The following is a 70,645-nucleotide window of genomic DNA, read 5'->3' on the forward strand; positions in this document are numbered from 1 at the left end:
GCTATTTTTGAGTCATATTACAAAATTAATATTTTAATTAAATTAGCTAAAAATGTAGGCACGTATAACAATATTTTCACTGAGATCTCGTTTACAAGAATTCCAGTTATTTTTTCACTGGAAGCAATCTTCGCCGTAAAAGTACAGAAGAATCTCGGGTGATTTTATTAATGATGTTGTTAAGTGCCTCATTAGTTTAGCTAAATGTAATTAGGGTATTGATGTTGTTAATGCTGCTATTTTTATAGGTAATGTAATTATATATACTGTGGTTTGCTTATAATAGTGTTTAAAAGAGTTAATGGAAAGTGGTAGTTTAAAAGAGTTGTATATTCATCATTCCTAAGAGAAATTTGAAGGCAGTCAAAAGAATCACAAAAGGGAAAAAGAAAAGGGTATTACTTGGGTATTAGAGCACCCTTTATGGGTATGTGCCATGATAGAGTCCAATGCCCCCCTTTTTCTCATTACACAAACAGTCTTTATGGTGCCTTTGACCCTTACACTGGACATCCCCAACATCATCTTTTTTCCTTATCTTTCCCAAACAGAATCTCTCTCTCTCTCTCTCTCTCTCTCTCTCTCTCCTAACTTTTCTGTAGGGTTTCAATCACGAGACAACAGGGAGCCACCATGGTGTGGATGGGAAGAATATCACTAGGGATCTTGGTCACCTCTCCTGTTACACAAGCAACTTACAAAAGCCTTTGCTTTTCCTATTTTGAAAGGTTGAAATTAGGATATTACTTTCCTTTCTTTTCAGGTTGGGGAAATTAAGAAGAATCATGACATCTTGGGTTTTGTGATGTAGCTCGTCTTTTAGTTGTAAACACTATTCCGCCCGGATCAGGATTGGCTACAATCCCCTAACCCGATTCCAATGAGACTCACCTATCTGAGCAAATGTACATGCTTTCATAATTGCTTGTCTTATTACAATAGGAGATTTCGGTTCATTTTACCTTCCAAAAAATAAATTAAGGACACAATTCTACCCTATTAACCTGCTTTGGATTTTGTGAGGACTTTAAGAGGCCCACAAAAGTTGGAAAATTTGCAGGTGAAATTAGTAAAAGCCTAAAAGGGAATAATCCATGTAAGCCTTGCTCAGAAAATAGCATCATTTGCTTAGAAAAGCTTTGCCCTAACTTTGTTTGCCAAAGCACTGGACAAAATCATTATTGCTTGAAAGTCCTTTATCTCATAAACAAATTTCTCTAAACTGTATCAAGTCTTTTGAGGGCTCACCTGTGCTTGAGCAATTTTTTTAGCACAATGTATCAAAGGTTGGAAAGATAAATTCCATTAAAATTGCTCAAGCCTCATGGGGTTTAAGCCAAAGTAAAAGCACATCCGACTTCAAAAGGGTCCATGTTCTAAGAGGTTCCACAAAACCCCATACACAATAAGTTTCTTGACTTTCTACTCATATTACTGGTTAGGTATTCTTTAGGGAAAATGGTTCTATTGGTCCTTGTGATTTGTCTAAATTACAAATCATTGCATGTGGTATCAAAATTAATTCAGAAATCTATGTAGTTGACCTAATTTACAAATCACTCCCTAGAGTCAAATTCCGTTAAAAATTTTGACAGATTTCGTTAGGCGCCACACCAACGTCAATAAAATAGCGACACGTGTCAGTCTTAATAAAAAAAATATAAATATATAAACTTAAAATTACTTTGAAAAAATAAATTTGGGGTTGGCCAAGCCACCTCCAGCCGATGGAGGTGGCCCCCCAGAGGTGGCTGGGGTGGCGCTCAACCACTAGGGGTGAAAATATGGATGTGTTTATCGCTTTTAATATTTGCGTTCCCATTATATGATTACTATCTGCATCCGCGTGGTTATTATTCGCTATCTAAATATGAAGTAATGGACGTTTTGGATCACTATCTAAATCTATATGCAAGATTAATTAATGCAGTTATTACTATATGCAAGTTTAAATAAATTAATATTTAACTTGTTACATAATGCGCAATTATCAGTCATATAGTGTTATTGTCATATAGAGTAATTGGAATTTGGATTACCAAATAAAATAAAAGATAAGAAAAAATATAAATGTAATGAGGTATGACTTTGTAATGATAGTGAAAAAAAAACCTAACATAACCTAAAGGTCTTGAACTTACCAAATCCAAAACGATGTTTTTGTGAATTTAATCTTATATATATATAAAAGGAATGCAGATGTGATTATTAACAGCATCCGCATTTCTTAAAATTGTTATCCACATCCGCATATGCAGATATTGGTTTTGGCTAACCACATCTGCATGTATGGATAGCGGTTAGGTGCGGATGTGAGCGATTATTATCTGGCTGCATTTTCACCCTTAGTGGCCACCCCTTTGCTTTTTCAAAAAAAAAAAAAAACTAATTGTTTTGAAGTTTTATATTTTTAATATATTTATAGTTTTTTTATTAAGTCTGTCACGTGTCACTATCTTTTTTGGCGCTGACATGGCGCCTCACAAAATCTGTCAAAATTTTTAACGGAATTCAATTCCAATGAGGAATTTATAAATTAGGCCAAACACATGAATCTTTGAATTAATTTTGATATTACATGAAATGATTTGTAATTTAAGCCAACCATAAAGACGAATGATACAATTTTTTCTATTCTATAAATGTTAGTATGATCTCAATTGAACACCCATTTCTTCTCAAAGTGTTTCCCTTTATTTAAAGTACTTCAGCTTGAAAAATGTGAGCCGCCCCCCCCCCCCCCCCCCTTCTATTAATGTTAGTATGAACACAATTGAACACCCATTTTTTCTCAAAGTGTTTCCCTTTATTTAAAGTACTTCAGCTTGAAAAATGAGAGCCGCCCCGCCCCCCCCTTCTATAAATGTTAGTATGAATACAATTGAACACCCATTTTTTCTCAAAGTGTTTCCCTTTATTTAAAGTACTTCAGCTAGAAAAATGAGCCCCCCCGCCCCCCACGTACACACGCACACAAAAAAGGAGAGAGAGAATATACAAAAGGTGGAAAGACTAACACACTTGGTCAAAGAATCAGTGAAAGAAGTAGGGATTAATATCAACAGCTACCTAATATTAAATCGGAGTAATATCATTTAGTAGACTATTATACGATTATCATACAAATTGATGATGTGATAGTAAGAATAAGTTATTGGATCGGTAATTGTAAAAAAAAAATTCAAAGACAAGTTTTTATTGTCACATTACCCCAATAATTATGTAACTGTCTACTAAATAACATTAGTCATTAGATTTTGATAGAAAGAAAGAACATGTATAGGCATAGCAAATCTGTGAGAAACATTGATCCAGCCTCAAAGTCTTATCTTTTTCGGGTCCAACTTAGTTGGGTCCACATCCCCTTTACCCCATCCTCCTTCCTACCATCTCATGATTTCTATAGACAAATGAAAAATTATGAAGTGAAAATGTGTACATTGATTGACTGGACACCACCAGCCACAATCAGGCACCTGCCAAGCCTTCTTTCTTTTTCTCTTTTCCCTTTTTCAGTCCTTCAATTCAACCCTTGATGCAAGACCATGATCCAATGAAATCATTTAAATCAACAGCATCCCTGAATTCTATAATTGCCTCAAGGGGCATTGGACAAAAAAGCAGCCAGATTGGATGCCACTAAGAAGTTTTTTCTGAATATCACCAGCCACTTGAAAAATCACAAAAAATTGTGAAGGAGAGAAGGCCATCTGAGCACATTTATTATTTATAGAATGGTTTAGTTCACTCTGTTTACCATTGATGAGAACAAAAATGCCTTGCATATGGGCCTCAAAACTTGAATAAGTTAACCATTGAGATGCACTAGACTTACTAGGCTAGTTGAGCCACAGGGTCAGCAGGCACTATAAGTGCAGATACAAATTAACTTGCTGTCACATTCACTGATCAAGGTTCAAGTTTGAATCTCTTGAGCTTTTTTCCTTTTTCTAGACTACTATCAAGAGAGCAGAATTACCGAAATCCAGATGAACATGGAGTAATCGGAGAACGTGGTATTTAGACCAACTTCACCATTAACAAAGTGGCAAAGCCTCCACTTTGGTCTGTGATAGTGATCCATGTTACAGTAACAAGAAGAGTCTGTCCAATTCTATGTGCTCGATCAACATCCTAGTCTTCCTTAGTTGGCTTCCACCAAAGATCCAAAGGAATAACATGACATGCAGCAACCACGTTTAACCCAATGTTTCTGGTTTTTAATGACATCGAGCATAACGGTCACCTGCAACAAATAATAGTCATTCAGATACTGAAACTACAACCCAGATTAAGCAATAAGAAACAGAAGGGAAACAATCGTGCATTATATCATCAGTTTGTGTAAACAAAAGTACTGCCACAAAGCACATCTAGGAGGGTGGTCTTGTAATAATATCCTTATCTTTGAACAGCATTTTGTCAGCTAATACAACTATGACTTTCAGATACCTTTATTACTGATACCCACCTTGCCAAAAGAAAATAAAATATTAGAAGAAAAACAAACTAAAGGCATTCCAGGATTGTTTTCACAGTTCCACAAGGTAGGGCGTTGAAATCTCTAAGCCGTGTCCCTTGCACCCAGAGTCATTGTGCCATCAAGCCACCTGTATTTGTACAAGACTGGTTCAACGAAATCCCCACCAAGACCAACATGCTGATCCACGGGGAAAAATTAATTGCTTTTATTGGTCCTTCAGCTAGTAGCTTTGAACGAAATGCTGTGCGCTTTGTAGCATTAACACCTTAATGGCAATTCTATTTGTATGCCTTTTCAGAAGACAGAACATCAATTACATTTCATGGAACTATGCATATTATAATGTGCCACAGAATTTGAAGAACAGCTCTGATTTAAGATGAACTATACTCATTCTACAAAACTATTGAACTTGGGTTGCACCCCTTTGCGCTTTTTGAATATACTTTACTTATCAAAAAAAAAAAACTATTGAACTCAAGAGTGAACTGAAAACTCATAGGACTGCCATTAACATCATCAGAGAGACAACTGCTCAACAAGCTTTGGAAAAAGTGACCTTGGAACCAATTTGTTCTTTACATTCAGGTGCAAGGCATGTATTATGATCACCTTTCAAATATTTGGATACACATAGATAGCAGAAAACATGGGCACACATGGTAACAACAGGGTCATCAGGTGGATCCTGTACATGCATCAGATACTAGAAGAATTAGATTGGAAGGTCATGTGACAGCACATTCTTCTTATGTAGTTATCTATTGTTGATTTGCTAAGGGATAAGAGATGAGATGAACGACAACAATGGCCGAATACACAAGTAATCAATGAACAGCCTAACAGAGGAAACAATTGTTCAAATGTGAAATGATGAAGTAGATTGAGGATATTATACATACATTCATAAAGGCATATAAACATGTAAAGTAACATACAGACGTCTTCATCACACCTAAGGCCTCGTTTAATAACCCCCTTCCCCTCCCCTCTCCCAAAAAACATCAACTTCAAAACATTCTTAATTTTTTTTACTTTTTATATCACATCAACCATTTTTTATTATTGTTTAAATAAAAAAACCCACTACAATACAAAATTTTTTCACTTTTTTATATAAATTCTTTCTACTTTATATCATATCAATCACTTTTTACTTTCACTAAACAAAAAAAATTCCCCATAAGGAAAGGGGAGGGGAGGGGAAGGGGGTTATTAAACGGGGCCTAAGTCAAGTTCACTTAAAATATATGAGCAAGAGAGAAGAAGAAGAAGGCTCTAATCTACTAGGCTTTCCTTAGAAACCATAATCAAGAAAACAAGTGAGTTTCAACTCAAAAAAATTATATTTAGGAAACCACCATTAAAACCCTAACGCCTATTATAAACTATTTATAATTATCACCAATACTTGGTCACCAAGTTTTCTAGAACTCAGCCTATAAATAATACAAGCTCAAGCCCTATTGGAAAAATATAAAACCCATTTGTAATAAAATAAATCTGCTCGTTTCCAGATTTTATTAAGTTTCTAAAATGCCTTTACTAAAACTAGAAAATGAAAATTATAATCTTAGGATAATAGATAACTAATCAAGTTTCTTCATCCTCCTTGTCGCTCCCGCATCACACACATCTCTTGAAGTCCTTCCTGTGACAAAATGTGGCCAGAGTAAAACATTTCTCAGATGAGCTCTTATCAAACTTAGTTGATGAAAATACCGTGCCTTCAATTAAAAACTTAGAGCACCAACACATATCTAATTATTTATAGCCCTTGGAAATAGGCAACATAAATCTACAAATGCCTTGTACTATAGCAACAATGAGAACATTCAGACTCTGCTTTCCAGTAGATGCAAAGAGTTACACAAACAAGAATTTATAAGATGCATTCCAGAAATTTCAAAAGAGAAAAAAACCAAAGTGTCTTATTAAAAATTTTTTTAAAAAAAAAAAAAAAAAACTCACATCGCATACACGACAAATGGCAAACGTGGTTACCAAGCAATTCAATAGATTAATCTGCATATCCCTAGGTATTTTCTCTGCTATAGGGAATATTATCTTTGACAAGAATGGATGGTCACAAGCCTGACGGTGGGGCAAAAGCACCAAAAGAATATTTGTATGATTTTGATTCATTGTACTACCAGAGCAGCATATGCCCGCAACACGCAAACTCATAATTTCCAGTTGCATGAAAATTCAGCATAGAGCATCTTATAAACCAGAATTTGGATTTTGTGAAATCAGAAAAAGAAGAATCTCATAGGAAGTTGAAGGTACTTTATAGAATTGTATTGGTGTATATGTTGTCATAAAATCTTATTCTAACACCATTTAAAATTTCATTAGGACTTTGATCATTTGGAGACCATGATATGGATATATTATAAATCACTGTAAATCTCAATACAAAAATGTCCTTGTTCCTTTACTATGATCTTGCATGCTCTTTTAACAACTTCATAGTCTCTTCAATGGGCACCACTGCTTCAAATTTTCTTCTAGATATATTGATGATTTTACCACATATGCCACAACCAAAATACAAAGATTATAAATCAAGGGGCAAAATTAGCACATATAATTAATTAGTCCAATCCTTATTTCATCAGTAGTTCTTACATTAACCTTTTCAAGCATTATGAAAATCCAAAACTGTACCCACCCATACCCCTAAAACTTTATATTTTAAGACTATCAATATCAATTTGCTCATCATGCATCCAAACTTCAAGAATAAAGTACTACATTTTTTTCCTTTAGTTCAGGTGGGGGGGATTTACACCAAAAATTTTGTCAACTAACCCTTTACTTAAACCAATATCATCATAACATTTTATATGTCTTTTTCTATTACTTTCTTTCATGGAAATAATTTAGGGCAATCATATTCGTTTGCCTGAGAAGTCAGGGAAAACTGGAATCATCTTTTATTTGTATTTATTATACAACTCATTGTCACAAAATAATGGGGCTAATATGCCTTACATTCTTACAGAGTTCTCAAAAATTGAAGATGACACCAAAATTTATTCTTCTCTATTGTATGCTGTATATCTTCATATTAACTTTTCTAACACTCACCCAAGAAAAAAATTCTATAATATTTCAACCCTGGAAACCCATCCTTCTAATGAAGATATCCTCGCCAAAAAAGAACTAAAACATACTTATGGAGTGAATTAACACAAAGCAGTAAGTTTTGGGAGACATCTCTAGGTTACACAAGAAATAGGAAAACACAGACACAAAGGTAGGTCCAAAAAAGCAAGCAAAAAGAGATACTCAAATGGTCATGGATCATATTAAGGCATATCCACTACAGTGGATTTATACATTTCAGAAAAGAAATACTTGCCCCCCCAACAATCCCAGCCACCCAAAATGTAAGAGAAAGTATTCACCTTTCGAACGACGCAGCATTATAGCCCTCAAAAAACTGCTTGAAGCTTCTTGTACGGTTGTACCCAAGTAGTGAATCTCTGGATATTTGTACCTTTGTTGTGGGTATAATCATGTGTGCAGCATGGTGTAGACACGCACATCTTAAGTTGGAATCCCATATCAGTTCTTCCTGTTGGGTTCTTGTATTTTAAGTTTCTCCAGTAGCCTTTTTTTAAATAGAAGTAAAGTAAGTTTGTTTGAGAAAAAAAAAAATACCCAGCAAGATCAAGAACAAAAATAAATAAATAAATAGCACAAAAATATCCAATGAGTTTGATCTCAAATGGTACCCTTTTTCTTTTCTTTTCTTTTCTTTTTTGTAACATTCATGTTGGTTTGTGTAACTTACCTTAAAAAAAAATAAAGAACACAAGGTTGTAGATTTAAGCTCGTCTTTTCATAATCATCGAAATTTGTGTATATAACTTAACAATAGAAAAAATAATTTAAGAAAACAAAGCTGTAAATCTGAACTAATCATCTTATGATCATCAAAGTCATCAAAAAAAACTTCGAGTATTCCTTTTTCGCCGAACAGACTAGTACATTCCAAATAACTTTTAACACTAAAAAAACAGAAAAATCTGGTCTTTCTCTTTTCTCTCGTATTTCAAGTGGCTAGAGCATGCTGCAGTTTTCAAGCCAAAGAAGGGGGTGCTTGTTTGAAACACCGATTCAAAATGCAATTGATGACTTTGTACTTCCTTAAACATGTCTTCAGAGACCGAAAACACATACAGAAGTAAGAGGTTGATCCAAAACTAGCAAGCAAAAAGAGAATCAACTTTGTTTGTTAAATCTCCTTTTTTTTTTTTTTTTTTTCTTTATCTTATTTTCTTTTCAAAAGAAAAATATTAATAAGCAATCCAAAACATAAAATACTTACATTTATGTCACATCAAAACATTTTTTCAAACAAAAACTAAAAAACACCCTTCAAAAACCATTTTCCCTATAATAACATCCAAAATATAAAAGAAAGCAATCATCTTTGTTAAATCTCCCTCTTTTTTTAAAAAACAAAAATTTAACAAACAATCTAAAATACTGGCACTCACCTTTATGTCATATTAAAATATTTTTCAAACAAAACAAAAGAACACCCTTCAAAACCATTATCCCCGCGATAACACCCAAAATATAAAAGAAAGTAATCATCTTTGTTAAATCTCTCTTTTTTTTCAAAATAAAAATTTTAATAAACAATCTAAAATACCAAACACCGACCTTTATGTCATATTAAAATATTTTTTTAAACAAAAAACACCCTTCAAAACCATTATCCCGATGATAACACCCAAAATATAAGAGAAAGCATTCACCTTTGTTTGTTAAATCTTCTTTCTTCGGTTTTTTAAAAACGAAAACATTAACAAACAATTTCTAATATAAAACACTCACCTTTATCTCTCAGCAGAATACTTTTTCAAAAAAAATCCCCAAAGAACACCCTTCAAAAACCATTATTCCCTTGATAACACCCAAAATATAAGTCTATAAGACAAAGCATTAACCTTTTGTACAACGCAGCATTATAGCTCTCAAAACTGCTTGAAATTTCTGGATATTGATACTTTTATTGTGTTGTAAGACAAGCCATCAATTGCATTTTGAACGGGTGTTTCCGATAAACAAGCCTTCTTTTTGGCTCCAAGCGCCCACGCTCCAGCCGCTTGAGATGCAAGAGTGAGAGAAAATTGTGACAAATTTTTTCTTCAAATCGGGTTATTAATTTCTTAAAATAAAAATATAAAATCAGTCCTTATATTGTAAGGATAATTGCATCACAGGTCCCTGAAATTGACATAAATTATGAATCATTCCTTGTGGTACAAAAAGTTCAAGGAGGGTCCTTGTAATAAACTATAATTACAATAACTTCATAAACCCGTTTTTCGTCCACCAAGTTAACAAAATTCGTTAGTTTGCCACATCATATAAATAGTAAGACAACCTCTAAATATCATTTATATTGTAATCAACTAACAGACTTTGTTAACTTAGTGAACGAAAAAAGGTTCAAAGAGTGATTTGTAATTATAGTTTACCACAATGACCATTCATAAACTTTTTATACCACATGAAGTGATTTGTAATTTAGGCCAACTCTATGAATCAGTGATGCAATTATATCAGATCACACTTTTTAAAATGAGATCACATGATTCTTATATGTATTTTTAAGAGTAATGCTAAAAATCACACTTTTATTTCAAGCCAATGTGTTGGTGTTAATTAATGCTTGAATCAACAATGTTTAAAAAAGAAATAAAAAAAAAAAAACGGATTGAGTGTTACTGCCATATTAGCAAAGTGATATATTAGTGAAGAGAAATGTTATTTCTCTGACTCTTGTCCAACTCTAACAATTTTTTTTAAAATAAACTATTCGATACGTAGGAAAATAGATCATTTGATTGGTTTGAAAAAAAATTGAATGAGAGTTGGACATCAGTCGGAGAACTAACATGTGTCATTAGTGAAATATTATAACCTTGGCTTGTACAAAACGATTATTTATGTTTCTTTAATTAGAAAATAGTTTGTGTTTATTTACACTATTAATTAACGACATCGGGCGGTCGTTTTGTGTTTGGGATTTGGGAAAACAAAGAGAAAGAGATTCTACACGTGTAAGAAGAGTAGCGCTTGAAAAAAAGTCAAAAAGCAATATCCTTCACCTTTCCCTGCTGTTTCAAACTGTTGCTGTCACTGTGTTGCTCTTTTCATTTGTGCTGCTCTTCTTCAGACCAGATTATAGGATGGCAAGCCAACCCACAAAGGAGCCACAATCAATCTATGACTTCACTGTCAAGGTTGGTCTCTTGGTTCAACATGTTGGGCTTTGATGATAAGTTGACTTGTACAGATGTTGCTTTATCATTTTAGCTGGGGTTTCTGTAAAATATAAGTATATTTTTTACATGGGTATGCCTTTTCCAGTGTTGGGTTTCTTAGGGATCATAGAGTTTACAGTAGTTGATTAATCGAGTACAAAGTGCTGAACTAGTGTTGCATCTTTTAGACCAAATTGTAACATGGGTCCCTTTATCCTTTTAAAGATCGACTGGTCTCTGTCTCTCTGAGGTATTATAGAAGTGTTAAATATGCTCTTTTTTTTTTGTTAAAACTACCAACCCATATAAGAATTTTGGATGTTGAATGTTTTATTTATTTATCATGCTTATGAGAAGCTTCACATGGTTCGGTGCTTTGATTGGTTTCAAAGGAAAAGCATAATGAGCAAAGAATAAAGAGGATGGGAGTGGAGACTGTAGAAATTAATTTAAGGGGCACATATTTGACAGTCAGGACTGTATAAGAAAATCGATTGGGTTTTGAGGGTTGTATGATTTCTCAAAGGAAGCCTTGTGTTGCTGGGTTAAGCATTCTATAATGAGTCATTGAGACAATGAGGCAAATACTAAATAGTAAATTAGAAAGTGAGTGTGTCAGTGAATAACCATCTGGTTTCATCTAAAATTTAACAATAGTTGGCACTTGAGGTTCATTTACAGCGCCTAAATACCTTGAGTTGGAGCAATGTCTATGGGAAATTCTTTGAGAAGCTTTTTTATTTGATAATAAGTTTGTTGGAGCTAGTTATGTGCTTTGGATTGTATAGAATATGTTCAAGAGACAGATGCAACTGAGGGCTTGAAGATATGACTCTTAAGAAAACATGAGAGACAGAGAGAGGGCTAAAATAGTTACCTTTTGCTCAATTATTGGAACTTGAAGTTTATTTACAACGCTTAAATCCCTTGAGTTGGAGCAATGTCTATGGGAAATTCTTTGAGAAGCTTTTGTATTTAATAATAACTTCGTTACAGCTAGTTATGTGCTTTGGATTGCATGGAATATGTTCAAGAGACAGGCGCAACTGAGGCCTTGAAGATATGACTCTTTAAGAAAATAGGAGACAGAGAAAAGGCTAAAATAGTTACTTCTGCTCAATTATAGAGCATGGTAATCACATTATTTCCATTTTTGTGTCTTAGGAGAAAGCCTCTAACTGCCACTTTAGGGTAAATTATATACATAATATATGCACTTGGTGTAGGCCCAAGCTAAATGCCACACTCCTAAGATGGAATTTGCTTGCCCTCTCCTAATTGGTCAAAAAAGAAAAGTGTTGAGAAACGATTCCTTTTAGTTATTTCATGAGATTAATTATTTGTATGCTAATGCTTCCTTTAACTTGCAGGATGCTAAGGGAAATGATGTAGATCTTAGCACTTACAAGGGAAAGGTCCTACTGATTGTAAATGTTGCTTCCAAATGGTATTCTTCATCTGGTTTATTTTTCTTGTTCTTTTCTTCTTCCTTCTCCTTTTTTTTTTCCTTTCGAATTCTTATGAACCTAAGCCTAATATAACATAAATACAGTTAAATTTAGTAGATTTGTACTTCATCTTTTTCCTTCATATGCAAAGTTTCCTCGGCATCTCTTTCTTCATTGTCACTTGTTTGTTCTTGCAGCGGCATGACCAACTCAAATTACATGGAGTTGAATCAGCTATATGAAAAGTACAAAGATCAAGGTTTGCACTTTGAAACTTTGCATAATTGCATAGTGGTTTCGTGGTTGTCATTACAACAACCACTACATTTATAAAATAGTTGAAAAACAAAAAGAGACATTCTTGGGCTGAATTTCAAAAACGTTGTTTATTTTAAGTGTGGATCCAATTCCTTCCTTCTCTCTTCCTCATTTTTTATGAACAAATGCCCGTGCACATGCATATATGAAGCTTGTGTCTCTTCATTTTGTTTATTAATTGTATGATTTTGTAACTTAAGCCGATCTGCCGCATGTACCCTTGGAGTGTACAGCATTTATCTTTTCTTATCATTCAATCATTATGACTAGTTTGAGAGCTCATGTTGACATTTTACTATTTTCTTTATATTTTCTGTATAATGTCTTGGGGGCTTGATGCAGGCTTGGAGATACTGGCATTTCCATGCAATCAGTTTGGCGAGCAGGAACCGGGGAGTAATGATCAGATTACGGAGTATGTCTGCACTCGCTTCAAATCGGAATTTCCTATCTTTGACAAGGTAAATCTGAGAATAGTAGTATTATGTTGCTTTTACTCTCTCACAGCTGCCTCTGAATTACACTTCTTGGGACACTACGAGAAAAAAAAAAAAATCATTCTTCTTTTGCCACTGATGGTGAAGAAAAATAGACTGGTTTTGTCGTGCCTGAGGTTTGATGGTGAGTTCTTGGCATTTTATGATTATTGTCAAGGTTATTAATGTTTGCTCACTGGACAAAGTAGCCTAAAAGAGAGACATCTTAATTAAACAGCACCAAAAATTGATCTTGGGTCTCATAGTGCAAACTGCCCTGCTTCGCAAAAAGTTCTGACTGTGAATAGTAGTATATTTAAACTCTAACTGTAAAATTCAAAATTGGTGTGAACCATTCCTGTGGTTAACAGGACAGGTAGATAATACCTATTTACTTGTTGGTTCATCAATTTTACCGGTTCCTCACTCGTGAAAAAGAAATATATACATATTGGAGAGTGATGTCATTTAACATTCTTAAGCAACTATGAGGGCCAAACGACAATAACCAGTGGTGTCCACCTGCCCCCTATTCCAATCAAATGATGGTTGGCTACTATGTCTTCTGTATCCCAATGAAAGAGAAAATTTATTTGCATCCAAATGGGAAGTTTGTCAAAAATAAGTTCTCCTCTCTATTATAAAGTAAAACAAAACAAAACAGAAGGTATATGCACACACAGTGCATTTGTGCGTGCACGCACACATGTGCACACTTGTTTGAGCCCAAAGTTACATGAATTGCATATACCATAAGCTAAATCTAAATTGTACTTGTAGTATATCATTATGGTAAATGGCATCTTAATATTTTTAATGACTGTATAATTATTTGAACCGTAATACTTTTGAAACAATTTACATGATTTTCTGCTCTTTCCTTGCTATTCCTGTAAGGTTTGGAACCTTGTAGTAATTGTGACCTGTGTGAGATATGGTGCTCTGTTTCTTGTTTTAGATTGAAGTGAATGGTGAGAATGCTGCTCCAGTGTATAAGTTCTTGAAGTTAGGCAAATGGGGAATATTCGGGGATAATATCCAATGGAACTTTGCCAAGTTTCTGGTTGATAAGGATGGGCAAATTGTTGATCGTTATTATCCCACAACTTCTCCTCTTAGCCTTGAGGTGAAAGCCAGTTTTGCAGTTTTATGTTTGTTTGATTCTCTTAGGGTTTGTTTGTATTTGCTATTTCAAAACGTGCGATTTCAAAATAATCGATTTGAAAACGCGTTTCGTAAAATCTTGATTTAGACCTTTAAAATCGTTGTTTAACCTTTTAAAATCAATCATACGATTTTAGATCACAAATATTTTTAACATTTTCAATCTGCAATTTTTTTAAAAACGCACTCTCAAATGATACAGTTTTTGCAATTTTGTTTAAAATCGCACTTTGGCCTGCGAAAGTGTAAGGCCAAAAGGGCTCTCTTAGTTCAATTGGTTGTGCTCCCTAATAGTTGCTTTACGGCAAGAGATCATCTTTTCTTTTATCAAAGTGATTGATTCTTTCTGGCTTTGGCATTACTGCAGCGTGACATCAAGGAGCTGTTGGGAGTGAAGGAATGCTAAGGCCTTGGGCATTGGCATGGGGGCATGGGAAGGGACATCCTAAATTTGAAGCTTTTGATATGAGCCTGCCTTGTGTGTGTGTGCTGTACGGACTTGTAAAGTTTGTTGGGAAATATTATGTGTGAAAGTGATGCAGCTCTTCGGTGAAGGAATGCTAAGGCCTTGGGCATTGGCATGGGGGCATGGGAAGGGACATCCTAAATTTGAAGCTTTTGATATGAGCCTGCCTTTTGTGTGTGCGTGCTGTACTGACTTGTAAAGTTTGTTGGAGAATATTATATGTTAATACAGTTTGAGGTATGGCGTAAACACAGCATGTTCTTCAAGCTCCTCAAGATCTCTACAAAAATAACAAACACTAAGAGACCCTTTTCGGGTCTCGCTCTAATGCTTAAGTTAGCTTCTACTAGAGAAAGAGGTTGTTTCATTCTCCAAAATTCAGTCTGAGTTTATACCTAAGGTTGGGGCCTATCTATAAGCTGTGTAATGAGCACCCTTACTGCTAGGGTTTCATATTCTTTGGCTTGGGAGCGCTGTCTGAGGTTGACTCAGACTCGGGCTTCCTCCTCCTGTAATCTCGAGATTCCTCTCTTATTATCTTCCAAGCAAGATCTTTTCCTGAATATCCAAGATTGATCTTCAATTCCGGATTTTCAGGTATTAGGCACGATTTCGAGAGATCATAACCATAATGCCTATCTTCAGATCATGGTGATCTAATCCGAATTTCTTGGGATGCGGTCAATAGCTGAGTTCCTGAGGCAGGATTGTCTTGGGCCTTTGTTAGCTAAATTGAATCTCAGTCCCGAGAGGTCTACATTCCTGGGACCCAATCTGATTGTACCTCTTGTCTCGTATGCTCGAGAATAGCTGCCTGGTATTTATCTCTCAGGATTGGACTGCCCTGGGAGTCCTGCTATCTTGGTTGCTTAATATCCGCCTCTTGGGATGGAACTTTCTCGGGAGTTTTGTTGTCTCTCCTTGGGCCGACCTAAATGAAATTATTCCCAACAGTTACCCCAATTCCCTTTTCTGAAGCTCAAGTAATGGGAATTCTATGTCTCGGAAAATCCAAGCATTGGCTTCTTCAGAGAACCTGCTATCTTGCAAACCTAAGGGTTAAATCCGAACCCCCATTCTTCCTTGTTTTCTCTGGAGGGTTGTCTCCTTGGCTCCCGATGTAGGACTGACCGAGAGACTTGCCTTATGAATGCCTGCAAAATCTAAGTGTTGATCATACCCCCCATTCTTCCTTGTTTTCTCTGCAGGGTTTTCTCCCTGGCTCCCGATGTAGGACTAATCGAGAGATTTTCCTTGTTTTCTCTGCAGGGTTTTCTCCCTAGCTCCCGCTGTAGGACTAACCGAGAGATTTTCATTGTTTTCTCTGCAGGGTTTTCTCCCTGGCTCCTAGTGTAGGACTAACCGGGAGACTTTCCTTGTTTTCTCTACAAGGTTTTCTTCCTGGCTCCTGGTGTAGGACTAACCGAGAGACTTTCCTTGTTTTTTCTGCAGGATTTTCTCCTTGGCTCCTAGTGTAGGACTAACCGGGATACTCTTTCCTCTTGCTCCCGGTATAGGACTAATCAAGAGTTTTGCTTGCTACCTTTCTCCTTCCTGTAAAAGAAGTGACATCAACAAGTTCCCGGTCTCTAGATCGGGAATGCTCCGATGCTTAAGTCAGCACTATTCTTTTATTCTGAAAAATACTCATTCCAAAAAATCTGGGGAATTTTTTTTGTCTTTATTATAATTGAAAAAATTATCTTGTCTCTTGTTCTTTAAAACATAACTTAAAAGGAGAAAGTCTTGCCCGGGACTTGCGAAAGTCCTCTCTACCTGATCTCGGGCATAATCTCACGTTGCGTAGGTTCTCTACGCCGCGGGCTCCTACTTTTCTGGTCCTCCCTTCTTTCTTCATCCTCCTGGTGATCATTCTCCTGATCCCGCTCATTTGGATGAGGCCAATCTCGGGGCTGGTAGTCTCGGCAATTCTGAGGCCGGTTATTTTATGGTTGATTCATTTGCTCTCCCAAGAACTGGACTAGCTTGTCGTTCTTTATGAGCTCTTCAATTAACAGTCTTAGGGTTATGCACCCCTCGGTGTAATGGCCTCTTTGCCCATGAAAATCGCAATATTTGCCATCATTCTTTTATGGAGGGTTTCCTGGTATCTTCAGTGGCTTTCGAAACTCCGAATCTCTCTTGATTTCCTTGAGGACTTCTGATATCTCGGCATTCAGAGGCGTAAAGTTGCAATTTGTGAACTTTTTTACCCTCCCCTAATCTCTCCTTTCAGCCTTCCTGAATTCTCTTCTTTTTCTTTTCGGGGACCTATCCCGGGATGGCCTTAAATTGGCCATTGCCTTCAGCGTCTCTTCCTAATAGATGTATTCTTCTTCCTTATCCATCAGGCCTTGCATGGTGCTCGGTTGCTTCCGGGTCAACTTCCTCATCAAGGGCTCCTCGGGTGAGATGCCCTGATAGAGGGTGGCATAAACCATGTCTTCGATTGGATTCTCAATCGTTATCTTCTCCCGATAGAACCGGGTCACAAACTCCTTAAGAGTCTCATTGCTATGCTGGTTCAGTCTCAATAGATATCCGGACGGCCTCTTTCACGTCAAAAAAGCCAGGAATTCTATCAGGAATATCTTGCTTACCTTCTTAAATTGGTCCACATAATTGGGGGGCAGTCTCCTAAACAAGTCTCGGTCATTCCCTGATAGAGTCAAAAGGAAGGCCTAGCATGCTACTTCATCGGATGTCCCATGAAGGTTTAGGTGGGCTCGGAAGTTCTCCAAATGGTCAAAGAAGATCCCCGTCTTCAGTGTAACTCATGATCTGAGGGACCTTGACCTTCTCGGATAGTCGGTAGTTTGTTGCCCGGCTAGTGAAGGGCGAGTCAGTACTTGACAAGAGCCTATCCACCATTAGGGACTTGCTTTTGTCCTTCATTTCCATCTCCATATACGTGCATCTTCTATCCAACTCGGTCATTATTTTGTTCAAGTCTCCTTCGTCCTCCCGTTGGTCTCCGTAACGGTTGAGCCTTCTGTTTCTAAATTCTCGAGGATCAATTTTTCGAAAATTATCTTCTTGATGATCGTCTACCCAACGATCCTCCTCTCAGTCATCTTGGCCATTGACATGGCTGTTGCGCTCTTCTTCCTCACACTCATCCAGGTTCATCTTGGGATGGGGTTGTCCCATATTTCTGAGCAGCAATTCTCTATTTTGTTGCATCAGGGCTTCAATATGAGCTTCCAACGCTGCTATGTGATCTTGGTCTCCACCGCCCGGGGGAGGAAACGGTAGAGGCTATGGATTGTTCTGATTAACCGACTCCTGCTGAATTCTGTATTGTCGGTTGATCCAGCTGCTTAAACGTGTATTCATCACCATTGCAGATTTCTTTTTATGAGAAATTATCGTTCCCAACAGACGACGCCAAACTGTTAATATAGTTTTAGGTATGACGTGAACACAGCACGTTCTTCAAGCTCCTCAAGATCTCTACAAAATAACAAATACTAAGAGACCCTTTCAAGGGTCTCACTCCGATGCTTAAGTTAGTTTCTGTTAGGGAAAGAGTCTACTTCATTCTCCAAAATTTAGTCTGAGTTTATACCTGGGGTTGCGGACTATTTATAGACTGTGTAATGAACACCCTTACTGCTAGGGTTTCATATTCTTTGGCTTGGGAGCATCATCTGAGGCTGACTCAGACTTGGGCTCCCTCCTATAATCTCGAGATTCCTCCTTTATTATCCTCCAAGTGAGACATTTTCCTGAATATTCGGGATTGATCTTCAATCTCGAATTTTCAGGTGCTAGGCACAATTTTGAGAGATAATAACCATAACGTCTATCTTCAAATCGTGGGGATCTAATCCGGATTTCTTGGGATGCGATCAATAGTTGGGTTCCCGGGACAGGCTTGTCCCGGGCCTTTGCTAGCTAAATTGAATCTTGGTCTTGGGAGGTCTACATTCCTGAGAGCCAATCTGACTATACATCTTGTCTCGTATGCTCGAGAATAATTGTCTGGTGTTTATTTTTCGGGATTGGACTACCCCGAGAGTCCTGCTATCTTGGCTGCTTAATATCCACCTCTCGGGATGGAACTTTTTCGAGAGTTATGTTGTCTCTTCTTCTTAGGCCATCATGAATGGAATTATTCCATACATTATGTCTCAATGTGATGAAGCTCTTCCTCAATCTATGATAGTTTTTTTTTTTTTTTTTTTTTTTGGAAGTACTTCATCAAAAATTACAATAATGAAAAACATAGAGCTGGACAACCAAATAAAGAATCTTGAATTAACCACAACAGTGAAGGTAAGCAAAAAGGAATGCAACAAGTAAATGATGTGGCTCTATATATCTTTTGCACGAAGACCAAGAAAAAGATGTCTCCTCTTAACCCATATTTTAAAAAACCTTTTTTCAAATATCAGTTATCCCTATAGGTTTTAGATGTGGTTCTCGTCATTAACACTCTTCAAAACAAACTACAAAACTTTTTTAAATGAAGGTTGACGTGCTGGCGGCAGCCACGATTGTATAGACTAGCAATTTTATTTTACTTTTTTCTACTTGTATTTTTTGAAAACAAAACTTAGGTTTTTGTATTTCGAAACACTCTTGAAAACTTTACCTAATGAATTTTATCTTATCAACCATACATGTAACACATTTTTTTAAAATGTGGCTCTTACTAAATTAATTTTTATATTTTATATTTTTCAAAGTTCTTTTTCAAAACTCGAAATTCAAAGCACTTGTTAGAACTTTACCAAGCTCAAGCCCTATTGGAAAAATATAAAACCCTTTTGTAATAAAATAAATCTGCTCCTTCCCAGATTTTATTAAGTTTCTAAAATGCCTTTACTAAAACTAGAAAATGAAAATTATAAATCTTAGGATAATAGATAACTAATCAAGTTTCTTCATCCTCCTTGTGGCTCCTGCATCACACACATCTCTTGAAGTCCTTCCTGTGACAAAAAGTGGCCAGAGTAAAACATTTCTCAGATGAGCTCTTATCAAACTTAGTTGATGAAAATACCATGCCTTCAATTAAAAACTTAGAGCACCAACACATATCTAATTATTTATAGCCCTTGGAAATAGGCAACATAAATCTACAAAAGCCTTGTACTATAGCAACAATGAGAACATTCAGACTGTGCTTTCCAGTAGATGCAAAGAGTTACACAAACAAGAACTTATAAGATGCATTCCAGAAATTTCGAAAGAGATAAAAACCAAAGTGTCTTATTAAAAAAAAAAAAAAAACTCGCATCGCATACACGACATATGGGGAACGTGGCTACCCCCTAGGTATTTTCTCGGCTATAGGGAAACTTTTCCAACAAGATCGAAATTTATTATCTTTGACAAGAATGGACGGTTACAAGCCTAACAGAGGCGCAAAAGAATATTTGCATAATTTTGATTCATTGTACTATCAGAGCAGCATATGCCCGAAACGCGCAAACTCATAATTTCCAGTTGCATGAAAATTCAGCATTGAGCATCTTATAAATCGGAATTCGGATTTTGTGAAATCTTAAAAAGAAGAATCTCATATAAAGTTGAAGGTACTTTATAGAATTGTATTGGTGTATATGTTGTCATAAAAAGAACAAAAACATGCATATGGAGTGAATTAACACAAAGCAGCAAGTATTGGGAGACACCTCTAGGTTACACAACAAATAGGAAAACACAGAGACAGAGGTAGGTCCCAAAAAGCAAGCAAAAAGAGATACTCAAATGGTCAGGGATCATATTAAGGCATATCCACTACAGTGGATTTATACATTTCAGGAAAGAAATACTTGCCCCCCAACAATCCCAGCCCCCCAAAATATGAGAGAAAGCATTCACCTTTGAATGACGCAGCATTATAGCCCTCAAAAAACTGCTTCAAGCTTCTTGTACGGTTGTACCCAAGTGGTGAATCTGTGTGCAGCAAGGTGTAGACACTCACATCTTAAGTTGGAATCCCACTCACCTCAAATATCTGTATCAGTTCTTCCTGTTGGGTTCTTGTATTTTAAGTTTACCCAGTAGCCTTTTTTTTAAATAGAAGTATAGTAAGTTTGTTTGAGAAAAAGAAAAATACCCAGCAAGATCAAGAACAAAAATAAATAGCACTAATAAAATAGAAAAAATCTGTTCTTTCTCTTTTCTCTCGTATCTCAAGTGGCTAGAGCATGCTGCAACTTTCGAGCCAAAGAAGGTGGTGCTTGTTTGAAACACCGATTCAAAAAGCAATTGATGACTTGTTCTTCCTTAAACATGTCTTTAGAGACCGAAAACACAGAGAGAGAGAGAGAGAGAGAGAGAGAGAGGTAAGAGGTTGATCCAAAACTAGCAAGTAAAAAGAGAATCAACTTTGTTTGTTAAATCTCCTTTTTTCTTTTTTTTCTTTTTCTTTTTTTCTTTTCAAAACAAAAATATTAATAAGCAATCCAAAACATAAAATACTTACATTTATGTCATATCAAAACATTTTTTTCAAACAAAAACTAAAAAACACCCTCGAAAAACCATTTTCCCTATAATAACATCCAAAATATAAAAGAAAGCATTCAGCTTTGTTAAATCTCCCTCTTTTTTTCAAAGCAAAAACATTAACAAACAATCTAAAATACCGACACTCGCATTTATGTAATATTAAAATATTTATTCAAACAAAACAAAAGAACACCCTTCAAAACCATTATTCCCGCGATAACACCCAAAAAATAAGAGAAAGCATTCACCTTTGTTTGTTAAATCTTCTTTCTTCATTCTTTTCAAAACAAAAACATTAACAAACAATTTATAGCATAAAACACTCACTTTTATCTCTCTGCAAAATTCTTCTTCAAAAAAAAACCCCAAAGAACACCCTTCAAAAACCATTATTCCCCTTGATAACACCCAAAATATATGACAAAGCATTAACCTTTTATAGCTCTCAAAACTGCTTGAAATTTCTGGATATTGATACTTTTATTGGCTCCAAGCGCTCACGCTCTGGCCGCTAATTGAGATGCAAGAGTAAGAGAAAATTGTGACAAATTTTTTTTTCAAATCGGGTTATTCATTTATTAAAATAAAAATATAAAATCAGTCCTTTTAATGTAGGGATAATTACATAACTGGTCTTTAGGGTTGGCCTAAATTACGAATCATTTCTTGTGGTACAAAAAGTCCATAGAGGGTCATTATGATAAACTATAATTACAAATTACTCCCTAAACGAGAGACGGTACCAATTTTTAGAGTCTGGGGGGTCAAAACTAAAAAAAAAAAAAAAAAAAAAAAAAAGACTCCTTTTTTTTTTTGCCGGGCGGGGGGGAAAGCTTGGGGCTTGGGAGGGTTATGGACACCTCAAGCCTTCACCTAACTACGCCCCTGCTTGAATCTGCTTTCTGTCTACAAAGTTAACAGAATCCATCAGTTTGCCACGTTATATAAATAATAAGACAACCTTTAAATATTATGTGTATTGTAATCCACTAACAAACTTTGTTAACTTGGTGAACAAAAAACGGGTTCAGATAGTTATTTGTAATTATAGTTTACCACAAAGACCATCCATGAACTTTTTGTACCACATGGAGTACGTAATTTACGCCAAACCTATGGACTAGTGATGCAATTATATGAGATCACACTTTATTAAATGAGATCACATGATTTTTTCATGTATTTTTAAAAATAATGCTAGAAATCATACTTTTCTCTCAAGCCAATGTGGTAGTGTCAATTAATGCTTGAATCAACAATGTTTTAAGAAAAGAAAAAAAAAAGGATTGTGCGTTACTGCCATATTAGCAAAGTGGTATATCAGTGAAGAGAAATGCTATTTCTCTAACTCTTGTCAAACTCCAACAATTTTTTTCTAAATAAATCATTTGATATGTAGAAAAACAGATCCTATGATTAATTTGAAAAAAATTTGAATGAGAGTTAGACAGGAATTGGAGAAGTAGCATGTCTCATTAGTGAAATATTATAACCTTGGCTTGTATGAAAAAGATAATTTATGTTTATTTAATTAGAAAATAGCTTGTGTTAACTTACACTATTAATTAATGCTCTTTAATAGATTGTTATATGATTGCTGTACAACTGGAATGACATGACAATAAAAATTAGTTCTTAATTTTTTTTTTCACATATGCTGATCCAATGATTGATTTTCACTATCACATCATTAAGTTGTATGACAAAGTTATATGACAGTCTATTAAATAATATTACTCTACACTTTTTAATGAACAAAATTTTTCTCTACAAATAAGTCTATTAATCTAACATACGTCATACTTTTAATAAAATGAATTGAAAGAATTTCCTTTGCATATTGTTGGAAAGAAAACTTTATCATTTTATAATTACATTAAACATAAAAAAATAAATGTACAAAATATATTTTTATAAAAAAAATATTACTTTATATTCTCTTGTCAATCCACGTTAGCAGAAAAGAATAGAAGAAAACAGAGAATATCAAGTATCTCTTTCTTAACACCTCTCCGACCCATAGAAAAAGTTGGAAAACAAGATTATCGTTTTGGGCTTTTGGCAACGGTCTGTTTCACTAAACGGCACAAACTAGTATCACTTTTACAGGGGTCATCGGGAAACGACATCGGGTGGTCGTTTTGTGTTTGGGATTTGGGAAAACAAAGGGAAAGAGATTCTACACGTGTAAGAAGAGTAGCGCTTGAAAAAAGAGTCAAAAAGCAATATGCTTCATCTTTCACTGCTGTCTCAAACTGTTGCTGTCACTGTGTTGCTCTTTTCATTTGTGCTGTTCTTCTTCAGACCAGATTATAGGATGGCAAGCCAACCCACAAAGGAGCAGCCACAATCAATCTATGACTTCACTGTCAAGGTTAGTCTCTTGGTTCAACATGTTGGGCTTTGATGATAAGTTGACTTTAACAGATGTTGCTTTATCATTTTAGCTGGGGTTTCTGGAAAATATAAGTACATTTTTTACATGGTCATGCCTTTTCCAGTGTTGGGTTTCTTAGGGATCATAGAGTTTACAGTAGTTGATTAATCGAGTACAAAGTGCTGAACTAGTGTTGCATCTTTTAGACCAAATAGTAACATGGGTCCCTTTATCCTTTTAAAGATCGACTGGTCTCTGTCTCTCTGAAGTATTATAGAAGTGTTAAATATGCTCTCTTTTTTGTGAAAACTACCAACCCATATAAGAATTTTGGATGTTGAATGTTTTGTTTATTTATCATGTTTATGAGAAGCTTCCATTGGTTTGGTGCTTTGATTGGTTACAAAGGAAAAGCATAATGAGCAAAGAATAAAGAGGATGGGAGTGTAGACTGTAAAAATTAATTTAAGGGGCACATATTTGACAGTCAGGACTGTATAACAAAATCGGTTGGGTTTTTAGGGTTGTATGATTTCTCAAAGGAAGCCTTGTGTTACCTTCTAAATACTAAATAGTAAATTAGAAAGTGAGTGTGTCAGTGAATAACCATCTGGTTTCATCTAAAATTTAACAATATTTGGCACTTGAGGTTCATTTACAGCGCCTAAATACCTCGAGTTGGAGCAATGTATTAAAGTGAATACTATTTTGCACTCAAGAGAAACTGGGAGTCCCGGACTACCAAGCAAGTCCGGGAGTCCCGGGTAGACTATCTTGCACTCTAGACATGTTAGAGAAACTGGGAGTCCCGGAACATGCTGCTTCAGCTACAGACTCCATGCCTAGTTAAATCACACGAAATTGCAAGTCTTTCACCATTCTTTGTACCTTCTACTTTCCATCTGATTACTTGTTTTTCTGTATTACCTTCTCTGTAACTAGCTCTTAGTTTACTTTTATTTTATCTCTTGTAACCAGTACATACTTCAATATATATAGAATAGAGGACCGGATGATCCACACAATTTTCACCAAAGTATTTCTCTATTTCACTTTACAATGTCTATGGGAAATTCTTTGAGAAGCTTTTTTATTTGATAATAAGTTTGTTGGAACTACTTATGTGCTTTGGATTGCATAGAATATGTTCAAGAGACAGGCGTAACCGAGGGCTTGAAGATATGACTCTTAAGAAAACATGAGAGACAAAGTGAGGGCTAAAGTAGTTACCTTTTCCTCAATTATTCACATGAAGTTTATTTACAACGCTTAAATCCCTTAAGTTGGAGCAATGTCTATGGGAAATTCTTTGAGAAGCTTTTGCAGTTGATAATAACTTCATTAGAGCTAGTTATGTGCTTTGGATTGCATGGAATATGTACAAGAGACAAGGGCAACTGGGGGCTTGAAGATATGACTCTTTAAGAAAATAAGAGACAGAAAATTTTAGTTACTTCTGCTCAATTATAGAGAATGGTAATTACATTATTTCCATTTTTGTGTCTTAGGAGCATGCCTCTAACTGCCACTTTAGGGTAAATTATATACATAATATATGCACTTGGTGTAGGCCCACGCTAGATGCCACACTCCTAAGATGGAATTTGCTTGCCCTCTCCTAATTGGTCAAAAAAGAAAAGTGTTGAGAAACGATTCCTTTTAGTTATTTCATGAGATTATTATTTGTATGCTAATGCTTCCTTTAACTTGCAGGATGCTAAGGGAAATGATGTAGATCTTAGCACTTACAAGGGAAAGGTCCTACTGATTGTAAATGTTGCTTCCAAATGGTATTCTTCATCTGGTTTATTTTTCTTTTTCTTTTCTTCTTTTTCTTCTTCTTCTTCTTCCTTCCTTTTTTTTGTTTTTTGGCCTTTTGAATTCTTATGAACCTAAGCCTAATATAACATAGATACAGTTAAATTTAGTTGATTTGTACCTCATCTTTTTCCTTATAATTTTTCCTTCATATGCGGAGTATCCTTGGCATCTCTTTCTTCATTGTCACTTGTTTGTTCTTGCAGTGGCATGACCAACTCAAATTACATAGAGTTGAATCAGCTATATGAAAAGTACAAAGATCAAGGTTTGCACTTTGAAACTTTGCATAATTGCATTGTGGTTTCGTGTGTGTCATTACAACAACCACTACATTTATAAAATAGTTGAAAAACAAAAAGAGATATTCTTGGGCTGAATTTCAATAACGCTGTTTATTTTAAGTGTGGATCCAATTTCCTTATCTCTTCCTCGTTTTCTATGAACAAATGCCCGTGCACATGTATATATGAAGCTTGTGTCTCTTCATTTTGTTTATTAATTTTATGATTTTGTGACTTAAGCCAATCTGCAGCATGTACCCTTGGTGTGTACGGCATTTATCTTTTCTTATCATTCAATCATTATGACTAGTTTGAGAGCTCATGTTGACATTTTAATATTTTCTTTATATTTTCTGTATAATGTCTTGGGGGCTTGATGCAGGCTTGGAGATACTGGCATTTCCATGCAATCAGTTTGGTGAGGAGGAACCGGGGAGTAATGAGCAGATTACAGAGTATGTCTGCACTCGCTTCAAATCAGAATTTCCTATCTTTGACAAGGTAAATCTGAGAATAGTAGTATTATGTTGCATTTACTCTCTCACAGCTGCCTCTGAATTACACTTCTTGGGACACTACGTGAAAAAAAAAAAAAAAAAATCATTCTCCTTTTGCCATTGATGGTGAAGAAAAATAGACTGGTTTTGTCGTGCCTGAGGTTTGATGGTGAGTTCTTGGCATTTTATGATTACTGTCATGGTTATTAATGTTTGCTCACTGGACAAAGTAGCCTAAAAGAGAGACATCTTAAATAAACTGCACCAAAAATTGATCTTGGGTCTCATAGTGCAAACTGCCCTGCTTTGCAAAAAGTTCTGACTGTGAATAGTAGTATTTTTAAACTCTTGACTGTAAAATTCAAAATTGGTTGGAACCATTCCTGTGGTTAACTGGACAGGTAGATAATGCCTATTTACTTGTCGGTTCATCATTTTTACCGGTTCCTCACTCGTGAAAAAGAAATATATACATATTGGAGAGTGATCTCATTTAACATCCTTAAACAACTATGAGGGCCAAACTACAATAACCAGTGGTGGCCACCTGCCCCCTATTCCAATCAAATGATGGTTGGCTACTATGTCTTCCGTATCCCAATGAAAGAGACAATTTATTTGCATCCAAATGGGAAATTTGTCAAAAATAAGTTCTCCTCTCTATTATAAAGAACAACAAAACAAAACAAAAGCTATGCATACACAGCGCATTTGTGTGCGTGCACACTTGTTTGAGCCCAAAGCTACATGAATTGCATATACCATAAGCTAAATCTAAATTGTACTAGTAGTATATCATTATGGTAAATGGCATCTTAATATTTTCTTTCTTTGTGTTAACGACTGTATGATTATTTGAACCGTAATACGTTTGAAACAATTTACATGATTTTCTGATCTTTCCTTGCTATCCCTGTAAGGTTTGCAACCTTGTAGTTATTGTGACCTGTGTGAGATATGGTGCTCTGTTGCTTGTTTTAGATTGAAGTGAATGGTGAGAATGCTGCTCCAGTGTATAAGTTTTTGAAGTTAGGCAAATGGGGAATATTCGGGGATGATATCCAATGGAACTTTGCCAAGTTTCTGGTTGACAAGGATGGGCAAATTGTTGATCGTTATTATCCCACAACTTCTCCTCTTAGCCTTGAGGTGAAAGCCAGTTTTGCAGTTTTATGTTTGTTTGATTTTCTTAGGGTCCATTTGGATTTTCTGTTTCAAAATATACAATTTGAAAACGGGTTTCGCAAAATCATGATTTAGACCTTTAAAATCATGTTACTCTTATCAAAAAAATCATGATTTAGACCTTTAAAATCGTTGTTTAGCTTTTAAAATCAATCAATCGTATAATTTAAAAATACAATTTTTTTTAACATTTTCAAACTGCAAATTTTTTTAAAAAAAGGCACTCAAATGGTACAGTTCTCGCTATTTTGTTTAAAATCACACTTTGGCCTGCAAAATTGTAGGGCCAAACGGGCTCTCGTAGTTCAATTGGCTTGTGCTCGCTAATAGTTGCTTTACAGCAAGAGATCATCTTTTCTTTTATCAAAGTGATTGATTCTTTTTGGCTTTGGCATTACTGCAGCGTGACATCAAGGAGCTGTTGGGAGTAAAGGAATGCTAAGGCCTTGGGCATGGGGGAATGGGGGCATGGGAAGGGACATCCTAAATTTGAAGCTTTTGATAAGAGCCTGCCTTTTGTGTGTGTGCTGTACTGGCTTGTAAAGTTTGTTGGAGAATATTTTGTCTGAATGTGATGTAGCTCTTCCTCCATCTATAATTAGTTTTATATATATATATATATATATGAAGTACTTGAACAAAAATTTCAACAATGAAAAACATAGGGCTGGATAATCAAACAAAGAATCCTGAATTAACCACAACAGTGAAAAGGTAAACAAAAATTAAAGAGAATATAACAAATAAATGATGCGGTTCTATATATCTTTAGCACGAATACCAAGAAAAAGATGCCTCCTCTTAACCCATATTTTAAGTAACTTTCTGCCAAATATTTTTTTATCCATATAGGGTTTTAGATGTGGTTCTCATCACTAACACACTCTTTAAAACAAATTACAGAATTTTTTTAAACGAACGTTGATGTGCTGGCGGCAGCCGTGATCGTGTAGACTAACAGTTTTTTTGTTCCTCGAATGTTTTGAATACAAAACTTAGGTATTTTGTATTTAAGAAACTCTTGAAAACTTTACCCAATGAATTTTATTTTATCAAACCATACATATAACACATTTTTTAAAAAATGTGGCTCTTACCAAATTAATTTTTAAATTTTATATTTTTCAAAGTTCTTTTTAAAACTCAAAATTCAAAGCACTTGTTAGAACTTTACCAAATCAACCCCTATTGTTCCCCTTAACGATCAGAGCTTCACATCAGCTTCTTTGTTGCTTTGCTTTTCCTTTTCTTGTGGGTTAACTTTAGTCTCCTTTAGTTTATGTGTCCAACTTTTTGCTGTGGAGACAAAATAAATTGTGGTCCCTCAAGCTTCAACAGTCTGGGCACCCTATTGTAGGACTTTGGAAAGGATCTCGTCGTCATCGGAATCATATTGGGTATTTACGGTGCTTCTGCAATCTCCATATTCAATGGTTACCGTTACACAAGACTTCTCAAGCAGGCTCATTTTGGTCTGCATCAGAAACCGCCTTGTGCAGCGCCTTTCTTGACTTTCAACCCAAAAAACACTGGACCGAGTCAAATTTTGACTCATTTTTAGTTATTTAATCATATTTTATCCAAGTACTGTATTTACTTTGGGTCTTATTGTTGGGGGGCTCACTCCATATGTGTGTTCTTTTTTTTTTTTTTTAATCTTCATCTTTGTTGTCTATAATTTTATGAATTTAAATTTAAATCTCGTATAAAAATGGTAGGGTCTGGAGTTTCCACTAAAACTCTGTTATATCTCATATTTAAAGTAAATATTTCACATGTTAAGTCTAATTTATTGAGAAAAAAAATTAGACTCACTCTTGATATGGAGTATTATATTAATTAAATAATGGCATTTATATTTTTTTATTAATTTAATCTTTTAGAATAAGCAGTGAATAATTCAATCTTCTTTGTCATATACTTTGTAATGCGATCATGCTCCTTCTCATGGACAGAACCACCCCAAGTTCCAATTGGTTTCTTTAAGTTTTTTTAAAAAAATTTATACAAGTTTTTCAAAATTAACTTTTTACCTCTCAAATTTATTTATTTATTTATTTTTTAATTTTGTCCCCCAAATCGAAAAATTCTAATTACGCCCCTTCTCTCTCCTTAGATTTTTATTTAATTTTTTAAAATCGCGACTCTATTTTTAGGTGACCTAGAAAAATGAGCAATATGGTATTTATAAAATTTCATATTGGAACTTTATAGTCCTTGGATATTGGAGCCTTCATCAAAGAACCAATAAATTAGAGAGTAATTTAAATGGGATCACATTTTGCAAATTTACAATTAGAAAGTGCAAACTTCAACAAGTAATGATAGGCGGGGGCCATAAAATTTGGGGGAAGCTATGAAATGAAGAAAATGGCAAAATGGATATAAATATCCGAGTTGTTTTCAAATTTCGAAATTTTGATTTTAATTTTTTCTTTTTTTGAAAAAAAAAAAAAAAATACTCTAAAACTAAAATGGCCCTTTCCACGTAGGAAAGGGTCGGGAAGATGACCCTTGCCTATCATTACTCTCCAAATAATCAGGGGATGTGAATCCAAATTGGCTATACATTAACTCCAAAAACGTCTAAAATAACTCAATTTGATGAGTTTTTAACTTATCAGTATTTTTTTTTTTACGAAAAATCTGAATATTTCATTGATCAAAGATTACGAGCATAAAACTATACAAAATCATAACCACATTCTATGAAGTTAAAAAGTTATGGATATAAATAAAATTCTTAAAATAAGGTGCTATTTATGATAGAATGAGGATGAAATATTTCAAAATTAAAACAACCATGACGAATTGGAGAATGTTCATCATGATTCTCATTTCGCTATTAACCAACACATGATCGGAAGTGACAAAATTTTCCTCCTCCAAACTCAATAATTTCTTCTAACCTACTTTACCAAACTGACATCTGTCCAAAATGATAAAGCGTATAATTCTCACCTACATTTTTTTTAAAATGTAGATAAAAATCATATACTCTTAAGGACAAATGTCAAAGTAAGTTGACCAAGTTTGATCAATAATCTGTAGTCCATCAGAGAAGTACAGAACAACAATATTAAAATCATGAGTTCTCTTTGAAATAAGAACTTGTCCAAAAGTACCTTAAATGTTTTCTTTTGTTTTCCTTAAAAAAAAAAAAAAAAAAAATATCCATTTTTAAAACTGAATTTGATCATGATCCTAGGAAAATTTAACAACACTTGTCCAAATATCATCTATTTTTCAGTAAGATTGCTTCCTGATAATCTCCAAAATGATGGCTTTGTTACAGAACATGTTAGCACAAACCCTTCAACCTACTGCAGACGGGCAAGCAACAATTCTCTCAGACTCGGTTCATGTACAACAACACATTTATATACAAAATTGGCATGTGTCTGTTGCAGCAAATATTCATCCGCGCATCAAGTCAATACCGGTATGGGGGTTTCTCAGTTCAACCGGCCGTGAAACGGGCCAAATGCTTGTTGCAGAGGGAGTGTAATTTTGAGTAGAGGTAGCACTAGGTGGTGTAGCTAGCTTATCACTGTGCTGAGCTTCAGAACCCTCATTGCCTTTGGCACCAGCCACTTGTTTGGTCTTGGTCTTAGAACTGCCATGTACAAAACTGCAAACTACCACCTGCAGCGAGCAACATATTTATCATGTAGATCCCCCACCAAACCAAAATGTTATACCACCAGACAAGCATACTCATTTACTATCATGTAAATTACACCCACCCCCCAATGTGGGAGGCGGCGTGCCACTACACACAACCTACCCTTGTACAGAATACTCATATCGGGTCACGACAAACATCCATTCACCAACCCACAAGCAGCACGCGTGTAAAATGACATTATCATGAGGACTAGAAAGGTATACATTCAGGGCAACCCAGAGAATACCTGAACTGGGCTTGCTGCAATAAGCGTTGCAACAGCACCACCAACAACGTGGCCATCAGGACTTGAAAGGGAAACACTTACACCACCTGTCCGGTTGCGTGGGCCGCCATCTTCAGCAACCAAGTAAGAACCAGACAAACATAATATCTGGAAACGACCCTACAAAAGACAAGAAACCAAACAGTTTTCTCTGAGGTGTTCGAAAAATGTTTCCAAAAGAAATGTGAAAAAGGACATAAACCTGAAAAGTAACTGCACAGAGCAGAACGAGGGAAAATAGAAAAGTAGGAAAACAGTGCATAACATCATACGCCACTTTTATTTCTGTTTAGTAGTATGATCATTCACCATTACAGTATTGATAACCATGACAGGTAGATATCTCTAAAGCCAATGCAGCACAACATCACCTAACCTCACCCTACTTTGAAAATGGCCTCCCATTATACTCAAATTTGAAAGCTCAAGACAATGTTGGGTTGGTACAAGCTTTCACATAGTCCTACATTGACCTTAGGTTGAGTGCTAATCCAACATTAATATGTATGATAGCTTCCTCTCCTTTTCATAATACGCAGCAGTGGTCCACCATTATACATATCTGGTTCAGTTCTTGTTTCGAAGTTGACCCGGCCCGAGTTTCAACAGATCCAGCCAGTGTCAATTCCTTCAATCATCAAAGGAGCACCAACTAACGCCTTTTCTTTTTACGCACTAAATTAACACAAATCAAACACAACTTGCACAATTCACCACCACCACTGCCATTGTAAACATGTCACTACTACCTTTGTTCAAATTCAACAGTGTCTTTCTCTGCGACGAACTAAACAAGCCATGATGTCCAAACACCCAATTGCATCATAAAACTATAACAAAACTCAATATCCCTAGAGAAAGACACTGTTGAATTGGAACCCACCACCATTTATCGATTTTACCTGCAGTAATAATTTAGCATGAGCCCCATATTTCAGAACCACCCTCCTATCACCAACCTGGCCCTTGCTTGGGGCATTCTTTATTTCAGTATTGCGACCGATAATACATATCAAGAAAGAATATCAGTGAGCAACTATTCAATAAATCTTCTTTAATAAAAGAATTAAGGACTATTTATTTTAATCAGGAAGTTCATCCATTCAAAGCAAAAACCACCAATCTTTGTTCCCCTAACCTATTTCCTCATTTTCCGAACTATAGCATCCCCTCACCCTTGGAGCTTAGAAGCACACCTTAAAAGCCCAACCCTAAAGTAACAGGCTTACAGCCTATAACCCAAAACTCATACAAAATAGCTCATGTCATAAGCACACCCGACACCCAGAACAAAGTCCTCAAACCTTAGCCTAAAATGACTAGTTCGTAATGGACAAATAGAGCCGAAAAGCCATTGTAGTAGGTAAATGACGAATACACAGCTGCTTTTATTTCTCATTTGTTGGTAATAATTAAAAAGATCAACAGTATCAACACATACTAAATATACCCACTATAAAAAGCACCATACTAAATAAGAATTAATACAAATGATGGAGAGAACAGTGTGCAATTGGCAATAGATCGGCAATCAAACCATACTGTATACTAGGGTCCCATATGGTTTTGCATGAAATGTCTTTGCACAAAGAAAGAACATTTGTGACTTCATATCTCAACCTCAGAACTAAAATTCCCAAGAACTCAAATATATTCTTTCTTTTTTTCGTTTTGATGGCAAGGAACCCCTCCAAGGCAGTCAAGAACTCAAATATATTCTGAGGGAAGACATAAATGATGGAATACTTAATTGTGTGTGTATGAGAGAGAGAGAGAGCATATAATTGAATGTTTCAACCTCATATATGACACTGACACCCGTAGATGCAGGTTGCCGTAGTGTTACTGAAGAAACTGTACCACTGCCTGACAAGATGCATAGAGCCCTTGGCCTCTGTTGTGAAAATGATAATATTTTTGCTGCAATGTCCTGCAAGGAAAAATACTTATAAAGAAAAACTGTCCTGCAAAGAAAAAGAAAAAACAATTACCCTAATAATTAAGAGTAATGCTATAAGGAGGACACTTGCCTTGTTCAGCCCTCCCAAATTTATGCGACTTTTAAAATCACATCCAATAGTGATCTATCACACATCTAATAGTGATTTTAAAAGCCACATCAATTTTAGGAGGACTCAAAAAGGACATGAGTCCTCCAAATAGCATTACTCAATAACTAAAGAATAGATTTAACATGCCTCCAAGAAATATCTGTTAAGTGTTTGGTTGCCACCAAACCTGAGGTTCAACATAAAGGCCCTTACTAAGAGCCACAGCTACTACACCAAAATTAAACAGGATGTAGGCTGATTATACATGCAAATGTACATGTTTGCAGCAGATCGATATGTATATGCATGTGTTTGTACGTACACGTAACTTTCTTCCTCATCTATATTCTTTGGCAGATGCTATCTATAAGTCTATAGGCTCTATTTCCATCTATATGCATGTGTAACTACCCCATGTAAATTGAATCTATTGTAAAAAAAAATCCATGTAGCTTTTATGTCACAACACATCAAGGATCATACTTTATTCATCATAATACCAGTCTTTCCCAATTATCATCTATGAACAACAAGGCCTTTGGAATCTATTACCATCCATATAAAAGCCATGTGAATCACAAACTCCTACCAAGTTATCGAAGGAAACCATTTCAGGCTCATAAAGAATTTTATGTTTCCATCCTTGGAATCATTCCATTTTTTTTTTAACCTATGCGATGGAAAATCTTTGTGAGGGTAGGATGAAAATAAATAATACATGTGGCTGACCCTGATTGGCTGTTAAGAATTCATAGCTGACCCAATTTAATGGGGATGAAGGTTAGTTGAGTATGTGAAGGAAATCTGTCTTCAAACGGAGTCTATCTCAGCAACCAAGATAAAGAAACAGATACACTTATGGATGTATATGACCTCAATTTCTAAATTCCTCAAAAAAGAAGTTGGTGAACTCAATATGTGCATCATATTTTAGATGTCTAAGAAATTGGAAAGGACATAAGCTACCTCCCCAACTCCAATAGTGATAACATGTGGTGCAAAAGCCACTCCAGCTGAACTGTTCATCCAGTCACCTGGCAAAAAAAAAAAAGGAACTGAATAAGAATCCAGACCTCAATGTACATGCAAAAAAAAAAGTCATAAAATTTATCTATTACTAGTCACATCTCCATCTATACTAAAGACTGTCAAGTATGGAAGCAACAAGTCATGACCAGGGCCTCTTATTTCTGCGATAATTGCCTCTAGTTTATAACTTCTAAGCAGGTTCAGGAGATATTCATCGAAATGAGGGTTTGTTTGCAAATGAGAAAATCGAGGATATTTCTCATAATCAACAATTCAAATTGAGAATTTCAGAGATCAACAGGACTGACATGAGCTAATCAACAATCCTACTTATATCCATTAATCAAATTAATAAGGGTTGCATGGAAGTTATGAACAAACATGAAAAGTACCGCCATTATTGCATCTTAACCAAAAAAATATAGAAAATTAGTTCAAAGCTACGACAATACCCATCAAACCCCTAGGCTAAATAATTTTTTCTCTCCTCTTCTTTTCTTAAGGGAAGAGAAAAAAAAAAATCAAAGAGAGGCCATGCTATGGCAAATATAGCAGATGCATAATAATCACCAATCATTACCATAATTCACTGTATAATAATCAAATTGCTCTCCGCAACACCGGTATCAGATTACAATAGAAACATTTAGTTAAACTACAGTTAGATAGTGACAACATATCAAAACTAACTAAAGAACAAAAAATTACCAAGAGCAGCTAGTTGCTGCTTCCTCCCACTTCCAGGAGGCCGCCCTCTAGCCCGCTTCTGGATAGGCGTGTTTGAATCTTGTATAGCATTAGCAGAAGCAGACATAGAAGACAGTCGCAAAGAAACTTGGCCATCAGGACCATATTTCCTTGGTCTCCCTCTTTTCTTCTTTACAGGCTCGCCGGATGGAACTCCAGGAGACACTCCTATGTGAATGCCACGAGGAAAATTGGCATGAGATGGCTCTATAGAAAATGTTGGTCCAACCGAGCTGCCCCGAGCATTGGACTGAGCCGGAATACCCGGGTTCGACAATGGTCTGAACCCAGGTGCTACTTGTAACACACCAGACTGTGTTCCAGAAACAGACCCACCAACGCTACCTCTATGTACGTAATATGAAGCTGACCCACTAGACAAGGCCATGGCTTCCCTCCCATCCATGCATTTACTAATTGATTAGTTACAAAAACACTTATATTTTAGTGCCTAAAGATTGTATTTTTAAACCCCTTAAACCTCAAATCTTTAACTAAACGGCAGATTCTTAAACTAACACCCAAAATAAAAGCATAAATGGAGATCTCAAAGCAAAGGGTTTTACAAGGGTTTTTCTTGAAGTGGTGAAAAGCTTATAGAAACAACAGAAAAAGGTTGAATCTTGACAGTAAAAAAGAATGAAAAACAAGGGAAACGGAACCCCTTCAACCCTAAATCTTCAAATCAGAAACCCACGGAGATTCTAAACCAAGAGTTTTACACGGGTTTTCTTAAAATGGGGAAAATAAAAACGAAATTTTTGACCTTTACCCACAAAAAACAGAAGGAAAGTGGTGCTAAAAGCTGAAACAGCTCCACCCCCACAAACCCAAAACAGAACTTAAGCACACAACAAATGTAGAAAAATCAGAAGTTGACAGAGCTACAGACTCTCAAGGCCAACAACTTGAGAGTGCCTGGATCATGACTCAACACACCAAGAAAAAAAAAAAAACCCTAGATTTGAAATGAAATCTAGGGTTTTGACAGCAAAATGCAGGAGGTGGAAAAGAAAAGAGAAAAAGACAAGAAGGAGAGGTTGGGGGAGGAAAAAAAAAATATGATTTGAAACAAGAGCTTTTGAACTAAAGGGCTTTGTGGGTGTGTGTGTGTGAACTGTGCAAGTATGAAGTAGAATAGAGTAAAGACCTTTTGCTTTCTTTATTTATTGTTTTTGTGGTCTTTGAGAGTGGGGTGGGGGTCGGTATCTCTGACCATTAGAAGGGAAAGACTTAATGGCATTGGAGGGACAGTGTGGTGGCCTACCAAAAGTACCAAACTTACATGTCCTTATCAGGATTTGCCATGACAACTTAGAACATTGAGCCCCTTCTTTTTTCCTCTTCGAATCTCTCTCCCTCTCTGTTTCTTTCAGTTTCAGCATCTTTAGTTACTCAAAATACAGTTTTTTTTCCTTTTCTTTTCTTTTCTTTTCTTTTAGTTATTAAATTTTTAATATAAATTCCAATAATTAATTTATCACACTCTCTACTTTTTTAAATACTATTCTTAATATATTTTTTATTCTAAAGTTCGGGGAAAGAAAAGTTAAAAAGCAAAAAGAAATTAATTAAAAAAAAAACTAAAATGTGAACTTTCATATCTAAAAGTTCATTGTATCAAAATGGATAGAGATGCTTTATTTTGAAGCATATGTCGGAGGATTATAGTGACAACTCAACTATATTTAATTATTATGAACCATATAAAGTTCGTATATTTAATGATATAAATGAAATTAATATTGACACATCTTTAAAAAAATAAAAATAATATCATATCATATATATATATATATATATATATATATATATATATATAGTTAGATACACTGAATTTAAATCCTGACCATGAATTCAAATGAGGCGGATAGAATCTTATTAACTTTTTTATGGTTACTTTGACTGGTTTGGGTGATTTCCTACCACTACTTCGATGTGAACAAAGTTAGGAGAGGGGCAGCCTAGGAAGAAACAAACAATGTTCAAAGTTCAAACAGGAAAAGGAAAAAATTAAATGTAAAAATTAAATTAAATTAAATTAAATTAAATGTAAGAACTCAATCTTGGGCTTGATGGTGTTGCAAAGGGGAAGCTAGAGTCAAACAATTCAATGAGTAATCGGGCCTTCCACCAAAAATTAAAGAAGATTATGTTTAGACTGGAAGATTTCTCTCCTACTTTTTTATTCTATGATTTAGATTTGTGCAAATTTTCGTGCCCACAATCTTCTCAAATGGGTGGCTTTATCTCATTTTTTTTTTATAGCATTTTTAATTGTAATTTTTATTTATTGGAACTTTCCTTAAAGCATCCACAAATCGATTCTTTAAGTTTATATCTAAAATAATTAATCAAAGTTATTTCTTTTTTCTTTTTTCTTTTTTCAAACAATGATCTTTTAAATGCATTCCCCATCGATTTATTTATTATTTTTCTATACTATTTAAATAGTACATATATATATATAATTTTAAAAATTAGGTGTAAAATACATGTCAATTTAATTCTTCACACCCAAACTTAGAAAAATTTGTCAAAACTTTTTGGTGGCGTGCAGAAGAAGAATGATATATATATTGAACGGAAATAGTATTTACAGTTGTATAACGATTATTTCTTTTTTAAGAAAATATTGAGCCAAGCGGAGCCGTTAAGCCCATCTGACTCCAAAGTTGGGTGAGTCAAGCTGGCCTACGTACCGCCACGCCACTTCACTGTGCTGGCCTCACCAACTTGGCCATTAACTGAATGTAGACATTTTGCATGGATGTACGAATTACAGGACTTTTTTTTTCTTTTTTTTAAACGAAAGAAAAAGGATAGAAATCATTTCCTTTTCATTTGTTATACGTATAATCCCACAAATTTAATGATAAATTTATAATTTTATTGTAAAATATGTATTGCGAAATAATGCCTAACAAATCTCTCGACGAAATATACCAAGAACTTTGATTGCGATTGATGATTAATTTTTTTTTATAGAGTTTTTTTTTTTTTTTAAGGATATAAAGAAGAAAATAATTTGGAATATTTTATATTTTGAGTCGTTTATTAATGTTATTGTTTAAAAAAGATAAAGGGTAATGTTATTTTTTACGCTCATTTATTACACATGTTTCACACCGGTTGATCTAACGTGTTTTAAATTGTTTTTTTTTTTTTTTAAGTCAACCACTTTTTTTTTTCTTAAAAAAATGTCATTTAAAATACGTCAGCGCCAGCCAATATGAAATAAATGTGATAAATGAGTGAGAAAAAAAAAATAAAAAAAAAAATCTTATACTGCTAGAGGGATAACTTGTAATTATTTTACTGCAGGGATAATAGCAGCTTAAATTAGAATATGCCAGCTGGGGTCAAGTCCCCCAAGTCTTTCATAACATTTATATGCCACATCCGACCCCAACTGACCATTTACCAACATCATGAATTCGACTTCTTGTAATGGTAGGTCACCAACAAGAAGGAAACAGTCATACCACAATTTTTTTTAATTTTTTTTTATTATTATTTTTTTGTAGATAGTCATACCACAAATTTAATTTTGAGCCTGTTTCGTCGTGCGATTTTGTAGGTCAAATGCGTGTTTTTGAACAAAGTCGAAAAAAGTGTCTCATTTTAAAGCGAGTTAATTTGAAAGAAAATGACGTTTAAAATTGAGAAAATTTTATGTTTTTCTCGAAGCATGTAAGGAGGCGGATTTTAAAAAACGTATAATTTTAAAAGTCAATTTGACAGAAACAACATTTTTTTACAGATTTTACTAAAAACTTAACTGCATTTTTAAAAATTATATTTTTATTAACTATGTTTTGGAGTCGAAATCTTACGTTTTAAAACCGCTAAACCAAAGAAACGCTTATTCAAATAATGGGCAAAGGTCAGGATTGGAATTCGTCTTTGACTGTTCCATGCCAACCACAAGGTAAGGATGGACATGTAGATATCCGCACAGTTATTTACATTATCTATGTACATGCACATCCGTAAAATGTAGATATCACTTTTAAATATCCGCATCCGCATCATTGTTTTCTATCTTCATTCACACCCTTATTGTGGTTATTATTCGCTATTCGCAAATAGGTGATGAGCCTATTTTAAAAGCTTTTAAAATAATTTTGACCAATTTTTAGTCTTTTGGGCTTGTTTTTTTAAAAAATATATATATAATGCAACACTAAAAATATGTAAAACCGATAAAGAAAAAGAAAAAAAAGAAATAATGGATACGACCTCAAAATATTCATGGTAATCAATACTCATCAGAAATACCCTTATGTTTTTTTATCCATGATTCAATGAACATAACAATCAAGTCAACAAACATATAAAAACATAAATTACAAAAATCCAACATAATAAAAAAAAAAATACAAATTCATAACATAAAAAACATAAATTCTCTAAATATTACATATTCATAAGTGAAATATATATAAAAATATAAAATATATATTAGATATAAAAGATATGTAGATGTAATTATTATTCGCATCCACATACCCTAAAATGACTATTCACATCCGCATGTGTAAATAGATGCGGATAGCGAATGCGGGCAGATAATATCTACACCCTTACCATAAGGGGGGCTGATGAGGGCTATGAGTCCCACCGGCTCCCACCTCTACAAAATAATTATTAAAAAATGTTTTTTGACCTTAAAATTTCTTAGAAAAAAATAATTGATGTTTTTTTTTTTTTTTTTAATATTGTTTTGACCCTTGAAGTTTTGTTTGTACAGTTCAGCTCCCTTAAAATTGAATAACCAGTTCCATCCCTGTTGAGAGGCTTCTTAGTTTTGAACCATTTTCTAATTATTATAAAGAGAAAAATACCTCTCTTCCCTACTTAGTTTCAATTAAGTTGCATGTTTAATTTCTTACTTAGAAAAAAATAAATATAAAATCCATTAACTGATGGGCTGGGCTTGTCAGACCGGTTGGGGCACCTGGCCCACAATTAGGTCTATGTCTCACCTAGTGCCTAGTGGTAGTCTGACTGCCGGACTGATAGTGGTTGGTGTTTCAAGAATAGTTTTTGTTTTTAGAATTATAGTAACAAATTACAAAAAAAAAAAAAAAAACAAAAAATAAGTATGTTTAAAAATTAGAGAAAATTATTGATAAAATCCTTGTGCCAAAACAATCTCGCAGATTCTTGGGTAATTTCTGAGAGCGTTTGGCATTGCGATTTTGTAGATAAAAAATAAGATCTTGAAAAACGCAATTAAACGTTTAATAAAATCGCAGTTTGACATTTAAAATCACAATATCAACTTTAAAATCGTGCATCTGATTTGAAAATACTACGTTTTCAAATCGAATTTTTTTTAAAAAAAAAACTCCCAAATAATATATTTTATGATATTTTGTTTAAAATCACACTTTTGATATGCAAAATCCCAAATTTCCAATGTCAAATGCACTCTTCATATATTGTTCTCCTATATCTCTATGCTACCATCATTCCTAGGATAATCATCATTGACCCTAGAACTTGAATTGGGGAAATGCTTAGGGGGACTTTATGTGATTGTGCTTTGGACGTGGGCTATAAGACAAGAGATTTGCCTTGTGAAAAATTTGCTTGGAACGAGGTATATGGAATAACTTTCGTTTTACATATGGGATGACAAGATGATTCTCGTCCATGTTTTATAAATATTTCTGATTTGATTTTTAGGTCATTAATTCATTTTATTTTTTGTTTCTAGAGAAGTCTTTCTTTTTATGGTCTCTAGCAATGTTAAATACTAACTCATTTTTAGAAACCCTAATCGGCATGGAATTGTTTCTGGTTTTAAGTAGAGTTTTAGATAGATTCGCTATAATTTGTGTCATTTTGCTTCTACAACCGGCTTGTGCGGTCATTTGAGATGATCGAGTTACTTGTTTGATCCATTTCCTACTATTTGTAATTATTTTTGTACTGTTTTAGTTTGTGTTGAGGAACCCACCTCATTTTTGTTTTTAGGATCTTTCATTTCTTATTTTTTTCGGATTAGGAGTGAGAAAGATCATCCCTTATAAGTTTATAACCATTTCCTTATTCAATTAAAAAAAAAAAAAAAAATTCCCATGAAGTTTAAATTGCCTGCAATGCAAACGCAAGACCTAAAGTGGCAATATATCTTTTGGAGGTCTTACCTTGTAGCTTCCGAAGTATGAAATTGATCCTATATAATTATTTATCACTATTTCAACTAAAAAAAATATTAATTGATATGATAAAAAAAATAAAAAAAATAAAAAAATAAAAAAAGAAGAAGAAGAAGAAGAAGAAGAAGAAGAAGAAAAAGTTCAGACTGAAATAATACCTTTTAATTTCCTTTATAAAACTAAAAGTGAAATTAAGATAATAAATTATAAAATCAATCACCATAGACAAATAACTTGCTAATTAATAAAGAATATAAATATTAAATATTCAAATACACAACAATACATTGAAGGGAGCACAATATATAAGTCAACCATGGCACTGTATATGAACAGTGTTAATATATATATATATAGCCTTCGATCAAGTTGATCACTTAGCATCTAGATCGTGGGGTGCATCGTAAGGCACCTGCAGATTTTGTCAACAACCTCACAGATTTTGCATCTGCAACTGAGAAAAATTGTTCACGGCTATAGCCTGGCTTTGCCCCACCACTACCAGCAGCAGTACCTGAATGAACAAAAGAAGCTCCATTTTCAAAAGCATCATCCACAGAGAAGAATTGCCATGAGCTTGTTTCCTCATTGCTGCTCTTAGATCTCCAGGTCACCTGTACGTTTCAACAATTTTGTTAATATATATGTACATGTTAGACAGACAGACAAATTCAAGATCAAATTATAGTGGAATTAATTAAGCATGTCATTAATTAATTAACTATATATATATATACCTCCTTGTTCCCTGATTTTGGTGCAATAAAGAGGTTGGCTTGGCTCTTGACGCTAGGGTTCATGCTTCCCCCTATGGCGTACTGCATCCAGCCCTGGTAAAGGTTGTTCACCACATGTGCATATCCATAGCGGATCCTGCAATTAATGGGTTTTTTTTTTCGGAATATATAAGGTGGTTCGGAAAGAGACGATAGAGAAGAAAGAGAGACAGAATTAAGGTATGACCTACATCCACATGTCAAAGTCATTTTTTGGCCGGTTACATTTTTTCTTGCATTGATTCATTTGATTGTATATAAGACTATTTATAAATAAATAGTTTGAACGTTACAATTAAGTCTATTCTACTTTTAAATTAATAATAATAAATTTAATTTATCATATTGTAAGAGAACTAGCGGCAACTTTCCTAAATCTCATTTCATTTCTTACATGCAGGAAAAACTCCTAAAAAAATCACTTGAATTAGATTCCTTAATTTGTTATTCTCTAAACTAAGAAAACACCAAGGGAACCAAAAGTTATACCCTACATCTAGGAAAGCAAAAATGGTTCTCTTAGCATTATTTTAATATAAAAAACTTTCTCTTTTATTTCTCGTTCTTTTAGCATTTATTTGAATCATTTTTTTAAATGATTTATCTTAATTTGCTTTCTCTTTCTCTTAACATTTAATCAAAGTCCATAAAAAAAACATTTAATTAAATAATATTTAAATGATATAAGAAAATGATAAGAAAAGTTATTGTGAAATGCATTTAAATAGAAAACCAAAAAGTGGTTTAGTTTCCAAACTACTCGAGGAAAAGTTTAAGAGAAGCTGCTGCTAGTACTTTAACTCTTGTCTCTTGAATGCTCTTATCTTAAATTTTTGTAACTCTTATCTCAATATTATGCATTTCTAAATTAATATATGATTGATTTGTTCTCTTCCTCATCATACAAATGAGGTTGTTCAATACATATAATTTAACTGAAATGAGAGTAAGAGTGAGGATCGTATCCATGACTTTTACTTTGATATGAACTAAAATCATCACTTATATATTTCAAAAGTGTAACCCGATATATAGAAAATGGTAAGAATGGAGCAATATTATTGAATGATGTACTTAATTACCTCGGCATGCGTTGGTTGCAATTAGGTCCAAAATGGTTGTACATGACAGTAACCTTCATGTTCTTGTCCCGCAGGAAGCCATCATCGTGCCCGAGAAGCATGACCTTGTTCTGGTACCTGAACCAGTTGTTGGAGACAGTGATATCTGTAGAGCCCCGAGTGATATCAAGAAGACCATCGTCACACTCATACAGTGTGTTATGGTCCAGCCACACCTTTGAAGCAGTAACCAGCCTTATTGCATCTCCATCCACCGGACCCACTGGCATTATCTTTGACCCTGGACCCATCACTGAGCTCGGTCCCTGTGCCTTGCAATGGTGGATACGAAGCCCATGGATGATTATGTTGCTTGCCTTGTATATCATCAAGCATGCATTGCCGGCAATGTGAACCTCGGCACCCCGGCCATCAATGGCTGTGAAGCTGCTAATGAGAAGCGGTTTCTCGAGTCTGATATTCATGCTCCTTTGGAATGTGATCCACTTCTTCCCTCCGATCATCGCTGCTCCATATCTCAGAGTCCCTGGTTTGGGGTCTAGCGGGTTGTCGCTCGGATCGGTGACTACGTACTGCGTGAGGCCCGTTCCAATATTGTTGGTCATCTTCCCAGCAAAACCCACTGAGCAAGTGGCAAGTTGTTGCCTGTTGCTTCGCCAATTGGGGTTCCATCTCCAGCACCGATCGATCACGTTCATGTTCAAGCCGTCCATCTTCGTTCTCTTGGCAAGAGTAGCGTTGGGAGAGATGAAGAGCAGCATAGAGAGGACGACAAGAGCCAATGCAATGGTGTTGTTGGTTCCCTGCAAAGCCATAGCTAATTATAATTATGTGCATGCAAATAGAACAGAGAAATATATATATATATAGAGAGAGGTGGAGATCGATCATGGAGGTTGGTGATGATGCTTTGAAGGTTGTTTAGGTGGTTTTAATACAGCAGTGGGGGGCGTAGGACACAGATTAAGAAGGTTTTTCACATAGCTAAGATTTCATAGCAGCCAAGCAGGTAGAGATCGATGGCTATCATTGCTGTACGTAAATTAATATAGGAGAGTAGTTACAAATATTGGCTCCCGTGAAAAATGCATGGGTTTCTGTCTTCGGAGGGAATGCCTATGTGTGCACCAGTACCTGTCATGAATATTAGAGTTTTTTATTTTATTTTTTATTTTTAAATATTATTAGCTGTTAAATATTGTATTTTACACGTGATTTATATTCTATAGGAATGTGTTACGTACCTGAGTAATTCTAAATGTTATATAACTGTCTATTAAATGTCTATGAAAAAATGAGGTGACTTTTAAAATTATCATTTGATCAATGACACGCTCAATTGGAGATTTTAAAAACTACTTTATTTTTTTATGGACACTTATATGATATTTATAATTACTCGTGCTACATACGGATCAGAATTCCCTGTTAGGAGGGAATGCATATATATATATGCACAAGCATCAATTAATTTCTTAAGAGAAGCTTCATTTATTTATCTTTAATTGATTTTCACTTTTTTTTTTTGAAAAAAAAATTATTTATAAGAATTTAAAAGTCAATTTCTCTTAATTTAGTGTATCGAACTTTTATATTTTTGCACGGAGTGATGTCAAATTTCCAAAATGCCCTGATTTTTTCTTTAAAAAAAAATGGATGGGTTGTGACCCATGATGGGTTTGGTGACGGGTCCCCTTTTTATGTTTTTAATTTGTTTTTTTTTTTAAAAAAATTATTTGTAAGTAAGGGTAAATTTGGATTTTTGTAAATTTTGAGGGTTATAAAGGTCATTTTACCTCTTCTACCGTCTGATATAACTCCAAACTCTAAATAAAGGGGGACATTACAAAAATGTAAAAGTTGAATACATTAAATTGAAATAAATTGAACTTTGGGGATGATACAAAAGAGGTGACAATTCATGGGTAAGTGAAATTTCCTCAATTTCTTATAAATTAGTTATACAAATCAGTTTTTAAAAATGACGTGTATTTTTTAAGCTATTAAAAAAGTATGTGAAAAACACAAATTATTAAAAAAAAATGTGTTTTTTACATGCTGAGGACACGTCACTTTTAGATCATGATGGTGAGAGTTTTTTTTATTTTTTATTTTTTTATTTTTTTATTTATATATATATATATATATTATGATATGTTAAATATTGTATTTTACACGTGATTTATATTCTATATGATACTTCGAAGGATTAATGGAATTCCCTGTAATTAGGCTATTTGAATTTCAATAAAATTCGAAAAGCTAATATTCCTAGTCCAACTGGGATTATGAAATATATATTAATATTATATTTAGTCCCAATACAACCAGGATTCGAATTTTGGCGTCCTATAAATAGGATTATTCATATATAATTGCTTCTGTATACGTACGTGCAGCAATGGCTCCAATGTCGTCGTCGTCGTCTTTTTATCTCCCGGAAGAACTGGTAGAGCTCATCTTTAGGCAGCAAACACATGTTACCGTTGCTGATATTTACCGCTACCGTGACGTCTGTCGTTCATGGCGGTCGGTCGTCGACAAGCTGTTGGCGTCGTCACCTCCATATTATACGCCTAGTAGTTGTCCACGAAAAGTCGAAAACCGAAAAAGAAGAATTGCACGTACAAGCCATACGCCGCGGCCTCTTCAGTATTGTCACCGGCGCCGTTGTTGAAATTCCTGAGCTCAAGAACACATGATGGGTAGACCTATATAGCTTGTTGCCTACGCTACGGATTGTTCACTTTCTTTTTTCTTTTTCTTTTCTTTTTTGTTTGTAAGATTGTTCCACAAGTCAGAGCTAAACGACGCTTTCAATTCAATAATAACATGCTCAAAGCACTGTTTTTATTTTTTTCCCCCCCTTTTTCTTTTCTTTCTTGCTTTCTTTCTTTCTTTCTTTCTTGCTTTCTTTTCTTTCTTTTCTTTTCTAACTTGGTGATAGCTGCAATTTAAATTCTTTTAGGAAGCCTTTTATAGTTTTCATAGATTTTAACCAAATTTCATTGAAATTTACATTCCTAAAGTTCCCAAAAAAAAAAAAATCATTAACATAATATACGACAGATTACACAGTATGTAATGGAAAAATTTGAATGATCCACTTGGTTCGTTGCCATCCTCACCGACGGTCTGGACATCGACGGGTCCGAATTTGTTTCCATTGCCAGTCTTGTTAGTAAGCTGCAGTAGTTCACTAGATTAAAAATAGGAAAACGCTTGGGGTACTACAACCTCCTTACAAACTCATGTAACACTATCTTAAATGTAAAAAAATAAAATTAAGCAACAAAATTTGACAGGCAAATTTAATTGTTTAGCAGCACATGGCCACTTGTATTAGCAACACTCATAAAAATACGATAATGAGAAATACACTTTTTGTAACATGGTAGGGATTCATTAAAAATGTTGTTAGTACAACATTCAGAAATAATGCCATTATGTAAATGAATAACAAGCCACTTACAGCAATTTGGAGACATCTTATTCTGCCGCTTCCAACTTCATCTTCCTGTTAGCATAATCTAGGTATCCCTGCATGCCAACATATAAGTAGATGTCACCATGCACTACATTCTAAATGGCTATTCTGAAAATAGCAAATCAATCATTGTGTAAATACTCTCAAATATCTTCTATGTAAGACTTCAAATATCCTAAAAATTCAGAATGCTGAAAGTTCTATAAGCAAGATATGAAAAGTTTTCAAACATGAAACATTTCAGTCACCTGTTGGCTGCATTACAATATATATAGACTGTCAATACGTAAATCTCTAATCCTACCAGGGAAAATCTTGAATGAAAAATTGTAAATCTCTACTCCTACAAGAGATGATACTTATTGACAATTTTATATCTAACAGCATACTGATGAGTCCATTGTGCTTTACATTTAGGAACTGAAGCGAGCCCATAGTGTTTTACATCGACGACTTGTCTCTTAAATATGTCAAACACACTTGACCATTTGATTTTGGTGGAGCATATGAGAAGAATGAGAGCATTACCTGGAGTATTCCAACAGCAGCAAACTTGTCAATTATCGTCTTTGCTTGAACTGGATGCAAGTTCAAAGGCTTCAACATTAATTCCACATTCTGCAAACAGTAACATGAACTTCAGGACTCTGACGATAAGCCAGAAGAATATGAATAACAAAATGTGCAGTGAGATCCAGAATCTATGAATCATAATAATTTTCCAATTTTGGTTGGCAGTCCGTTAACGTATCCTGGGCAAAGGCTGGGTTTCCAATAACTTCTCAAATAATTCTTAATTCAATTCAACTAAGCCTTAATCACAGTCAAATTGGAGCCGGCTTATGAATTCTCGTCAACTAATCCAGGATAGCCAAATGTATTATTTTCTGTCATTCTATCCTATCTAAAACTAAGCTCTTTGTGATCTCCATTATTAACATATCCTTCTTAGATAATGTTGGTAGTTCAGGTACCATACTGAAAAGTGATATTTTCAACATTTTGACAAGGAAAATTAGAAAGCTCATATAGCTATATGCACCAACCTTTGATGTAAAGCGCTCGTCCCAATAGGTGTAGTTCAAACCTTCAAGTTTCTTCGTTTTACAGAGATCATCAATGAAAAGCTTCACTTGCACAGCCTAATCAAAGTAGAAAAATAAATGCAATCAGGGAAAGAACAAGAATCTATGTCGATGACTCAATAAAAACTCACATCTGGAGAGCTTCGCTGTCTGTCGAAAGGGCAGCCAACAACAAAGCCCACAAGAGAGAGTTCAGAGATCTGTGTATGAACAGAAGAAACAGTTATGACTGTTGACTCTGGACTGAAGAAAATCTCAAAAGTTCAAAATCATGCAACATAAACACCCAATTACCAGGATAGAGAACTTTTTTACGGTAAAAGAAAGCCTCTTGATAGTTCATCAAACAGACAATACCATTTGTGATGACATAATAATAGGATTGACACGTTATTCCACAACAGTAACATGACTGTTCAGTTCTTTTGATCATACCATCCTCTTTTATGATTTAAGATGACACTGTCTGACAATCATTTCCATTTAAACTCTTACCCTGAATTTACAAGAATGGAAAAAAAAAATACAATTTTTAAAACGAAAACCAACAGAAAGTACTCACCAGACTTTGAAAGTCACTGGCCATGAGACCAATGTTTGATTTCTTCCTTAGCAGAACACTGCATCACCAAAGATAATTAACCCACATTTATGCCATAGAAAAAAAACATAATACTTCAATGGAAAACGGATGCCTGAAAAAGCTTCAATTTTTAATGGCCTTTAAAATGCTTACTCAAGCACAGTTTCATGGTATAATCATCACTGCAAGAAAATATCATACCTCAGAGGAGAGGCAATTTGATTGTGAGGGTCTGAAACAGCTAGCCCCACATACTTGTCGCCCACATCCAAACCAAGCAAACGACCCCGTTCTACCGCATTCGACTTAAGCAAGTCATGGAACAAGGTCCAGGGCTTCACGTACCTCATCGTACCAATCAGACCATTCAACAAACACCCTATTCGCCACTCTGTGAAGTTACTCTTACGCAGATTAACAACGCAAAAGGGAATAACATGGGCTCTTGCGCCGTCGCTGTGGTGGTGGTGGTGGAACCGTGACGTGGTGGTTCGTTACCCAGTCGATCGTGGAGAAGCTTTGGGCGTGAGCTGCTGGTTTGTGCAGATTGAACGTGAAATCAGGGCCGCTGAACGTCTATTTGAAGAAGACAACGGCTGTTTGGCTACAGGCTTGGCCAATTCAGGTGTGCTTTCTGTCCTGCCTATTCCAGTGTGAGGATACACTTATTCCTGTTCCGGGCTTGTGTTATTCTTGTTTTGTTTTTAGAGCTGAAACTGTTTAGCTGTGGGGTTAAGACAGAAAATCATCCTGCTAAAGGTAACCACCACCTTTCAAGATCTTACTCCAACAACTTATCTAAATTTATTATCTATTTTATTAAAATAATAAATTTTAGAATATTTTATTCATTCTAATTAAAAACTCATCTCTACCCCCCCCAAAAAAAAAAAAAAAAAAAAACCCACCAAATAAAACTCTCTATCTATAGTAGCATAATCAAAAGATTTAAAAAGCATGAGTCATTTTTTAGGATTTAAGAAGCTATGAGCCAAATATCACTCTAAACTGAAAAATTTTACAAAAAAAAAATTTGTATTTGTTAGATGAAATAAACTTAGCAGTACATTGGTTTTATATACAGGAGATGAACCCCTCATTTTTCCCTTATAGTATATTGTATTTTTTTACTATTACTTTTTTCAAACATTTTTTTTCCCATACGGACATTTTTCTTACAGTCATTTTATAATGGTTGTTTGGTTAAAACGGTCATTTTTTAACGCAATAATTTTTTTAACGGTCATTTTTCTAACCGTCATTAAAGTTCACTACTATTCTGCACCATGCTATAGAAAGAATTACAATCCTTGAATTGTTTATAAAATTGGAAAAAACTGTAAATGTGAATACGAGTTTTTTTTTTTTTTTTTTTTTTTTTGTTGAAGAAGTAAAAAATAACTACTAAGTAATTATAATCACAAGCAACAATGAAGAAAAAAAAAAAAAAAAGAGAGAGAGAATGAGAGAGGCAAAGGCCCAAAAGAAATATTAAAAAAAAGACGAAAGTGTTAGACTTTTTTTTTTTATAGATAATGGGATGAAAGACTTTTTTATGATTTGCTTAGATATTCTAGCTAAAAGTGAGAGATACATAATCCATTGGGAATGCTCTTAATAAATATATTACATTCACAATCATCGTATATATAGTCAATTCGTGCCATTTTTCCTTCACAATAAGGTTTGTGCATCATGTGGGACATATGGTACAATTTTGGTGCCAAATAAGGTATAATAGCCAGACACCTTCTAGTCGCTCGATTGGGTCGATACCTTGGCTGGAATAAGGTTTACACATCATGTGGGAGTCGTGGGACATATTGTACAATTTTGGTGCCAAGTAAGTTATAATAGTCAGACACCCTCCAGTCGCTCAATTGGATCGATACCTTAGGTGGCAAGCAACTAGTGATGACACAAGTATGACCCCACCCTATGTAGTCGCGGTACTCAATGTAGCTCTCGAATCCAAGGTAGTTAAACATTTAACTCACAATAGGCTACAAAGTCAAGTTCGTAAAAATAATATTCACATGCCCCAATTTCTTCACTTCTTTTTCCTATGGCGGCATGCCATCGAGGTCAGTATAAATTTCCGGTTATGAGAACATTATTAATTTCATGGATAAACACATTAATTAGAAATGCAATTTAAAAAAATCATTTCTCAAAATATTAGGGCTCATGATATATGCTCAGGAGAAATTATTTGAACATCCTATAGAGATTAAAAAGGGGATCGTGGATTATCTTCAAAGCTTGTTGCATGTTGCTCCACTTTGCAATCTGGTCAATGTTAAAGTACGTCTAGTTAGGTTGCACCCACTTGACCAAAGCCAAGAATTTTTATGAACTCCAGTTTCCTAGTGAGTGTTGTTGGGCAATGGAGGAAGATTATGGTACCCTAAAATATGGCACATAACAAATTTAAATTTTGGGTAAGAAATGGATCTTATACCTATTTCTGGTTTGATAACTAGGGAATAACATTCTCTCTACTCCAAGTGAAATGCAGATAAACCATTTTATGGTCCAGATTATATTTTACAGTATCTAACAGTGTATATGTTGCATAGTAATGCATACATTTCCACATCATTTAAATTTAATTTAATTTTTTAAAATGATTTGGCATCAAGCACACCATTAGATGCTATGCAATCTAATATGAACCATGAAATAGTTCCTCTATTTCTAATGTGACGATGTAGACATAACATATACATCGTTAAATGTTGTGAATCTAATTTAGACCAAGAAATGGTTCCTCTCCATTTCAGGAGATGATCATATTTTGACAAGTAGCACCAATTTGAGCATCTTGCAGACCAATTTGGAGAGATGTACTTATGACTTAGGCTAGGATGAAATGCCACAGTCTAAGTCACTACTTTTAAGTATCAAGTGGAATTGGAATCCTCAAGCTTGATTAGTGTAAATCACCTTAAGTCCCACTAATATCCTGATAAAACTAGGCCTGCCTATGTCTCAACTGGGCTTGATGAAACGCTGCAGTTTTCCATCGTATAGGCCCTTCCTGTCATTGGTTATTTGGTTCTCAAGGAACAAGTGTTACATGTAAAGTAGCCACTCTTATCGCCCCCTCTAGCATTTTTTTGATTGAAAAATAAAATTAGTGGAATTGGCCATTTGTTTAATGTAGGGGGTGGATGGTGAGCAAAGATGCTACTCCTACAGATTTCAGGCTTAAATCTTATGAAAGATAAGAAGGCCACTTGCAGTAGATGGATGTCCCTAAGGGCAAATTTTCTGTTTAGAATGCTTGAGACAGCATTCAGTCTATGCTTTACGGGTAAAATGGCATTGAATAGTTTGACATAGAAATGTTCATAGATTGAATACCCAAAGATAAGTTGCAAGCTTACCCAGGATATACATTATACCCTTAGTGGACAAGAGGAAGAAATTTAGGGTTACCTCTTCTTTTATCCTTCCTCTAAAAGCATTTTGTGTTCACTCTATGATAAGTGTAATCTCCCTTGGGCGTAGAGACTGGGAGAAGATAGTGGGTTGGATGTGTCAAAATTACAAGGATTAGTCATAAGAGCTATTTTAAGAATGTATTGTTCTCCATGATATCAGATATTGGATCCAAGTTAGATGGTATACCCTTTATGATCTTCCACCTTCACATCAGAATAGATGGCTTCATAGGTCATGGGATATATCAACCGGTTGCATATCGCATCATTTCATGTTCCGGATTGTGTTGCATCTAACAGTGAATATGGTGTCACCTTACTTAAAAATTTTAAATGACGTGATTATATACTCACCATGTAGCAACATATACCACATTAGATTTATAAATGGTTCATTTCCATTTCACTTGAAATGAAGAGGATCCTATTCCTTTCAAGAAAGTCTTGAGCAAGCATTAATTTCAAAGAGATTGCATTCCACAAAAGGTCTTTAGAAAGCAATGCTTACAACTACTCTCGACTTATGCAGGCCCCTCTCCCACATGAAACACTAGTTGATGAGAAGCTGCAATCCCATGGATGAGCAATGCATACGAAATTCCTTTGGCAATACTTTTAGGTAGCTTCTTGTTTTTGACCCAAAAAACCAAAAAACAAAAGCATTAACAAACAATTCAAAATACAAAACACTCAAACTATTTTAACTTTTATATCACATCACAACCAAAACGCAAAAAACACCGTCTAAAAAGTTGTCAAACCAACCCAATTCGTGGAACCAAGTCATGATGAATTCCAATGCAGCAGAAAGTGTATTAGTCACATGACAGCTTAATCTTTCACTCGACAGTTCAACTAAGAGAGTATGCAACAGTTGTAAATGCTTTTTAGAGGGCGACCCTCTTCCAAAACTTATGGAGAACTTACTCTCCATAGATAACTTGTTTCAACCACCTTTTTCACCTGAAAATTTGAAGGGCCATAGAGACGAGCAAAAAGAATGCTAAAGCTGTTATATGGTGTGAATGAAAACCAAAGACCATCATACTAGTTAGTTGCAAGTCCAAACCAAAAGGTTGAGGCTGCAGAAAACCAACAATTTCCACCAAGGCCAACTCTTGCATTGGTGCCTTGGCTAGGATTGGTTTCTCTTGCTGATCACTTACTATAGTAATATTCTGAGTGAAGAAAGGAGCTTCAGCTGATGCCAGAGGTTAAACATCACAGGACATTCATTACCCCCAAGAGAGAGAGAGAGAGAGAGAGAGAGAAGAGCAAGATAGCAGCAACATCGATCATACATCTTTTCAGCTTACCAACCAACCATATCAGAGGAAAAAGGAATACTAGAAAAGGTGGCATAATTTAATTTTCAAACTGTAGGATCTCAAAATTTTCACGCGCAGATGAGCGCGTATAAATAAGAAAGTACCCTCACTATTCCGTAAGGGGCTGAAAACAGATAATTGAGCTAAAATCATAAGAATCAATTGAATAAATTAAATAATTGATACCTATCTATTTCCATTTTTATTGTTGTGTATGGAAAAATGGAGAGAGACTAGTAACCTCAGCACGTTTTTTAGCTGCTCTTCTGAAAGGCTTCCGATTTCGCCACCTTAACCGTTCAATCCCAACGCCCGAACTATTATTATGATCTGTAATTGGCAGGATCTTTTCCCTTAGACTAGACTCAGCTTTTATTGTTTTCTTTATCAACCTCATGTGTTTAGGAGGAGTTTCAGGCTCTGCCAATCTGGCACAGATTGATCTGTCAAAGCATTAAGAATGAAGTAGTTACTAAAAATAGGAGAGAACGTGCAAATATTAAAAATGATATTATGCTTCCAATAGATGATAGAAGTAATAAACAAATCATTCATATTTTTTGCAAAAACCACCTGGCAAGATTTTATCACCACCAGCTCTTTCATCACAATTTTAATCATTTAAAGAAAAATTCTATCATTTGATAAGATGTGCTTTAAATGCTCCTTTGGAACGCATTAATATTCCATAAAAGCCATGTCAAACAGCATTATCAGCTCTGTATATTGACTAATTTACATTCCCAACCCCAAAATAAGGTCTCAACCATACAGCAAAAATAAAAGATATGCTGATGTAATTACAATTTTCACAAAAGGAATTTTATCTTATATAACTTACCGATCATGACCCACTGATGGTGTTGTAGATAAGTCTTCTGTTTGAGGATTACATGCAGGACAGATGTAGACCTTTGGTGAGGATAGCAATTTAATGCAATCAAAATGGTACCATTCATCACATTGATCACAAGCAATCATTGCTCTCTGATCATACGGCTTTCGACAAATGCAATAAAGTATACTTCGAGTTCTTAGTAACTGCAACCACCAAACGGTAGCTGATCAATGAAATGCCAAGAAAAATATCTCTTAAGCTTAATTTCCTTCTCTACGTAACACAGAAACAATAATCTTTACCTTAATTTCCTTCTGAACGTAAACAGGCAAACTTTCACCTTCCATAATAAGTTCAAAAACTTTATCTAAGCTGACAGCCCCAGAATCTGCTGCAACCTGTACATAAAACAGAAGAGCCAATGAGAGAGAGAGAGAGAGAGAGAGAGGAGAGAGAGAGAGAGAGAGAGAGAGAGAGAGAGAGAGAGAGAATCAGCAATTTCTAGACCTTCTTGGCATGTTCTGCCCATAGCAAGGCAAGGCGCTTCGCTTCTGTCAGTCTTTTCCTGTAGTAATCTTCAGGTGGAATGTTCATAGCCAGACCCTGCCACACATTATTGACCGAGTTTATCATCTATGACACATTAATGCAACTTATCTGTGAAACATTAATGCAAAAGATTTGCATTTTTGAGGACTAAATTTTAAACCAAGAACTGTATATATGCATATATGTGAATAATCAAGGAGGTATTCCTCACATGCTGCATCTTCTTGACAAAGCTCGTGTTTGAGGAATATACATTTGTGTACTAACACTACAGGTTCATTTTTGTTCTTTCAAATTAGTTCATCTGTCACCAATGTTTGAATCAACTAGTGTTTTGTCCTTCCTTTAGGAGTAACTGATATTGAAGTGAACTCTTGAATTATGAGAAGGGCCAATACAGAACAGAAATTTTATAGTAATGTGTCCCTTGTGGGACGGAAGGGAAAGAATTGGTTGATTAAGTAGCTACTACTATTTGTCCCCAGAGAAGCCAAAATAAAAAGGCAGCCCTTTCAATGAAGTATATACTAAGAATGTTAACCATATTTCATTTTCACAGGAATATTCTCTTACAACAAATTCTCTTTAACAAACTGAAAGCTCAATAATAAGTAATACCAAAGCAAACCAATAACATCTTGTCGTAATAGCTTGAGCATATGCACAATGGATGCTGAAGCATTACTGAGAGCTATATAAGAACTATTACAAAAAGGATTTGCTTGAATTGACTGCCTATACCAACTACCTGTAGGCTCAAACTGAATCTGTGCCATTCTATGAATGGTAGAAAGTAGTCTTCACTAACACAAATCAATTATATTACTCCAGCCCTAGCCAAGTCTCCTACTCCCTCGTTCTATAAGTTTTTATTTCTTCATCCTTTCCTTTATATACAAGAACTTGTCCCTCCATAGAACCAGAGACGCAAGGCAGAAGCCAGTAGATATTCAACACTTCAATAAATTTGAAGAGAGAACATAGGCATTAAATCATTCCGCATACTTGTGGAATTGATTTACCATGTCTTTCTCATTCCTTTTTAATTAGTACTTCTCAAGCTGAAGAAATTTTAGTTTAGAATAATCAATGGACACTCTTGGAATATGCTATCCTCATGTCAACTACCCACTTTGATAAATACCACTCATGTGAAAACTCTAGAGAATTCTTTTTTTTTTTTTTTATAGGTAAGCAAAGCAGTTTATAAAAAGCGTACAGGCGCCCCTAAGCATACCGAAAAAAAAAAAAGAAAAAGGAAAATCTCCCACAAAACCCAAAAACAAGTGGAAACCCAAATACCCTATAACATAACCAACCCACAAAACCTAGAGACCACTACATCACATCAAGGGCCTTTTTGCTAGAACCAAAACCCCTGGCATCATAATTAATCGAGCAATCTAAATTCTTCCCCTCACGACTCCCTTTGAACTTAGAAGTAGAGACTGAAGCCTCTACAACAAATAACCCATCTTAAGAATGTAGAATATTCCTAAAAGCCAAGTATTAGTGGTCGATAAAACATACCTCTTTTAAATGCTGCTGAATCTGTTGGATTGTGGGCTTTTGTAAACCCTCTAATAATGTATTGACTTTGAATCTCCACGAGTATCTTGCAAATGCCAGATCAAGGTTGCAATTACCTTGATGATCATACAGACCTGCCACTTCAATGGCCTGTGTAACAAAACCACTTCAAATGAGTAAGAATATATATTGCGGTTTTCTCTCAGAAAATATCAGAGAATCAGAATTGCAGCTATGTTGCATTTTATGCTAACCAACATCTCTTGCAAAACAAAAATTAAAATCAATTATGCACTGAGGAAATATATCAAATCAGCGAGGGGGGGGGGGGGGGGGGGGGGGGGGGGGGGGTGGAGTACAATACTACAACCAAATGCATCTACAGCTTAATATATCAACAGAAAATGGTGCAAGTCTCAACAAGTACCTTAATAGCAGTAGTTAGCTTTTCAGAGACAATGCTGAGATCTTTATCAAAATAAGCTAAAGCAAAATCAAGAATTTCCGTCAAACAAGTTCTGCATGCCAAAGCTTGATCCACAAGTTGTTTCAATGCATCTCTTTCCTCAATCCTGTAAAAACCAACAGCAGTTCTCAATAAAATGAGATATTCACCTTAAAACATTCAAATATACAAATTTGATAACCCATTAAATAATCTATTATCTGCAAATGCAAAAGCAATTGCATGGTATCCAGCTAATCCACAAGCCTAACAAGAACAAAAGACCCAAAACCACAAAACATAGGAAAGCCAAAAGCCAAATATAAGATGGATCAGGCAAGCCATCCTTGGTCAGTATATGAATCAACTGAAGATGAAGTGAAGACACCCAGTTTACAGGGCACATCATCAAGCTTAGTTTTTGGTTGCTAACAATCTGCCCAGTGTTAGCAGCACCTTGAAACTCAGAAGTCTGTTAATTAAAATTTGTATGCTATATCTCGTAGGAGGATTCCCATGCTGATAGGTTATTCTTATTCAATGGTAAGGCAATGAACTACTAGACATCAGTCTCAATGATCAAATTTTAGAACAGAAGCTCTCAAGCCATCTTAATTACTTCTCTGATGGCTCTAACTTCAGCTGCTAGAGCTGAATCAGTTTGAACAGAAAAAGTATTTTGCATCCAAAACATGTCGTTGATCATTTCTTGCTATATTTCTTCTCTTTGATAAGTGAATGCATTTCATTAAAAGCGCAAAGGTACAACCCAAGTACACAAGAGGTATACAATAGAAACATCTAACCAGAAGGAGAAAAAAAATCAAGAAAACCACAAAAGCTAGACAAATGAAAACAATAAAGGGCAGCCGTCCATTGGTAATGGGTATTGAAGAATAAAGCTTTTAATTCCACCACCGTGCTCTCACGGTCTTCAAAATTTCGTTCGTTTCTTTCTCTCTAGATGCACCACATCAGGTAAGACAGCACCAACATCGACACAGTTGCACTATGAGGACTACAAGATAGCCCTCTCCAACATGCGAAAAAGCCTACCACTCATCTAGGCATGACCTAATGTAACCCAAAAAGACAAAAAATTAGAAGTTCATAAAGCACCAGCAATCTCACAGGATAGTAAGAGACGATTAACGGATTCCCCACTCATTTGACACATGCAACACCAGTCTTCCACTATGATATGCCGCTTCCTCAAATTATCTGTAGAGAGAATCTTCCCTAGCATGGCCAACCAAACAAAGAACACCGTTCTCAGTGGAACATTTTTTTTTTTTATAAGCAATAAACTAGTTTTATTAAAAGCGTAAGACACCCCTAAGTACACCGGAAGTATACAAGAGAAAACACCTAACTATAAATCGAAAAACGAACAAGAAAATCGCCAAAACTAAGCAACAAATGGGACACAAAAGCCACCGTCCAAAGATACAAAGTATGGAAAAAAGAAGCTAAAATATCCTCCAAGGACCTCTCCAAATCCTCGAGACACTTATTATTTCTTTCCTTCCAAACACACCAAAGAATGCATGTTGGCACCATCTTCCAAATCGCGGCACTCCTCGGCCTTCCAGACGTCCACCAACAAGCAAACAAATCAAAGGCTCTCCTAGGCATAACCCAAAACAAACCAAAATGAGTTAAAAGAGCACTCCACAAAGCGTAAGCCACATCGCAGTGAAGAAGAAGATGATCCACCGATTCCCCGTTTTGCTTGCACATGCAACATCTATCCACCAAAATAACATGCCTTTTCCTGAAGCTATCCATTGTAAAGGATATTACCTAGAGCCACCAACCACGCAAAAAAAAGCCGCCTGCGAAGGAGCATGAGTTCGCGACACACTCTACCAAAGAAAGTGACTCCCCACAAAGCAAGCCAGATAGCTAAAAAAAGACCCAACCGTGAACAAGCCTTTTGTGGAGGAGACCCACCTCAGTGGAACATTATTCCGCCAAATACTCTTCCAAGGGAAAGGAAGCGGCATATCAAGTTCATAAAGCACCAGCAATCTCACAGTAGAGTAAGAGATGATAAACGGATTCCCCACTTATTTTACACATGCAACACTAGTCTACCACTATGATATGTCGCTTCCTCGAATCTTTTCCCAAGCACGGCCGACCAAACAAAGAACACCATTCTCAATGGAAACATTATTCCACCAAATACTCTTCCAAGAGAAATAAGTACTCTCACAGCGAATCAGTACCCTGTTATGGTGTTGGGTTAAGTCCCGCAACAAGCACAACCCTCGTGTTTAGTTGCCACCGTTGAGTTTGGATCTCATAGTTGTTGAGAGGGTTGCCCAAAAGCAGTATGTAAGGTGTACCCCGTAAAAGGCCCTTCCCTTTTTGGCTTGTTGTGGGCGAGGAGGGATTCGACACCCTGAAACCATGTTTCATAGCCACGTGCTCTAATCCTTTAAGCTACAGGCCCCACCTTATCTGTCCATTATTCATTTAGTTTATCGTTTGTATGTCTATTATCGAAACATAGATAATGAATAAATAGGAGTTAATACCATTCCAATTGCCATTACAAATGTAATTAGTATTTTTGTTCAGGACGGACATCTGCAACGTCCTCCCACGCTTTTTTTTTTTATTTTAAATATACGACAAACTGAAGAATGAAACTCAAAGGAATTGACGGGGGCCCGCATAAGCGGTGGAGTATGTGGTTTAATTCGACGCAAAGTAGAATGATCCTTTTTTTTTTTTTTAATAAGTACCTTATAGAATAATCTAACATCAAATAACCCTATCTTGGAAGTAGGGCTGGCAATCTGGGTTGGCATGTCGGGTTGACCAACCCACCAACCTGTAAAGGGTCAACCCTGACACGACCCATTTAAATTAGCGGTTGTTATGACACGACCTGTTTAATAAACAGGACGTGTTGGGTCGACCCGACCCGACATGAATAACCCATTTAATAAACATGTCTTGTTGGGTTAACCCAAGCACGACCAGCTTGGCCTGTTATTTGAAAACTAACTCAAATAAATGAATGACCAATTTGACCCGACCTGCATAACCCACTTACTTTAAGGTTTAGGTTCTTTTCTTTTCTTTCTTTTTTTTTTTTTTAAAAAAAAATTGTAATAGGAAATAATAATAATAATTTGATTCTAGTATACGGGTCAACAGAGTCACCCATGGGTTAAGAGGGTTGACCCAAGGATTACACGTTTATTACACAGGTTAATTCGGGTTGACCCAAATCCGATTAAACAAAACTATAACCCGTTAATTTTGTGTTGGGTTCGCAGTCCATGTAAAAAATTGTCAGCCCTACTTGGAAAGGGCCAAATAAAGCTTGTCTTCACCCTCCCATCTCAGTCTAAAGGAGTACAACATAGTAAAGAATAAGGTAAAGAAATCCACCTCTCGGTCTTGTGCTGCTCGAATAAAGCTAACATTCCATTGGTGAGAGTCAGTAGAAATTTCCAAATGATCAGACACAAAAGCATCCTTAAAGCAAGCAATACTGAATAATTCCAGAAAAACTACCTTAAGGGATTGGTCCTCGCACCACACGTCATGCCATAATCTAATCTTGTAGCCATCACCCACATCAAATATAGTATGACTAGAGAACTCTCCCCAACTCCTTATATTCTTCCAAAGCCCCACCCATGAACACCATTAGAACACCGCCCACCCCACAAATTGTCATATTAAAATCCACCACCACTCTTCTCAACCTCTCTCATGAACATAGTGTCATAATCATTTTCCCAAGAGAGCTCTATTGGACGGAAGTAAATTTCTAACCCCTAACACCCCCCACCCCAAAAATTGGAGATCAGACCTTGAGTCAACTTACTAGATGAAATTTGAACTCTTCACCAATGCCATACCACAAAAAAATATCATTGCAACTTCTCTATACGATTAGCAACACCAGTCGGGAGGAGAAAAAGAAACATGAAATAGGTAGGCAGGTTCGATAAACTACTTTTAATCAAGGTAACCCTCCCACCCTTTGACAAGTACATCTTCCATCTAACCAAACGCCGCTCTATCTTCTCAATAATGCCATCCCAAATAGATTTGGCCTTAAACGAAGCTCCTAGCGGAAGACCTAGGTACTTCATAGGCAAAGAAGAGACCTTGCAACTTAGAATACCAAGCTACCAGCTAGACCTTCAACATTATTGGCATTACCAACGAGGACCAACTCTAATTTAACCAAATTAATCTTCATACCTGAACCCGCTTCAAAGCATAAGAATGTGCATCGCAAGTTACAAAGATTATCTAGATTTGCCCTGCTAAATATCAAGGTATCATCCGCAAACAATAGATGATAAATATTAATGGCACCAACGTCACTAGTCTTTACCAAGAAGCCTGATAAAAGACCCTTGTTCACTGTAACCAAAAATCATTTTACTCAATGCCTACACAACAATGGAGACAAATGATCTCCTGTCTTAAGCCACAGGAACTACCAAAAACAAAAAACTAGTCAAAGTGTCAATCACCAATACAGAAAGCACTTAGAAGAAATACAATGCGCTATCCACTTACACCATTTCTCTCCAAAACCTCATCTCCTCAGCATATACAACAAAACCCCCCAATTAACATGATCATAAGCATTTTCAATATTGAAAAGCACACCTGGCTCACCAGATTTGATCCTGCTATCCAAGCATTCTTTGGCTATTGAGTACAAAATCTACAATCTACCCGTCATGATAGCATTCTTTTTTTTTTTTATAAGTACTAAAAGTTTTATTAAAGAAAGCGTAGGCGTCCTTAAGTACACTGGGAGTATACACAGGAACAACCAAACTAACCCACAAAAAGAAACCCAAACAAACCCGCAAGGACCTAAAACCCTCAAACCCTAAACCCACATGGATCACTCAACGCTACAGCACGTGAGTCTTGCCTTTCCCTCGCCGAGATGATGCGTTTGCATCGCCGTAGTTAATGGAGTTTTTCAGATTCCTCAGCTCCCTCCAACCTTTGATCTTTAGACGTGCAACCTTTACTTCCCAAATAAAATCTTCAATGGCATCCAAAATCGCCAAGGATGGATCCTCGCCCTCATCACCATCCAACACCCAATCCAATGACATTTCAAGAGGATAAACACCCAAAGGGTGAGCAGAGTCTCCATCCTCCCCAACCCCCTCACCTCGTCACCCTGATCCCGCACAACAATCTCCCCAAACGAACCAAAACCTACAAGTCACTATCGAGATTGGGTCAATCCATTCAACCTGACATCCACACCATTTTCAGTAGTTGGAGTAACGCAACCACCCAAAAGGGAAGGAACCCCCATCTTTAGGCAAGAGATGAGGAGCTACCCCATGAGTGCTTGGGATAAGAAAGCCTCTCCGAAGAAGGCTAGACAGAGGAGACTTTCCGAACACTCCCCCACCTGGCTCCAAGGACTGGACCATGGTCCCGACCAAGGCCTAAGAAGAAGCACTCAAAAACGGCGTTGTCGGAGCATTGATCGCCATCACAGCCTCGTCAAACAAAGAAACATCCCACTGGGCACCTCTGCCTACCTTCGATCTTTGGCGATACCTTAGCATTGATTTGGACTCTAACCACATTCTAACATTACCGGGAGAGAGAAGTGGAGCCTTTCGCCCGTCACAACCGCCCCCGAAGAAGAGGCACCGAGGGAATCTGACCCAACTTCAGGGAAATCTGGCACTGGGAAGAAAAAAAAACCCCACAGTATCCGAGACTACTTTATCAGCCACAACCACATTCTAAGCAGCTCCAGACGAGCACCCAAAGGAGACTATTTTCGGTGGCAGCGGAGAGGGATAGCAGTGTTGAGGAGGCTAAAGCCGAATGAGAAGACGTTGGAATAGGAGAATCCGGCCCAGAAAGCACCAAAACAGGACCAGAGGAAGTCGCCAGCAACATCATACCTGAAATCGCAGAGACTTGCACGGGATAGGCGTGCACAGGAGACTCCAAAACAGAAGAATCCGACCTAGACCCTGTCGACAACAGTACTTGGACTGCCAGTCCTGCAAATCCCTTGGAAACTGACAAAAGTAGAGCAGAGGCCAACGACATGTAGACGGCATCTTCTAGATGACAAAGCAACGGCCTAGCAGGAGAAACTTTTGCGCCTCCATGATAGCATTCTGAGGCTTGGAGATTATCTTCTCCACTACTATTTTCAACCTGTTAGCTAAAACTTTGGCAACAATTTTGTAAATTCCACCCACTAAGCTAAAAGGTCGAAAGTCCTTAATATCAATAGCACCAGATTTCTTTGGAATAAGAGCAATGAATGTAGCATTAAGGCTTTTTTCAAACATTCCTTTGGCGTGAAAAATCAAAACATTCATGATATCTTCTTTAAGAACATCCCAACATGCTTGGAAGAATGCCATAGAAAAATTGTCAAGGCCCAAGGCCTTGTCAATGTTTAGGGCTTTCACCGCCTCGAAGACCCCATCATCCTCGAAAGCTCTCTCTAATCAAATGGCCTCATCCTCACCAACGGAATCAAAAGAAAGATCATCCAACCTAGGCCGCCAACTGAATGTAAACCGTATCATCTCCACCACAGCATGTCTAGATAAATCTGAAGCATCTCGTCCAAATTCGTGTGAAGATTCCTCTCTTGTGCAGAACTCTAATCACGCCTAACTACTAGATAGGATAGCTACTAGATAGGATAGGATTCTGTATGTTTAAATTAGAGAGTTTGAATTTTGTTCAAACTCTATTCTGTTCAAACTCTAGATAAGATTATGTTTGTAATTCAAATGTTAGATAGGTTTACCTAACTGATCCAAAGATCATGTATTTACTCTCTCTATATATACGTTACTACATATTAATACAAATCATTGAAATACAAAGTCTATTACTGAACCTTTCGGTAAACAAGCTATCATAGAACTGCACAATGTATTACTCTCTGATCATGGTATGATCTGAAGACATTGTACCATTAACGAACAAAAGATTCAATGGAATCATTCCTTCTATTCGAATTGCTATATTTCCTACTACTGCCACCTTAGTTTTAGAATCATATGCTCCAGCTCAGTTAATCTCCATATGACTTGGGGCAGGAAAACTAATATAGGAAATAAAGTTCAAATTACATAGTGCTGGAGTAGAATAAATTTATATCATGCATGTTCAGCATCATAACAAAATTTTAAAAATTCTTCAAAAGATGCCTTAGTTTTGCCAATTTTTAATAAAAATAAAAAATAAAACGAAAAAGAATGGAATGCATCAAGTATTATTTCATAACTCATTAAATTACAAAAAGTTCATAAACTACATACACAATCCATAAAATACATGAGCTAAAATATGATTTAGAAAAGCCACTAGACAATTGATGAATTAAAAAATAAGAAGTTCTCATCAGAAGAGTCTCAATAGTGCAGTGTATTACCATAAAAAGAAATCTTCAGCATCAGATAGAAGTTCAACAAGCACTTGTAATTCAGGACGCTTCCCTCCAAATCTCTGTACCAGGCAGAGAAGAAGTGAGACGGACTACAAAAGTTTCTTATGAACAAAGCTTCAAAAATATAAATGCATACCAGAGGACCGCCTTTATTTTGACAAATTGATCCGCCCTCCAAAAATTGGCAATAAGGACATATATAAACTTCTCCATGATTTGAATTTGTTGCCATTGGTCCTAGGCACCGCAAATGATAGCTGTTCATATGAAAGATATCTAAAACATGTGATAACCAGAACATATAAACTGAAACAGAGACAAAAGAAGTTGTGACGCATGGAACAACAACTAAAGTTTTAGGGGTGATCATTATCAGATTATTCAGTAGCCACAGGAAAGAGGGGGAAGAAAGGAATCTACAGAACAGGAATCAGAGTCATGTAGCTCAAAATTCTTCAAAAAAAAAAGAGCTTAAATGTTAACTGGAAAAATTTGACATTTAAATAACAACCTACAATGTGGAAGACATTATTAATCCTAGTCGTCTTGACCTTGATAGACAGATTAAATAGATCAAATGCTAACATGGTAGCAAATACCTTACCAGTCCATGCACGTTGAACAAGTAAGAAACCCCAGGTTCTCAGTATCACTGGAGCAGCAGACACATAAATTTCCCACTTCACAAACACGTGACTTGTCATACATGTACAAAGATCTATCTAGAGTCTGTTTTATCTGTGCAATGAAATACATTTTAAATATATCAAACCGATATTTTGAATAAAGCATCAAAATTGTAGAAGAAAATGGATAAGATAGACAGATTGAAACCTTTCGTAAAGCATCAAGCAAAGAGTTCTTATCACCAATTGAAGTCCCTAAAACATCGATGCAGCGCTTCATCCACTTCTCAACCTTTTCAACTTTAGATAAAAGCATATCAAGTTCTGAGCAACTGAAAGCATCAGCACTTCCTAGTTCCTGCAGATGCTCACACAATATTAGCCTACAAATGATATGTACAAGTGATATTAGCCAACATGCTTCAAGTAGAAGGAAAATTTTGCGTGTGCATAAGATCAAACAAACTGAAGCTTTTTAGCCACATTGTTTGTCTCATGAAAATATAGAGCAATAAAATCAAAAGCAATATACATATAGAACAATAACATGGGAGATGATTGACTGGCTAGTTGGAAAAGGTTACACCTCTCCAAGGATGGTAGAGTTACCCTTATTAAGAGTACCCTCGCCAATTTACCTAAGTATTATTTGTCTTTGTTCCCTATCCCGGGGAGTGTTGCTGCTCGCATTGAGAAGTTAAAACGGGATTTCTATGGGGTGGGATTGGTGAAGAGCTTAAATATCACTTGGTGAGTTGGTCGAAGGTTTGTACCCCAATTTCATAAGGGGGCTAGGTATTGGGAACTCGATGTTCAACCGCGCTTTGTTAGGTAAATGGTTGTGGCGGTTTGGAATTGAGAGAGATGTTTGGTGGAGAGTTGCCGTGGACTCCAAGTTTGGCAGTTTGTAGGGTGGGTGGTGCTCCCTTGAGCCTGTAGGTGCCTTTGGAGTGGGGTTGTGGAAGAACATCAAGAAAGGGTGGGAGACTTTCTCTGGTTTTGCAAGATTTGAGGTGGGGGATGGGGTGAGGACAAAATTTTGGCATGATCTGTAATGTGGGGACACGGTTCTGAATGAAGCTTTTCCTGATCTCTTTGGTATTGCTCGTGTGAAGGATGCCTCCGTTACGGATAATATGGAGATTTTAGGTGGTTCTACTTAGTGGAACGTGAGCTTTGTTAGAGAGGCGCATGATTGGGAAGTGGATATCTTTGCTTCCTTCTTCCAGGTGTTGCACTCAACCATGGTGAGTAAAGATCGTGCAGATAGGCTATGGCGGGTCTCTTCCAATAAAGGATTGTTCAAGGTCAAGTCCTTCTTCAACTCCTTAGCCTGCTCTAAAGGTAGACGATTCCCTTGGAAGAGTGTGTAGCTAACTCAAACTCCTTCGATGGCGGCTTTTTCTTCGTGGTCGGCAGCCCTAGGCAAGATCCTTACTGTGGATAATCTCAGGAAGAAGCATATCATCATTGTGAACAGATGTTTTTTGTGCAAGAAAGATGGGGAATCAGTTGGCCACCTTCTTCTTCACTGTGATGTGGCTTCCGCTCTATGGAATGGCATTTTTACTTGTTTTGGTATGTCTTGGGTTATGCCTAGATGAGTTATCAACTTGTTTGCCTGTTGGTGGAAGTTTGGAAGGCTGAAGAGTGTTGCGATTTGGAAGATGGTGCCAATCTGCATTTTTTGGTGTGTTTGGAAGGAACAAAATCTAAGGTGTTTCGACGATTTTGGGAGTTTCATGGAGGATATATTAACTTCATTCTTTCATACTCTTTATTTGTGGAAGGTGGCTCTTTTGTCCCCAATGTCAATTAGTTTTATTGATTTCCTTGTTTGTTTTTCTATTCCTAGTTAGGTGTTTTCTTTTGTATACTTCCAGTGTACCTTGAGACGTCTTACGCTTTCAATAAGACTAAATTTACTTGTCCAAAAAAATTATTCACTAGCATAAAACTAAAAATCCAGAGATTTTATGATATAGTACTGGCCATGGAGAAAATAGAACTCTATGTCCCAACAAGAGTTTAAAGTTATTAAATCCAATACCTCCATTAAATGTAAGCGGGAATGTCATGCAGCATAATGATACATGGCAAAGACTTTCTTGTGCCAATTTGACTTATAACGAAAGAAGTCATCCTATTCAACCCTTAAATACGCCAAAAGCATAAAAAATTTCAAAGATAAATATTAACATAGTATGTGTAACTAGTGCGACCTTCTGCAATAGATATATTAGCCAACATAATGACTATTTTTCAAAATACAAATTGACATTACCAATGGAGAAGCTAAACCAATCTCTCTATTTTTTTGAATCCTCATCCCATACATTGTTCAAAATATATTGTTAGAACTTAAGGTGCAAATTTGAAGTGTGGTCACTAAAAACATTTTTTTTTTTTTAAGTATTAAAGATAGTAGAAAAACACCACCTTAGTTCAAAACTTCAAATAAAGAACTCGTTGATATTTTAACAAATTAGCATGCAGACCCACCAAAATACTTATGAACATGCAGAATTACAACAAGCAACTTTTATACGGATTAATGAAAAAAGAATAAGAGTAGATTTATTCAAGGCAAAACAAGTAATTAAACTTTGACTAACACATGCATACCTTGAGCTCTAACATCAGAGACCAAGATCGATCCTCATATTTTCGATTGAAAAACTGATGCACTTGTTCTCGCCACAGCCTACGTTTACAGTTAAAATGTGATGAGCATCAAGAACTATTAAAATAACAAATAATTGAGAGAAACATATCACATACATTCCCAAAGCTCGATCAATTTCAGGAACTGGGAAAGAAATGTGTTAGTGAATAAGCATTTGCGTGATTCAAACTTGTCCATCAATCTTTAGAGAATAATTTGGGAAAATATATGTCATCCAATTTAGTTTTGAACATTGAGAATATAATAAAGATTATCTGGTGTTCATTTTTTTTATAAGTAATCGAAATATCATTAAAAGTGCAAAAGACGCAACCCAAGTACCATAGGGAGTCTACAAGAGAAACACCTACCTAACAATTGAAAACAAATCAAGAAAATATGAAAACTAAGCAAATTAAGATCTAAGGCAGCTGTTCAGTGGTAAAATACTTGAATTTTACCACCGTTCTCTCACGGTCTTCAAAATTTTTATATTATTTCTTTCTCTCCAGAGACACCACACAAGGCAGGCAGGATGGGACCATCTTTCACGCAGCTGCACACTGAGGACTACCTTCCAACCCTTCCCAACAAGTGAAAAGGTTTACTGCACTATTAGGCATAACCAAGCTAACCCAAGATGACAAAAGATAGCACTCCACAAAAGGTCTACTACATTGAAATTTTCATCAAATATGACGAGAAAACACATTTGAGTTTGACTGCAGTAGGTTATAGGTGAAGAGAACCTGATCAAACTACAAAGAGAAATAACAAAGTACTACAATGATAAAGAAACCATAATCAGTGAGAATCAACAGGCACAGACGAAATAATCTTCAGACATACTTAAACAGATCAAAATGAGAGGATAGATATTGACTCCTATAGGCACCATTTTTTAATAAGCATAGGTTGCAAGTTTGAAGTAGATATCAAGCTGCATCAGTGGTTTCACTAACATCTAAAACTTTCACAGCCTGAAAACACTATCAGAGCATAGAGTAAGATATCAGAAATGCAGCTTGAAATTAAAGCTATATATATATATATAGACACACACACATAGCATACCTACACGTGTGTGCGGTTCTGCTACAGACCCAAGTGATGAATTACAAGTCAGAAGGCTAGAAATAACACAAAGAAGACAATAGAATGAGACAATCAATTTGCTCACTTATGTTTATGGATAGCATTTTCAAGTTGACCAACCATCACCGGAAAGGAGACATCAAAACTCTGCAAGTAGAGAAAGCTAAAAGTCAATTCTATATAACAAATCAACTTTAAAAGATAGGACAAATAGAACACTAATGGGACGTTTTGAGTGTTCGATTTTTTGAAATCTAAATTCAACTATAATTTACTGCGCGAATTCCGAGGTAAAATAAAGTTGAAAAAGATGTTTGGATGGTTTGACTTCCTGAGACACAATTAGAAAAAGTTGAATAAAATCTTATTTGTTTTTGAAAAATTGTGAATACCAATAAATACCAATAGAATTTGTTTTTGAAAAAAAAAATACCCAAACATCCCATAAGTATTCAATTCATAAAGTAGTAGATTTGAGAAGATATGAAGAGGTAATATAATGGGCAAACACAAATACCTGAGACTCTGCAAGAACTTTTTCAGCATCACTTAACTTGCATCTTTTGAAACTAAAGTGTGACACAGAGATTGCCTCTGAGGCTTGCTTAAGCCATCCAATCCCATCAATCAACGACCTGCATAAGGGACCAGACGCACGTTCATGGGGAAGTTGCTCTGCATCCTTCACCAGGTTCTCAACATCCTACAAGATAAAATATGAAGAAAACCCTTCATCAAAATAAACCACTTGGTAAAACGTCTAAGAAGACCAACTCAACTGAGCCTATACATAATTGAATTATCTCACACAAGGAAGAAATAGCTCAAAACCAATAAAGTTGTGCAAGTCCCAACTATTCTATTCCAAGAAAATTTGATTGCACTAAAACCCAAGGGTTTGATTAAGACAATTCGGAAGGTGAGGATACTGAAGCAAAACCTAATTCCCTCATAATGCAGAAAATGTTTTTGTATCTACACTTTTTTTTCTTCTTTTTTTTCTTTTTTCTTTTTTGATAATTAAAACAATCTTATTAAAGCAGAGGAACGCAACCCAAGTACGTTTCTGTATATACACTTCATTCTTTATTACTTCTTGAAGTAATAAACAATGGCATACATCAATTTTATTGCAACTTGCACTGTTTCACAAATCACTTAGAAACAACAAAAATAAATTGCAAACAAAAAGCACATGTTTCTTTGTACTCATCAAAGCTTCGGAGAAAGAATAAAACAAGCTCAAGTAACACCAAAAAGCATCAACATATAATATGACCATATTAATTAGTTTAAAAATTCACCTCCAAAGAAGGAGCACCAGAGCAGAAAGAAAGGGCCTTCTTGCACCACTGCAGAGCAGAACAGTCACCTTGAAGCTCTGGAATCTCACGAAAGTCGAAACCAAGAGATAAACCACTTTTTGTGACAGATTCCATTGTAGAAATTATACATTCCATTTTGGAAATAAGACAATCGCCTATATTACTCAAACCAAATATGCATCCAGCATCTTGCAGAAGAGAACGTGCTTCATGCTCCCACTCCTCGCAGTTCTTCAAAACTGTTTCTAGCACCCTGCTTTCTTCCAAAGATATCTTCAGAATCTTCGACTGAGAAACTAAATCCTACAAAATGTAGAGGACATCATCACATACACAGTTCAATTTTAAGCAAAGTACCAATATGCGGGAGAGAGCAAGAACCTTCAAGGTCTTCACTTCGAGTAAAGAACTTGAGTCAGGAGCTGAAGACGAAGCAGACATTAAAAAGGGTTTTGACTTCTTTAACCAGGACTTGGCTATTAATACTATATCTTTGATATCATTAAGAGAAGGCAGAATCACAAATATGTCCTCTGAAGCCCTGAAGAAGTTCAATGCCAACTATTATTACTAGCGGGCAAAATAAGGCATAAAAATAAAAAATTCAAAAACAAACAAGCAAAGTGCACTTAAAACCTTATGACATCCTCAAAGTCGCACATTGGAGCCTCATGTGCAAGAACATCTTTTGCTCTTTCTTCCCAATGTACAGCAGCAGCAAGTACTCCAGTCATATCAACAAATAATTTCTGTCTCTCAATCTGAAGCCTGTAAAAAAAATGAAAATTGAAACAGGAAGCTTTATCAAAAATATAAAGCAAAAACCTTTAGCACTCTTAGTTTTTGAGGGGTATCGAGGAAAAAATCATACACTGCAGCCTCCATCATCAGTTGCTGAATGAAGTCCAGAGACATTTTAGTATGGCATGCCTGTTATCAACGTAGCATAAATCAATAAACTTCCCTAGTGAATTTCCAAAAAATGCTTGACACACAAGCACCAAAACAAATTAGAGCGTTATATTCATTTAATAAACATAATCTTGAAATTTAAAACCATCAAGTACATGAACAAAAGAGAGGGGAAAGAAGAACACTCTGAAGACAAAGAGGGTTCATA

The 70,645-nt window shown here is 35.7% G+C and overlaps 7 protein-coding genes across 10 annotated transcripts in view; 3 read left to right on the plus strand and 4 right to left on the minus strand.

Moving 5' to 3' along the window:
- Nucleotides 1–961, plus strand: part of LOC133854704 (protein ASPARTIC PROTEASE IN GUARD CELL 2) — a 2,485-nt gene extending 1,524 nt beyond the window's left edge. The window contains exon 1 of the mRNA XM_062290961.1: nt 1–961. This exon is cut by the window's left edge and continues 1,524 nt beyond it. The gene's annotated coding sequence lies outside the window, so the exon portion shown is untranslated.
- A 9,582-nt stretch (nt 962–10,543) lies between these two features.
- LOC133854732 (probable glutathione peroxidase 8) lies at nt 10,544–14,894 on the plus strand. Its single transcript, XM_062290993.1, has 6 exons — nt 10,544–10,752; nt 12,144–12,220; nt 12,419–12,480; nt 12,882–13,000; nt 13,974–14,141; nt 14,547–14,894. Exons 1-6 carry the CDS (start codon nt 10,699–10,701, stop codon nt 14,583–14,585), a joined length of 519 nt encoding a protein of 172 aa, XP_062146977.1. The 5' UTR covers nt 10,544–10,698; the 3' UTR covers nt 14,586–14,894.
- An 8,383-nt stretch (nt 14,895–23,277) lies between these two features.
- On the plus strand, nt 23,278–27,869 carry LOC133853652 (probable glutathione peroxidase 8). The gene is made up of 6 exons (XM_062289649.1): nt 23,278–23,484; nt 25,201–25,277; nt 25,512–25,573; nt 25,972–26,090; nt 27,068–27,235; nt 27,675–27,869. Exons 1-6 carry the CDS (start codon nt 23,338–23,340, stop codon nt 27,711–27,713), a joined length of 612 nt encoding a protein of 203 aa, XP_062145633.1. The 5' UTR covers nt 23,278–23,337; the 3' UTR covers nt 27,714–27,869.
- Nucleotides 27,870–30,495: 2,626 nt separating this feature from the next.
- On the minus strand, nt 30,496–36,027 carry LOC133854356 (AT-hook motif nuclear-localized protein 5). Its single transcript, XM_062290516.1, has 5 exons — nt 35,013–36,027; nt 34,242–34,309; nt 33,023–33,154; nt 31,186–31,344; nt 30,496–30,916 (listed from the first exon to the last, which is right to left on the minus strand). The coding sequence occupies exons 1-5, from the start codon at nt 35,455–35,457 to the stop codon at nt 30,689–30,691; spliced, it is 1,032 nt and encodes a 343-aa protein (XP_062146500.1). The 5' UTR covers nt 35,458–36,027; the 3' UTR covers nt 30,496–30,688.
- A 5,571-nt stretch (nt 36,028–41,598) lies between these two features.
- Nucleotides 41,599–43,849, minus strand: LOC133854667 (pectate lyase 1). The gene is made up of 3 exons (XM_062290916.1): nt 43,080–43,849; nt 41,959–42,094; nt 41,599–41,835 (listed from the first exon to the last, which is right to left on the minus strand). Exons 1-3 carry the CDS (start codon nt 43,838–43,840, stop codon nt 41,599–41,601), a joined length of 1,134 nt encoding a protein of 377 aa, XP_062146900.1. The 5' UTR covers nt 43,841–43,849.
- A 2,345-nt stretch (nt 43,850–46,194) lies between these two features.
- Nucleotides 46,195–48,851, minus strand: LOC133854650 (uncharacterized). The gene is made up of 7 exons (XM_062290897.1): nt 48,436–48,851; nt 48,214–48,271; nt 47,783–47,851; nt 47,613–47,708; nt 47,095–47,184; nt 46,552–46,619; nt 46,195–46,265 (listed from the first exon to the last, which is right to left on the minus strand). Exons 1-6 carry the CDS (start codon nt 48,582–48,584, stop codon nt 46,569–46,571), a joined length of 513 nt encoding a protein of 170 aa, XP_062146881.1. The 5' UTR covers nt 48,585–48,851; the 3' UTR covers nt 46,195–46,265; nt 46,552–46,568.
- A 4,173-nt stretch (nt 48,852–53,024) lies between these two features.
- The window catches only part of LOC133854666 (lysine-specific demethylase JMJ17), a 38,822-nt gene continuing 21,201 nt past the window's right edge, over nt 53,025–70,645 (minus strand). Inside the window, exons 18-34 of one of the 4 annotated variants that reach the window (XM_062290914.1) lie at nt 70,397–70,455; nt 70,162–70,293; nt 69,907–70,066; nt 69,505–69,828; nt 68,718–68,903; nt 68,286–68,347; nt 67,066–67,144; nt 64,649–64,798; nt 64,419–64,552; nt 63,951–64,071; nt 63,800–63,873; nt 56,353–56,497; nt 55,926–56,075; nt 54,354–54,449; nt 54,149–54,244; nt 53,850–54,049; nt 53,025–53,451 (exon numbers count right to left, since the gene is read on the minus strand). In XM_062290914.1, coding sequence (XP_062146898.1) covers nt 53,211–53,451; nt 53,850–54,049; nt 54,149–54,244; nt 54,354–54,449; nt 55,926–56,075; nt 56,353–56,497; nt 63,800–63,873; nt 63,951–64,071; nt 64,419–64,552; nt 64,649–64,798; nt 67,066–67,144; nt 68,286–68,347; nt 68,718–68,903; nt 69,505–69,828; nt 69,907–70,066; nt 70,162–70,293; nt 70,397–70,455 — 2,409 coding nt within the window. In that variant the 3' untranslated portion in view covers nt 53,025–53,210. Of the gene's footprint in view, nt 53,452–53,849; nt 54,050–54,148; nt 54,245–54,353; nt 54,450–55,925; nt 56,076–56,352; nt 56,498–57,501; nt 57,610–63,799; nt 63,874–63,950; nt 64,072–64,418; nt 64,553–64,648; nt 64,799–67,065; nt 67,145–68,285; nt 68,348–68,717; nt 68,904–69,504; nt 69,829–69,906; nt 70,067–70,161; nt 70,294–70,396; nt 70,456–70,645 lie in introns of those variants that run through there. The other 3 variants (XR_009896832.1, XR_009896833.1, XR_009896834.1) reach the window with 3 other exon arrangements.

Source organism: Alnus glutinosa, chromosome 13, assembly GCF_958979055.1.
Source record: "Alnus glutinosa chromosome 13, dhAlnGlut1.1, whole genome shotgun sequence".
In the NCBI taxonomy this organism is placed as follows: domain Eukaryota; kingdom Viridiplantae; phylum Streptophyta; class Magnoliopsida; order Fagales; family Betulaceae; genus Alnus; species Alnus glutinosa.

What these genes read in the sequence shown, in the direction of transcription:
- LOC133854732 (XM_062290993.1), top strand. Translation starts at nt 10,699, where the DNA reads ATGGCAAGCCAACCCACAAAGGAGCCACAATCAATCTATGACTTCACT. An exon ending in TGAAAAGTACAAAGATCAAG is followed by an intron (nt 12,481 to 12,881) that starts GTTTGCACTTTG and finishes GGCTTGATGCAG; the next exon opens with GCTTGGAGATACTGGCATTT. An exon ending in AATTTCCTATCTTTGACAAG is followed by an intron (nt 13,001 to 13,973) that starts GTAAATCTGAGA and finishes TTCTTGTTTTAG; the next exon opens with ATTGAAGTGAATGGTGAGAA.
- LOC133853652 (XM_062289649.1), top strand. Translation starts at nt 23,338, where the DNA reads ATGCTTCATCTTTCACTGCTGTCTCAAACTGTTGCTGTCACTGTGTTG. An exon ending in TCTATGACTTCACTGTCAAG is followed by an intron (nt 23,485 to 25,200) that starts GTTAGTCTCTTG and finishes TTTAACTTGCAG; the next exon opens with GATGCTAAGGGAAATGATGT. An exon ending in GTAAATGTTGCTTCCAAATG is followed by an intron (nt 25,278 to 25,511) that starts GTATTCTTCATC and finishes TTGTTCTTGCAG; the next exon opens with TGGCATGACCAACTCAAATT.
- LOC133854356 (XM_062290516.1), bottom strand. Translation starts at nt 35,457, where the DNA reads ATGGATGGGAGGGAAGCCATGGCCTTGTCTAGTGGGTCAGCTTCATAT. An exon ending in GCAGCAACTAGCTGCTCTTG is followed by an intron (nt 34,310 to 35,012) that starts GTAATTTTTTGT and finishes TTTTTTTGCCAG; the next exon opens with GTGACTGGATGAACAGTTCA. An exon ending in TCACTATTGGAGTTGGGGAG is followed by an intron (nt 33,155 to 34,241) that starts GTAGCTTATGTC and finishes TTTTCCTTGCAG; the next exon opens with GACATTGCAGCAAAAATATT.
- LOC133854667 (XM_062290916.1), bottom strand. Translation starts at nt 43,840, where the DNA reads ATGCTGCTCTTCATCTCTCCCAACGCTACTCTTGCCAAGAGAACGAAG. An exon ending in TGCAACCAACGCATGCCGAG is followed by an intron (nt 42,095 to 43,079) that starts GTAATTAAGTAC and finishes CATTAATTGCAG; the next exon opens with GATCCGCTATGGATATGCAC. An exon ending in CAAAATCAGGGAACAAGGAG is followed by an intron (nt 41,836 to 41,958) that starts GTATATATATAT and finishes TGAAACGTACAG; the next exon opens with GTGACCTGGAGATCTAAGAG.
- LOC133854650 (XM_062290897.1), bottom strand. Translation starts at nt 48,584, where the DNA reads ATGAGGTACGTGAAGCCCTGGACCTTGTTCCATGACTTGCTTAAGTCG. An exon ending in GACAGCGAAGCTCTCCAGAT is followed by an intron (nt 47,709 to 47,782) that starts GTGAGTTTTTAT and finishes TACTTTGATTAG; the next exon opens with GCTGTGCAAGTGAAGCTTTT. An exon ending in CTGCTGTTGGAATACTCCAG is followed by an intron (nt 46,620 to 47,094) that starts GTAATGCTCTCA and finishes GTTGGCATGCAG; the next exon opens with GGATACCTAGATTATGCTAA.